Source organism: Notolepis coatsorum (assembly GCF_963971535.1).
Source record: "Notolepis coatsorum genome assembly, chromosome: 7".
In the NCBI taxonomy this organism is placed as follows: Eukaryota; Metazoa; Chordata; class Actinopteri; order Aulopiformes; family Paralepididae; genus Notolepis; species Notolepis coatsorum.
Window position 1 is genome coordinate 22,180,484 of NC_140171.1, and position 72,089 is coordinate 22,252,572.

A 72,089-nucleotide genomic window follows, 5' to 3' on the forward strand; every position below is an offset into this window, starting at 1 on the left:
AAGGGCTTCACAATTTATGCCTCACATTCACCTGTTCACTGTCACTCACACACACACACACACACACACACACACACACACACACATCAATGGTGGAGACATAAGGCGCCAACCTGCTCATCGGGAGTTTACGTTTATTTATTAACTGTTACAAATGGCAACAGCTACTCTTCCTGGGGTCCACACAAAACAATAAATACAAACAAACATCATAATTAAAAATAAAACCAACAATAAACATACAAAACAATATACATAACATAATCAAACATAATTCCCCCCACACCCATCCAACCCAACCCACCTCATTACATTAGCATTATACCAAAATATTACAAAATGAAAAATAATAATAAAATAATAAAACGTTATATTTGCATTGTGCCTGTGCCCAAAAGAAACCTATTTACTTGCTTTTTAAAGCTTTCTTTGCTTGTTGCTTGAGTAATTATATATGGCAACCTATTCCACTGTGAGATGGCCCTATACATAACAGTTATTTTCATTGCATTTGATCTCTGTAGATGAATTGAAACATGACCCCTGGTAACTTGTCTTGTCCTGTGCTCATGTCTGTCTTGTGAAAAAGTTATTCTTGAGTACAGGCAGCTTGGTTGTTTAAGTTTAAGTTTATTTGGATCCCCATTAGCCACAGCAGTGCTGGGGCTATTCTTCCTGGGGTCCATAACACGTAAAATACAGTTTAGACAGTTATATTCCTAAATAGTGTATAGGCTGCGTGTCGATCTGTCCTCTACTTTCAACCACACAAGACCGCTATCATGCATTTGGTCTACACCTGTTCTCGTAGAACACCCGAGTGCAAGACGAGCTGCTCTATTCTACACAATCTGAAGTTTGTTGAGATCTTTTTTTGCTGCACTTGACCAGATTGCTGGGCAGTAGTCAAGGTGTGATAACACCAAGGTTTGAATAACCTGTAAGAGGTTAAGTGGTGTTAATAAGGAGGAGTATCTTCTTATCATAGATATTCCTTTCCCCATTTTACTCGTCACCTTGTCAATGTGATTCTGCCACGTTAGGTGTTCATCAAGCAGGACTCCTAGAAGTTTAGCCTCAGCAACCTGTGGGGCTCAGAGTCTCGCTCAAGCACGTTTTGACACGCTGCCAGGAGGAGCTAGGATTGATCGAAACTGGGCACCTTTAGATTAATAGACAACAGCACCTCCTGGGACACTGTCATCCCATATAGTTTCATGAAAATAATGAATGTTCAAAGTTCGAAACAGCCAACTGTAAATAAGGCTGTGTTCACACTGCAAGCCTGAGGTTGCGATCACATTGGACGCATTTGTCTTGCGCTCAAACGCGAGGCGGCGGCGGTGTACATAGGAAATCGAAAGTGCACATGGCACAACGAGCGATACCACTGATTACGGTTGCTACCTCAGCTAATGTTACATAAGTTACATACGTTACCACTGTTTACTGTTGCTACCTCAGCTAACGTTACATAAGTTACATACGTTACCACTGATTACGGTTGCTACCTCAGCTAACGTTACATAAGTTACATACGTTACCACTGTTTACTGTTGAAGAAGTGCGTCTTTAGTCGACGGCGAAATATTGGACGGGTTTCGGCTGTCCTAACTGGGGTGGGTAGTTCATTCCACCATTGTGGGGCAAGGACTGAGAAAAGGCAGGTTCTCCTTGATGACCCTCCCGGAGCACGGATAGGAGTGGGTCTGAGATGGCCAGAAGATGCAGAGCGTAGGGGTCTTGAGGGTGTGTAGTTAAGAGACCATTGACCGGAGGCATATTAGTGAACTGACCATTCCTTGCACTGTGGCCATTCACCAGTCGAATGGCCTCTGGCCTCTGTTTGTTTTACAGGCTGTCTAAAGCACTTTCCTGATGGCGACAAGTCAAAACACGCGTGAAGGACATGGTGTGGAGTCACTCATTTTCTTATGTGCTTTCTTGAGCACTTGAGCCCTGTTAAACTGTACTAGGGATCTTTATTTTGCCGATAATTTTAGAGATTGGAGATTGTTATTGTAGTTTTTTCATCTTCGAGACGTCAACTGTCTGGGCCGTAATATTCCTTGCTTTCACGTCATTGCTCTTCACCATCTTGATTATCCTTCTGACCTGCATCCTAGGTATAATTTTGCTCAACCTGGGGACCTGCAGTCCCCCGTCTACATGTCTGGCATATAGGATTCTATTGGTTGTTGCTTGCGGCAGGTGGAGCCACTCTTTCAGCTTTCCCCTGACCATGCCATCTATCGCTTTCAGGGCCTTATTCCCCACCATGGCATGGTCAGCCCTATAACGTCTTGGGATCATGTGATCCTTGGTTATCACCACCTCTGATATGAGACATTTTGGAGCATGGCACGAGGTGGACTGCATATTTTGTCTTTTTTTCCCACAGTGGCTGCAGATAAATGATATTTTCACCTTGTCATGCTTGGACATGTAGTGTCTCTTGACTACACCGGCCTTATTCAAGGATAGGTTGCTTAAAACACATTTTTGTTCCACAAACGTGATGGGAATCCCCACCCTCTGGCCACTTCTCATGTCCTCTCCTTCTAGGCCCAGCAGAGTCGACTTGTTCTGATTGACAAGCTGATGGTGGAGGTAAACGGTACCCTACCCCCCCCCCCCCCCCCCCCCCTCCCAGTGAGCTGTGGTGTTCCACAAGGAAGTATACTAGGACCGCTACTGTTCCTAATTTATGCAAATTACATGTTGTCAGCTTGTGACTGCAACTCGTTCCTGTTCGCGGATGACTCAGCCCTGCTGGTCTCTGACAAGAACAAGTTACAGGTTGAAAAAACCCTCAGCTCGGAACTAGGCAGAATCTGCACCTGGCTCCCTGATAACAAACTATCATTACACCTTGGTAAAACAGAGTCCATTCTCTTCGGTTCAAATAACAAACTCAGCAAGACCGACGGCTTCTCAGTTACAGGAGGAGCTGCCAGGAGGAGCTAGGATTGATCGAAACTGGACACCTTTATGCTTGCACCTCATGGTACCAAAGCACCTCAAAGGCGCTAAAAACAAAATGACAAACATCACAAAACAAACTGGTCAGACTACTGCTTGACCTTACTCCTAGAACCCACCTCACCCCTGCCCACTTTGACAACCTAGGATGGCTTAGAGTAGACGACAGAGTACAGCAACTTGCAATGGGCCTGGTCTACAAGATACACTACACCACTAAGGTACCCATGTACATGTCAAAATACTTCCCAAAGGTCAGTGAATACCACAACCACAACACCAGAGGGAGCTCCACAAATCATGTTAAACCCAGATTTGGCTCGAACAAGGGACTAAACATGTTTAGCAATTATGCCACATCAATGTGGAATGCCCTACCCACAGCTGTAAAGGAATGTGAATCACTATACCCACTTTCAAAACCACTCTCAAAGAGCACCTACGGGAGACTGCAATTCGAAACTGGCCCCTGTAAATGTCCAAACCCAACCCCCTCCAATGTAGTTTCCCCCCCACCCGCCTACCCAACCCCGCCCCCCCCCCCCCCACCCGACCCACCGCCAATGAACAGTTTCCCACCCCACCTACCCAACCCCCACCCCAGTTTATTCCCCCTCATATACTCTCTTTTTAGACTCTTTTTGTACTCAAACAGTACTGTATATTTGTAGATCTGGTATGTCATAAATGTCTAGATGTAACAGTACTGTCTACCTGTATGTCATAAATGATGATGATGTATGTCATATATGTTATGATGAATTGAAAATGGGGGACCCTGATGTAAACAAGACGAAAGTCTTTCTCTGGTCTGCATTCCCTTAGCAATTGTGTGTATTGAGCTGTACTGTATTGTACCCATTCTGCAATCTGTTAATAAAATGTTCAATCAATCAAGACTTGAGCCCTTTGTAATTCAAATCACTGTCTTTGTTCTCACCTCCAGTTTTTCTTCTCTTAGGGCTTGGACTCTCAAATAATGTCATTAGCCGTACTGTATTGTACCCATTCTGCAATCTGTTAATACAATTTCCATTCAATAAATCACAGTGCAGGTGATTGATTGAATGGACATTTTATTAACAGATTGCAGAATGGTTACAATACAGTACGGCTCAATACACACAATTGTTAAGGGGATGCAAACCAGAGAAAGACTTTCGTCTTGTTTACATCAGGGTCCCCCATTTTCAATTCATCATGAATTGTAAGTAAGGATGCAATTAGCACCGTGCAATCCATTCTTTGTGGATCTAGCCCCAGGTGTTAGATTTGTCTGTTGTTTTCAGAACGCCTTTGAGTTTCTGTAACAAATAAATGTAGGTGAAATAAATTAATTACCAATTAAAAAAAATTATTAAATGAGTTTCTTCATTATGGCTGCTGACTGTCTTTCAACAATACTGGTTGGCTCTGCATTCAACACACTACCTTGTGCATTCCCTAATGGATCAATAAAATAGGTTGGGGTGTGTCTATCTTGATGGTGATGATAAATGATTCATTTATATAACAGCTTTTATCCAAAGCGCTTTACAATTTTGTTCCTGACATTCACCCATTCGCTCACACATTCACACATCGATGGCGGAGGCAGCCATGCAAGGTGCCAACCTGCTCATCGGGAGGAGTTAGGGGTTAAGTGTGTTGCTCGAGGACACTTCGAATCGACGCGCTGCCCAGGAGGAGCGGGAATCGAACCTGGAACCTTCCGATTACCAGACGACCGCTCTACCTCCTGAGCCAGTGTCGCCCCACATGCTGCTACATGCCACGGCCCATATCAGTGTCTGATGAGAGCTCTGGCTACCGGTGTGGAACCTTCAACAGACTAGCTCTCCTAATACTAACAATAGCAAGAGCCATGTGAACAAGCTAGATCATAGGCTTGGCACGTTTGGCGAAAACTATTTTGTCATTATTTCACTCAAATTGAACGTTTACATGGTCCTTCATGTCGTGAGCAAGTTCGACGACTCTAGAAATCATGAAAACCCATTCAAAAATATGAGGTTGTCTTGTTTTCCATCACTGAAAGGTTTTACAGGGTTTTACGGAGATACAGGGTTTTCGCCCGACGGCAGTGATTTATACCGTTCTATACATTTCTAAAAAGTTAACCGGAGCAGAGGCGTCTTTTTATTCATGGTGACTCTCATTGCTCCTGCATCTTTGCTTCGATCCAGCTTCAATCCCTCTCCCTGCCGTAAAAATGTCACATGTGCGACATCACAGTGACCATGCTCCATTCTTGTATTTCATTAAGCGCAACCTTTTCGATTTTGAGATATCGACTTCTCACGGGGACGGAGGACTCCCGGCGCTGCCTGAAATCTCCCTCTCTCTCTCTTTTTCTCTTTGTCTTTCATGGATCAAAATGTAATTATTCAAAATCTATTAATAGCCTATTTCTTTTGTTATTGTCGGTTTTGGCCACCCTCGCTCACCTTCCCGGCTGACTCACGCTCTAAATCACATTGATTTATGTTGGGCGCTTTCTTTTTTTACCCTTGTCTCAATATTCACAAGCATTAAGCGAACGCTTCACATTGTGGTGGTACCGTGATTCTCATGGAAATACCCTAAAAGGTATGCGCATATTGCAGGAAATAAAACCGGTGACATCTGCTGGGAAGGGCGGGTACTTTTAATTACTGTCGATTATATTTGGTTTTGAGTCAATCAACGTCACATTATATACGGGCGACAGTGGCTCAGGAGGTTGAGCTGGTCGTCTGGTAATCAGAAGGTTCCCGGTTCGATTCCGGCTCCTCCCGGGCAGCATGTCGAAGTGTCCTTGAGCAAGACACTGAACCCCCTAACTACTCCCAATGAGCAGGTCGGCACCTTGCATGGTAGCCTCCACCATCGGTGTGTGAATGTGTGAGTGAATGTGAGTGAATGGGTGAATGTGAGGCAATAGTTGTAAAGCACTTTGGATAAAAGCGCTGTATAAATGCCGTCCATCCGGTGTAGCCCCTCTGGAAGAAGACGTTGGGTCGGTATTGGAACGACTGAGGAAGGTGAACATGAAACGGTTACAACACAAAGCATCTTGGACTTGAGCGATGTTCATGTTCATGACTTTTTAATCTTTTTCATTTTATTTTATTTACATCGGACATTGACAAACATCATAACATCAGCAAATACAAACAAAACAAAGCATGGTCTATTAGCGTTAACAAACTGTTAAGCAGTGTCAGGTACAGGCGAGTGAGCCTAGTGGAGTGAGTCATGGGTTTGTCCGGGAGAACGGTCCTATCAAAGGCAAATATTGACCTCTGTTGTCAAGTGTATAATGACCAGTCGCGGTAAATACTGTACTTGCATTGTAACTATTCAGCCGTAACACTATTTCCACAATGCCTTGTCCACACGAAACAAATAAACAACGCACAAGTGAATTCATACCCGAAAACGCTGCTTCCGTCACAGTCATTCTATTCACAACACAAATTGCACTTACTGTTTCGACCACTTGAACTGCCCTTCACCACAGATTCAAATGGTTTTTAACGTGTTACATTTACACCATTTCTTCTTTTTTAATCCATAGCAACTCAATATCAAACAAAGTCTTTCATTGTTCATTATGGATGGTCAGATAGTGTCATTTGGCTGATTGTTTAGCTCTGAGAGATTGAGTGCTATGATCCCGAAAGGCTACCGTGACTCCTAAACATACATAATTATGTCGTAATGTCATAATCGCGTACGCTCACTTTCTATTAAGGACTGGTCTGGTTTCTGTCCCAGACATAGTGCCCTCAACTGACCCGAAAAAAAGCTTAAGTTTACCCCAACATTTCCCATCCAAATAAACAAGATAGTCATCAGGGTTTGATATGATATTTTGGACCAATTTGTGCTTGGATCAAAGCTGGCATTTTCAGACCCCTGGCTTTGATCAAAATAGCTGTGCAATATCTCTCTGATATTCAAGACAAAATTGTGCCCCATCATAGTCTCATTTGCATGTTAATCCAACATGACTCAAAGTGACAAACCAAAATGTCAGTACTCTCCGGTGGCGCTGCTAAATGTCAGTCTCTTTCAGGCCGTAACACTCTGTCAGGTCATAGATCTGATAACCGCTCGGCTCTGCGCAGTCGTTGTATATCCCCATGGAGACCGTGTCGATGTCGTTCCTGCCGAGGGAAGAGGGCGTGGCTCCCTTCCCGTTCCCCCCCTTCATCTTATTGGACAGATTGTTCATCTTCTCCTTGAGCTGGAAGGAGGACTTCTGCAACGGGGGAAACAGGCTCCACCCCTTGAAGCCCAGCGGGCGGCCTTTCCCCTTGTGGAGCAGGGAGCTGCTGCAGGGTTCGTGTGCGGGGAAGCCCGGCCTGTAGTCCCCCGCGCTGTCCCGCGTCACGCCCTTGATGGCCGTCCGCCACCTCTGGTCGTAGAAGCGGCGCAGGACCCGCCGCCTCTGGCGACACTGGCACCTCAGGAGGCGGGTGAAAGCGCGCTGGAACTCCTTGCTGGAGCACGGGTAGATGATGGGGTTGATGCAGCTGTTGAAGTAGCCCAGCCAGAAGATCACCTTGAACACGCTGTCGGACGGCTTCAGGGCCGGGAAGAAGGAGCCTGGAGAGGAGAGGGAGCCATCTTTAGGACATGTGGGATGGTTTTTTTTTTCAATTCAATTCAATACAGTTCAATTCAATTCAATTCAATTAATTTCAGTTCAGTTTAGTTCAATTTGGTTCAGTTCAGTTAAATTAATTTCAGTTCAATTCAGTTCAGTTCAGTTCAGATCAGGTCAGATCAGTTCAGTTCTGTTCAGTTAAATTAATTTCAGTTCAATTCGGTGCAGTTCAGTTCAATTCGGTTCAGTTCAGTTCAATTCGGTTCAGTTCAGTTCAATTCGGTTCAGTTCAGTTCAGTTAGATTAAACTGGGTGAAAATGTATCTTCGACCACACCAAACACAACACACATCACATAACATAACATAGAATTAATTTGGAATTTTACCATTTATTTAACAAACATCGAACTAATTCCATTCAAAGTTATATCCCAGTTAGAAAAATTTTTCCAATATTTGCACTGTTCCTCACGGTGCACTTCTGCTAAAACTGTAACCTGATGGGCCAAACTGTGAATGTTTTGTATGGAGAGGAATGTTCAACAGAGTGCCTGGTGTCTTTGTTATTCCAGTGTTGACCAACCATATCTAATATATCTGACTCTGCCCTGCGCACGCTCCCCTGAGGCCAGAGGGGGGAAGGCTTTCAGATAAGGGCTGTCATCATCGCACTATTTTGCACGTACTCAAAAAACACACACACATAGATACAAGCACATACACACACATGCATGCACACACCCACTTGTATGCACACGCACACAAACACACCCACACTTATACTGCATAAATACAGCTATCATCCCCATGCCAGTGCCCAGATGACAGGCATCAATTTACAGCATTACACCACAGATGGAGCACATCAGTGGAAAAGTGTATAAACAGAGGGAGATGTGACCTTAATGTTCAGGCATTTATCTTCTTCAAGACCACCCAGTGGTTAAAGACAGGATATGGAGACAGGTCGTTATTTCACAAAACAGCTGATCCTCTGCTCTGCCTAATTGGATCAATACCAACATACTGTACCCAATACTGTATCTTGATGTATTTGAAGCTATCTGTCTGTTTTGGATTATGGAGATGTAGTTTATAGACATGCTGCTGCTTCCACTCTAAAGCCTCTGGATTCTGTATATCATTCTGCCCTTAGGTTTATCACCGGTGATAGTTTATCCTGTATGATAAAGTTGGGTTGTCCTCTCTGGCAGATAGCAGTGAATTGCATTGGTGTCTGTTTCTGTATAAATCCCTTATTGATGATCTTCCACCCTACATCACTTCATTACTGGATTGGAACTCTGGACCTTTTCATACTCTCTCTGGTGGTGATTGGCTTACACTTAAGGTACGCAATACTTTAGTATTAGTGATGCACCGATGTGAAAATTGTGGCCGATACCGATAACCGATATTAATATAGCTGTTCTGGCCGATACCGATATTTACCGATGTCAATATCTCTGTATAGAAAACACTTTTTTATGATAATCAAATAAAGAGCTATTTTCCAAAACGCATTTTTTATTTTTTACTTTTGTAACTTATTTTCAGAAATGACTGATATTTTGAAACTATTTAAGGCCAAAACATGTAAAAATACAAATAAAAACTTTTTATTTTTTATATCGGCCCTATCTTGATATCGGACCGATACCGCCCATAAAAAAACGCCCATATCGGCCGATATTATATCAGCGGCCGATATATCGTGCATCACTATTTAGTATCCATTGGTCAGTTTAAAGCTATAATAGCCAACGATTTCAGCTGTTTTAATTCATTAAAATAGTTTAATTGATTGACTTTTGTGTTTCGATATTTTTTTTGTATTATGTATTGTACCTCTCGACGATTGTTTAATTGATTGACTTTTGTGTTTCGATATTTTTTTTGTATTATGTATTGTACCTCTCGACGTCATTGTAAACGAGAGTCAAGATCTTTCAAGATTAAATAAAGATTTAATTGAATTGAATCTTCTAAATATGATCTGCATATTTGAATTTGGTTGCTTCTTGTTGTTTTTGTTGTTGCGCACTAGGCTGCTGGCTCGTTTATCAAATGTTGTGCACGTGGAAAGTTTTCCTCCTTTACTGCCATGTGGAGTTAACTATTCTCAATGTATTCAGAGAAAATCCAATATTTTCCAACCCAAGGTTTCCACTTTCCACTGATGGGAACAATCAATCCAGAACATAGATTTGAATCTAAATTCAAATATTGAGAACCTTCTGCAGGAAGGTTGTCATATCCAGCCAATCAACACAACAATTGAGAGACCACTCTCTATTCTGTTTTGAATAGAGAGTGGATCTTTCCAAACCCTGCATGCATCTCCATTCATGACCCTGGGGGAGGATATCTGTGAGCGTTTGGTAGACTTTTCATGAATTTGAATGGCCTGATATTTGTATTGATCTGTTGATATCTTGACTCACGTCGACCAGGCTGCCGTGTGCAATGGGTTTATAATTGCCCTATTGTTTTGTGTTTCAATATTTTTAGCACAGCTGTGAACATCTGTATGTCTAACAAGACATTTTGGACCAAGTGTTTATCGGTAACTGGTGTTTATTTGCCTAATTTGCCACATGTCCCAGCTTCAGGCTGCCACTCCACTCTCTCTACACTACCACACTACAGAAGGTTAACCCTTTCACTACCACACTACAGACGGTTAACTGTAGTGTGGTAGTGAAAAGGGTTAACCTTCTGCAGTGTGGTAGTGAAAGGGTTAACCCTTTGTCATGTGGCAGTGAAAGGGTTAACCTTCTGTATCGTCGCAGTGAAAGGGTTAACCATTCGGTAGTGTGGTGGTTAACCAGTCTTAGGTCATGTCCAGACTGAGATAAGTTTGGGTGTATCCGCCAAAGTATTTTATCGTATGCGCGTTTCGTCCAGACGGAACCTGAATACGAAATTTTTTTTAAACAGGTCCCAGAGTGAACAAATCTGAAGACGCCAGAACCGGACGACACAAGTTGTTCCGCTAGCGATAACAACAATAATACTTCTGGTCGAGTGGTTTAAAAATAAAAGAGCAAAGTCTAAAACAGAAAAGACGTGTATTTTTTACATTTGTGGCAGCGTCACAGCATTTTCAGTGGTTTCGTTTGGATGCACATATTTCTTGAGACGATTTCATGTTTACGGAAAACTTTTTTCAAAACTTTTTTTAAATGAAAACTAAAAAGATCGGTTCCGTCTCCGAGTGGATGTGGCCTTTTTTTTTTATCCACTCTTTATCCCATTTTTTCTATATTTTTCTCCCATTTTCGTATCATCCAATTCAACCCTCCCCTGTCACGGACGCTGTTTCTTGCCTCCCACAAGCCGGCTGCAATGTGGACTAAGTCATACATAGCACAAGTCCCCTCCGGTACTTGAGGTAACAGCAGTCGCATCTTTTCACTTGCGCAGCTCGATCTCTCAGTGGCGAGGAGTAACGCGTGGGAGGCTCACGCTGCCCCCGACACTTCCTTCTACTTCTACTGCGCAGGCGCACCAACCGACCTGTAGGAGTCGCTGTCCACAACGCCCGATCCCCACGCATCAGTTTCCCACCCCCTAATACGGCCAATGTGTATTAGTACGGACGACCAGCTAAACTGAAAGCAAATGTGGAGCGCTGGGCTCGAACTGATGAGCCCAGCGTCTCCAGCATTTCGTGGCGAGCGCCTTGCCCACTACGCCACGTAGCCGCCCATGGATGTGGCCTTTTAGTAGACGAACCCCAGTGTCACCGTGGCCTTCTCTCTCTGCCCACGCAGAGGTAATTGGTTCTAATCAAACCTCAGAGATGAAAGGAGGTTCTCTTGGCTTCTGTAATTGGTGTGATTATGTGCTCCCAGTCCCTCCTGGTGGGATGTTTGGCCACTAGTCAGGGGAATTTACCCTGTACAGAGGACCCCCTCCCTCCCATCTACAGCCTAATGGCACCATTACTGCCGGCTCCGCGGGGAACCCAGACTCGCTCAATGAGAAGAAGCAAACACCATACATCTGTTTATCTTGGTGAAAGGTTCTTTCTTTCTTTCTTTCTTTCTTTCTTTCTTTCTTTCTTTCTTTCTTTCTTTCTGTCTTTCTGTCTTTCTCTTTCTTATCTTTTTTTACTGACTACGGTAAACATGAAGGCGTGAAGAGAGAAAATGACCCGTGAAGGTGCTATGAGACAGTGGAGGAATCCCTTTGTTTGTCCTAACAATAGCTCGAATCTCACACACCCAGAAAGCCAATGTCCCCTAACCCCCACCTTTCTCTATCCACAAGAGAGCTGGATCCCCTTCTCTGCCTCGGTGTTCTCCCAGCTGGCTAGGATGAGAGCACTCCTCTTTTAGCCAAAGCTCATTTAACTCATTTAACCTACATGTAGCCTACTTTGTTACTACGTGTTTCACTATTAAACTTATATTGATCACGAAGATCCGGCTACGACCATAATCGATGAGTCCGGCTCCACGACACGAGCAAATCCAGTTTGGGATGTATAACACTATTATTACCATGCCCATACCTGTACCCCCCCCCCATGCTGATATGATGCCTGAATTTCCCCAAGGGGATCGATAAAGGAATATCTTATCTTATCTTATTTAGCACATGTCCTCGCAGCATTCAGACAATACAGCATGTTTTATATAGTTTGGAAACGACCGGTACCCGTAGCATTTCCCTTCCTTTATCTGGCACAGGCTTTTCTTTCATCTCTGACTCAAGGATGACTCATAGACTGCTTCCCTCTCAATGAATACATTCTAACTCAATGCAGCCAGTCACAGATTATATAGGGAAAATCCACCCTAAAATATAGTGCGGCTCAGTTTGGGTTTTGTGGACATCAACAAGTCTCTCCCTGAGATGAACACCAGAGAAGCAAGACAATCAAGAAACAAATCCTGGAGATCCTTCCTAGATGGTGAATAACAGGAAACAAATCCTGGAGATCCTTCATAGACGGTGAATAACAGGACGCATACTGGGATACAGGTCCATTTTCTGATTCAGAGCTTTAAGAACAAGACCTGTTTGGATGTTCAGATTTCCGGCACAGCGACACACTATATCTACACACTACAACACTTTTTAACAGCACACCGTGTTTTATCCATTCATTACTAAAAGATTTGCACTACATCCCTACCTCATTTTAGCATTTTAAAAAGTCTGCAGTTTGTACTTCATTGTTTGCATTTGTACTTTTATTTTGTACTTTAGTTGTAAATTGTATAATTTGTATATAGTTTGCAGTGGCGGCTGGTGAAAATTATTCTAGGTGGGGTGGTGCCATATTCAATCAGTTTCAGTAACTACAGAACAGTATATATTGTTATAGAGACTCACTTCTTTAGCTGCGGTAGAACATCACGTACGAATTGGAAGAGCCGTCGCATGTCGCGCTAACCCTTTGAGAAGCTTTGTGGTCCAGGCTTGAACTTTTCATAAATGTGTCCATATAAATCCATTTTGTTAGATCCAACACTGTGAGAGAAAACGGTGCTTTTTCAATGTATGTGATGTATAGATTGGGGAGAGATGACCACAGCTAAAACGGTGATTGAAATGTGCATGGAAGACGGTGACGGTGGTGGAACCAGTGATTTCACAGGCACAGGCCGCGTCAGCGAGGGTTTTGTTATGAATTCCTTAGAAGAACATCTGAGATTAGAGTGTAGGCCCAGAGCAGGAGGAGAGGGGTGACCTCTTTAATGCAACAGTGGATGAAACGTTTAATGGTGTGAAAGGTTAGCAGTCGTCATGACAGCACGTCGCATGACAACCAGGAGAGGGGCGGGGGGCCGTCGTTGCTACGACGAAGACCTATAAGTCGAACGGTGTTTCCGGGTAGAGCAGACTAAAATCTGACTGAGACTAAGAGGGAAGAAACCAGAAGAGACTCTCTCCTCTCGACGAGAGAGAGGGGGGGGGGGGGGGAGAATGGCACATCACCAGTAGCTTCGGCTACCACGAGGATGGTTTTAGGCTAACGAACAGGCCTGAACACTATTGGACTGAACAGCAAAAGGACGATAATATGAACACACCGAAAGATCATTAGAAATATACTCTTCAAGGACAATACAATCTGTTAACATCTGAGCTGAGGTTTCTGTTTAGAGAAATAAAACCATGCTTTTCCTTGTAAGGTATTTCACGTTGTCGAAGTGTCGAATTCTTACGGAGGTGGGGAAGTATTATGGTTTACGGATTGCACTAACGGGGGGGAGATAAGGATCTTATCTACCAGTATCGGAGACGTCAGGACCATTAAAAGTACACAACGCAGAGGAATTGGATGGAGAGCCAAACAGACGAAGACGTGATACTGGCCAGTTTGATCAGAATCTTACAGTTGATGCCGTTGGGACCCGGATTTGCAAGAGATTAAAACAACGGGAACAGTTGGTTGTTGATGACAGCCAGAAAGCAAGAGATAAGAACAACGGATAAAGACTTTTTCAATAATGGGGCGACAGTGGACAACAGTCATCAATGTGTGGGAGAATCATGATCGAAGCAAGGCCGGTCAGCCCTGGGAGAGAGCGGCGAGTCGAGCGGTCAGGAGGCGAACCAGCGCTGTAGGGGAAACAGCGCTCCGATCAAAAATGTGAGTTCACTGTGCACACGGTTGTTTTGATTTTATAGCCAAATAAAAACGAGCAGATAGTGAATCCGTAAACGTAAACATTTCTAGTTTGACACAGAGAGAGAATGCCAGCTGTAATAATATGAGCAGAGAGCCATGGTGAAAATCGAGGGTGTTATCTACAGAGAATGAAAAGCAAATGAGGCAGGCTGCACAGTTTTGGTTTAAGGAGGGTAAATGCGAGATGAGGAAAGGGGGGGGGGGGGCGCTTGAATCAGATCGAAAAATTGTTATGGCGGGACTGTTTTCATAACAGAAGGAAAGTCGAAAGGAGATTGTACGAGTGTGTATTATGTCCGATCAGGCAAGAGTATTAGTCTGAGAAAGCGTCCCCTGATAATGGATAGGAAAGAGAGGAAAAACAGCTGTGTTTTTAGGCCGTGGAAGGAAGGGCAGCGTTTGTTTGTTTGAGAGAGTAGCCATTATGAGCGAGTCAAAATGGCCGTGAGCACCACGAGGAGATAACAGATAAAGAACCAGGAAGTGACACGTCAACTAATACAGGCAAATGGAGGAGTAGGTCGCCACCTAGTGGCGGAGGGGGGGGGGGGTAGTGCTGGGGAGTTTCCATTACCCATAGGGGAATATTTAGAGTTTAATTCAATTAAGGAGTTTAATTGCGGAGGGGGGGGGGTAGTGCTGGGGAGTTTCCATTACCCATAGGCGAATATGTAGAGTTTAAGTTAATTAAGGAGTTTAATTTTTTCAAAATTACCAACTGCTTGTGTGTATACACGGTGGTGTATGTGAGAACTTTGTAAAGGAACTCAAAGTGTGGTATATAGAGCGACGAGACAGCTCCAGGGCGACGGTAGACAGCCCCGTAGGGTATATAGAGCGACGGGACAGCTCCAGGGCGACGGTAGACAGCCCCGTAGGGTATATAGAGCGACGGGACAGCTCCAGGGCGACGGTAGACAGCCCCGTAGGGTATAGAGCGACGGTGACAGCTCCAGGGCGATGGTAGACAGCCCCGTAGGGTATAGAGCGACGGTGACAGCTCCAGGGCGACGGTAGACAGCCCCGTAGGGTATAGAGCAACGGTGACAGCTCCAGGGCGACGGTAGACAGCCCCGTAGGGTATAGGGCGACGGACAGCTCTGTTGTATGTTAGATGATAGTACGAGTACGTATGTGAGTTAGGAGCAGGGAACCAACCTGCTCTGTTGTATGTTAGAGCGATGCTCGGTTGTATGTTATTATCATAATAATAAGATCGATATACAGGTTAATTAAATAAGTTTAATTATGAAATAAGAGGGAGTTCGATCTCCAGTGGGGCCTTCTCACACCTAATAAATAGGCAGAGTCTTGAGGGGACACGTCACCAGAAAGAACTGGCGCGCGCTGGGGGTCACCCGTGGGACAAACGTAGAGCGCCGAGTGGGTATCGTTTAGCTGCTGGTGTCACGCCGGAAGACAACAAAACAGGGAACAGCCCTGTAGGATTAGATATGGGTGTTGAGAAGGTGGGGGACTAATAGAGAACAAATAGCGCCATGGGCTGTAGGACACTCACACCGTCCAACAGTCTGAAAGGGCGTGGCCATGGCAGGGGCTTGCAGAGGGAAAAAATATATAGAGAACGAGCTGCAGGCCCAAAGCCACGGTAGACTAATAGAAAACACAGGGTCGAGTGTACAGAAAGACTGCCGGTGTTGTGTTTCTGCTTTCAAGGGGGGAATGACACCGACAGCGATGGAGATGGCCAGGAGACAGACTGGAGGAGGAGGAAGCCGCAGGGGCCAGGCACCGCAGCCTGGTACACAGATGATCCACGACGAGAGGGAGGAGACGGCGGCGGTGGAGATGAGCCTCAACCAAGATGACCGACAGGGCGGAGATGACCGACGGGGCGGAGACGGCCGACGAGGCGGAGTCCAGCGGTCGCAGGCGGTGTTTGCCATGGGGAGAACGAGGCGGACATCGGAGGGGGTTTCCCTGCGGAGACGTTGTAGAGAGCGTACAGAAACAACAGAGCACGGGCGGTGAATCATGAACAAACAGGGACTTCCTTTCAGAGTCAATCAGGAGATCGAGAGACGAGACAACAGCGAGAAGTCCTGTGTTCATTGATTAGGAGTATGAGATATAAATGGAGGATTCATATATAAGATATATGTATAGAAGGATATATATATAGAAGGTAGATAAGAGGGAGAACAGTAGAACAACAGGATATAATTATTGGGAGCAGACAGGGGGGCTCCAATGGTTATGAGTCGTTGGATGTTGTTGGTTTTGGTGGTCGGTTTCGGTTCCCTTTGGGCACGAAGGGGGGCGCAAACAGACATCAGGCAGCAGGATCACTGGGTTGACCGTGGGGCCGTCTTCGTTTCTTGTGCACGAGAGACGAGGTTGGTTTGCTTCAACCACAGGCTATTTTTGGCATAATTAATTGAAAAACCAAATAATGATTTATGATTCTGAAGGGGTGATAAGAATCAAGGGGGGATTGAGAGAAAACGGTGCTTTTTCAATGTATGTGATGTATAGATTGGGGAGAGATGACCACAGCTAAAACGGTGATTGAAATGTGCATGGAAGACGGTGACGGTGGTGGAACCAGTGATTTCACAGGCACAGGCCGCGTCAGCGAGGGTTTTGTTATGAATTCCTTAGAAGAACATCTGAGATTAGAGTGTAGGCCCAGAGCAGGAGGAGAGGGGTGACCTCTTTAATGCAACAGTGGATGAAACGTTTAATGGTGTGAAAGGTTAGCAGTCGTCATGACAGCACGTCGCATGACAACCAGGAGAGGGGCGGGGGGCCGTCGTTGCTACGACGAAGACCTATAAGTCGAACGGTGTTTCCGGGTAGAGCAGACTAAAATCTGACTGAGACTAAGAGGGAAGAAACCAGAAGAGACTCTCTCCTCTCGACGAGAGAGAGGGGGGGGGGGGGGGGGGAATGGCACATCACCAGTAGCTTCGGCTACCACGAGGATGGTTTTAGGCTAACGAACAGGCCTGAACACTATTGGACTGAACAGCAAAAGGACGATAATATGAACACACCGAAAGATCATTAGAAATATACTCTTCAAGGACAATACAATCTGTTAACATCTGAGCTGAGGTTTCTGTTTAGAGAAATAAAACCATGCTTTTCCTTGTAAGGTATTTCACGTTGTCGAAGTGTCGAATTCTTACGGAGGTGGGGAAGTATTATGGTTTACGGATTGCACTAACGGGGGGGAGATAAGGATCTTATCTACCAGTATCGGAGACGTCAGGACCATTAAAAGTACACAACGCAGAGGAATTGGATGGAGAGCCAAACAGACGAAGACGTGATACTGGCCAGTTTGATCAGAATCTTACAGTGTCTGAATGTATCCTGTGATTATTATCAATTTCCGACGACGACAACAACAACTGTAATCCTGTCTCGTCTTGAGTCCCTGCAAAAAATCATTGTTGTCGTCATCACCTCCTAACACACCAGTGACTCTGCTTGGGGCACTAGAAAAAGCGCCCTTCAGGCATCATATTTTAATATCCTGATTGGGTCAATTTAGTTGCTAGGTCCATTTATGTTGCTCTGTGCATTTTTCAATTGGCTGTGTTGCGCACGGACGCCCAGTCAGTGGGGCGATATTTCTAGCGCCCCAGAAGAGAGGGGATGACAGGACACACAAACAATGATTTATATTTGATATATTACACGTTATTGTTCATTTTAAACACAAACATACTTAACACTATGATCGCCGTGGACGAGTTTACACGTCATTCCTAGCCATGCTCATTCTGCCGAAGACGCCGTAACTCGTCTTTGATGTCAATATTTCAAAAATCTGTCATCGAAATCATATTTCCTTTCCGGAGCCCTGAGACACACTGCAAAGCTCCACTCAACTCTCTAGCGGTTCAAAAGCGCCATCTGGTGGCCGATCGGCAGATCGCCAGCCGGAAATTAACCTTTGAACCGGTAGTGCTCATCCATATGTGGTCCGGGCACTCGCTATCGTTAGAGAGACTCCGTATTGACACAGTGAACATCGATCGGTGCAAATAACTCGAAAAAACAACATGATTTGGACGTATATACTATTATACAACCTGGAAATGGATCGGGCATTTCTCCATCCCATAATAGAACAAATTCTGTTCCACGCTCATCTGCCAGCGGCGCGAGGAAGCCACGGTAAGATTCAGCGTTATATTCTAATGTCTTCTATACTAACTGATCTGATGAACATATGACCCACACTAGATGAATCATCTAACGCTGCCCACGGAATTATAAACGATCCCCCGCCCATCCGGTCATCATCAGATGATGCGTAGAAACTTCTAGAACCACGTCCAGTTGAAATTTTTTATCTCGCACAGATTCCTACCAAACTGTATTTGATCATCAATATAATGCATTTAGGGCTATAAATCACGTTCTGAAGAAAGCTGCAGAAAACGATAAAACATACTTATACTTTAGACCATATCTTAGTATAAATATGTGAATGAAAAGGTTTAACGTTGCTACACCCTGAACAATACATATAGGACATTGAATGGGCCATAGTAATGGCAATTTAGCAATAGAATTAAAAAAGTTATAGCCCTGCAAAGAAGGGGAACTTCTCCATAGACAAATAGAGCTGGCGAGGGATGGTAAATTATGAATTTAACCCATGGCGATTAAAGTGTTAAAATTAGTGATTATTATTTATTTTAAAAATGTTTATTATATTTTTAGCGGTCGGAATCTACTATTATAGAAAAAAATCTGGTGGAAAGAAGAAGAAAGAAGTGGTTTTGGATTTTTTTCTATAATAGTAGATTCCGACCGCTAAAAATATAATAAACATTTTTAAAATAAATAATAATCACTAATTTTAAGTATGTTTGTGTTTAAAATGCACAATAACGTGTAATATATCAAATATATTCGAGAATAAATAAATGTTTGAATGAATGAATGTGACAAATACAACTAAACTTGAAACTTAAAACTTGGAACAATAATGCATTGATGTTGACTTAACTATTCCAAGATCAGCGGAACACCACAATGTGACTTTAGTTTCAGGGTGGATTTCTTTTCCTTCGCGCGAATCAAAGGAGGTGAGGGCAGGGGTGTAAAAAGTACCCAGAAATTATACTATTTCTTTCACTATTTGGGCACTTTTACACAATTCCTGTGAGTCTATGGAACACCTCTGTAATATATATATTTTTTTTATTCATTGTTTTGTATTTCTAATCAAGTCCTCAAAAACAGCATTTTTCTACCTCAAGATCTCGAGCCGTTTTGAGCCTGGGCTGCAGGTCCGGTCCAGCCACTGTGTGCAGCTCATCTTCTATCTCAACATTAACATGCAGCGGTGTCTTTCTGACATCACATATCGCGCACATTTTCAGATGACTCAGTTCAGTGAGGGTGAATATTGTGAGAGGAGAATTGGAAGAATGCGCCAATATGAGAATTTTGAGACATAGATCATATTAATATAAGTTCACATAGCTAGGAAACAATGCTAAACACTCAAAAAGGCCATTTATAAGATAGTTCCCCTTTAAGTGAAAGTATGGGTACCGTCTCAAAATCGTACTCAAGTAAAAGTAAACTTTTTCTTTTTCCGGGGCAATGAAATGTTCCGTTTCGTCCTCTTCATCACTCGTACTATCATTTGTGGCCATCTTCTGTAGCTTGTGTCACTCTGACTGTCTTTATTAACGATTAATAACGTTAATGTTAGTTCGGCCAAAGAAACAAATATACTAATTAAAATGGTTGGACCTGCGAGATTTGTACTTTGTAGGTCTGCATTTTAAATGTAAGGAGTAAAAAGTATATATTTTTTCTCTGAAATGTAATTGAGTAAAAGTACAAGTATACAAACCTAATAATACTTGAGTAAAGTACAAATCCCCAAAAACAGTACTTAAGTATTGTAACAAAGTACAATTACTCAAGTACTTTACGCCCCTGGGTGAGGGTCACCTGAGTGTGCCTGGGCATGACCTCTAGCATCACACTCCTACGACAGAAAGTTGTTGGACGACGTTCCACTGTTTAGGCCTAAAAAAAATAATGGTTTGTTTCCGGTTGCCGACCGACCCTGCCGATTTAGGTGCGACCCAATATATTTTATGAGTAAAAAAAATAAATAAAAGAAAATTAAAAAAAAAGAAAAATCCTTTTTTATTTATTTATTTTTATTTTTTACAATAAAGTTTCATAGAAATCTTAGTCAAACCTTTAGTATTATGGATATTAAACATGCTGGAAGAGTACATGCATCCATGTTGTTGTAAACATTTTAATTAAATAAAGAAATTCCCTATCCATAGTCGCCGTGGGAAAGAATACAATAAAAAATAAAATAAAATAAATTCCCTACCTACCCATGGCCTTAACTGACAACCAACAGGAAACAAACAATATTTTTTGTTATGCCTTAGCAGGCCATGCCATACAGGCTTATGGAGACAGCTATGTGTGGGATTTGTTCTCGTGGTGGTGGGGCATCAAGTGATTCAGCACGATGACGTGGTGCCATGACAACGGACATTGTTTTCTCCCCCTTTTTCTCAGAGCATCGACCTCTATGCCTCGTCTGCGTATGGCGCTCTCTGTCTGTTATGTAAAGGCCTTCCCGGGGATATGACCAAGGCAGTTGTGGCGGGTTCAGACTCCCGGGTTGCGATGCGCGAGTTCAAATGGCGAACGGAACACTTGAACTTGAAGCCAGCCAAGGCAGTTTAGGGAGCTCTCCCCCAGTCTCTCGGGCCAACATTTCTGTCGTGCAGACAAGCAGTCCCGTCGGTCGACAGCTACATAGCTGTCCGCCGCTTCAAGTGAAGGTCGTCATTCTCCGTCATTTAACCTCGACTGCAACTTAAGGACTGGGCAATGGTTCACTGAATGCAGGCATGGCCATAGGCATGCGTTTTAGAAGTCATTCACCAGCCACTCACTAGTTTAGATCCAGTGCCAGATGGTAAGACTTTCATCTGCACCTTAGTTTACACTGTTTTCTCAGATTTTTATATTCAGATTACATTTTATTGTTTACACTGTTTATTTTTCTCATATTTTTATATTCAAATTTTATTGGCTATATTTATGTCTTCTATTACCCTGCCCTTACCTGTACCTCCTCTCCCCCATGCTGCTATGATGCTCGGATGTCCCCAAGGGGATCAATAAAGGAATATCTTATGCTTCAAGCCAGTTTTACTATGCATGGTTGCTGTTGTTGTTGTTGTTGTTGTTGTTGTTGTTGTTGTTGTTGTTGTTGTTGTTGTTGTGTACATAGAACATTTCAGGTCACAATTTCACTCCCTGGTCAAGAGAAACGGAATATTCCCTATATCATCACCATGGAAACTAAACTCACACAGACCACAGAGCCCAACTGAAAACGAGAGCATACATACCTGAACACCAAGGGCCAATATGACCTATGACCTTTGGTGGAGGCTTTTATCCAAAGTGCCTTACCATGCCATGCATTTATTTTTAGCAGGAGTGGCCCCAGTGGGATTCTAACTCCTAATCCAGGCAGGCAGCATCAGTGACTTGCTCGACTCACGCCTGGCTGCACACTATATTGACATGTCGCAGCTATCAGATTTGGGTTTCCAATATTTGGGATATGAGCTTACTGTACATGCACTAAAACACAATATTAAACAAAAGAAAAGAGCGGGAATATCAATGTACATGTAAATGCACTTGGTGTTGAGACAGACAATACCATTTATACTACAGTATATTCAAATCAGCATTTGATACTAATATTAACACGTTGGGTGCCATTCACGTAATATTACGTGTTTGCTCGCCAGCGGTTGGGTGCCAGACACGTAATATTACGTTTTTGGTTCGTTTTTCTTTCTTTTCGATTTTAATATCCTATTCAATGCCAGGGACCCGTATGTTGCCGTTAGAAGGCCTAGGGTGCAATACCGGCCAGAGTCCCCCAGGTGGCAATATCGGGGCGCAGATTTTCAGTAGACGGCAAGGCTAGAGGTTCAATCGGTCGCATCCAAAACGTCTATGGGACATCCGATGCATATGCTGTGGTGGGTTATGTCGTGGGCCAATTGGAAATCGGATGGAGCAGATATCGATCAAACAATTGGAATATTATTTTTGGAATACTCCCGATCAAAGGTAAGGATCATCTGACGTAAATTCTGGCTTGATTGTGCAAGGTTTTCATACCGATCCAGCTGATCAGCGTTTTTAGCGTTCAACACTAATGCCAATTCAATTTCAATTCAATTATCTTTCATGACCACCCAGCCAGGCTGTGTAAACAAAGGTGTTCAATATACATATATACAATATACAATACAGAGTAGAAAAAATTTGTAACTGAGTTACAATACAATATACAGTACAATGCAGAAATGGGATGAGGTACAATTTAGGGTAAGGTGCAATGAGGTATGAGTTGTAGTGCAAATCTTTACCAATAAATATAAAGTGTGTTAAAGTGTCTAAAGTGGGTGCTACAGTGAGTTGTTTATTTAAAGTGAGTGTGCACGTGTGGATGTGTGTGTTGTGAGTGTATTTGATGGTTTGTTACATAGTGTTATTGTCGTTGAGCATCCTGATGGCCTGGGGATAGAAGCTCCCTGTGCTTGCCATGAGACTCCGGTATCGCTTGCCTGACCGCAGCAGTTCAAAGAGGCAGTTGTTTGGGTGGCTAGAGTCTTTGATTATTCTCTTAGCCTTACCCCTGCAACGCTTGTGGTAAATGTCTTGGAGAGTGGGAAGCCCACCTCCAATGGACCTATCTCAAACCCTGCCCTCTTTTCTTGATCCTCCAATCACAACTGTCGCTTGCCTCGGACAAACAAAGCTTGTCAGAGGCAAGAGACCGTTGTGATTGGAGGATCAAGAAAAGAGGGCAGGGTTTGAGACAGCGTTTCCGTTAGCCGGTAATTACCGGTATTTGACCGGCAAAATCTGTTGAAGTCCGACATATTTAATCTCTCCGGTCTTAATGTCCGGTGAAAATAATTCCCTGAGTCTAAGCACAATTTGATTATTTGAATTGTATTAAAATAGGCTAAAATTAAATAGCCTATCCGATGAACGAAACGATCATTACATTTGTTTCCTCGTTGCTTCTAATAATGACAACGACGTTGTCAGCGAGAGCTTAGTGCTGGGTGTGCAAACTTTTGTGAAGCTGCAGAGCCGGAGCAGCAGCAGCACAATGCAGTATTCTAGCAGTACTCCAATTCAGCCATTTTCAGCCAATGTTGGGTGGGGGGCGCTGCTGTGCGGTTCCCAGAAAAGAGCCAATAACAGCTGAATCAGCTGCTCTGCAGCGCCATACTCTTTGCAAATAAGTCGTTGCGAGGTGGAGAGAGTCGTCACGCAAACCACGATAATGTTGCCGTCTCTCTGCTTTCTCAGTTCTTCGCTTGATATAATTAATACAAATGTCCAATATAACGGAATTCGTTAGCTCATAAAAATGTGATTATAACAGACTGCTGTTTAGTGTCGGACCGACTGCCCACATACACGGTCTATTTTATTTCAAGTCAGCAGCAGCACGGAGTATCGAGGGACTTATTTTATTTGGAATATATTAATGACTGTATACGCAAAAGTAGCCTAGTTTTAAGTAATAATATTATAAATCTACATGCCTTGAGGATGACATTCTTTATATAGCCTGCCTATCAATTGTTTTAAAGCTCAATAAACTATGACCGGAATTAATCTCATTTGTCCGGTAGATTGAAATCTTGCAGGTCACGGAGACCGGCAACAATTTTTTCTAACGGAAACCCTGGTTTGAGATAGGTCTATTGTGCGTTCGGCTGAACGGGCCACTCTCTGTAGTCTGCTACGGTCTTGTGCGGTGCTATTCCCAAACCAGGAGGTGATATTGCCAGTCAGGATGCTCTCTATTGTGCATGAGTATAAGTTCTTAAGGATCTTCTGACTCACTTTGAACTTCCTTAGGCGTCTAAGGAAGTAGAGGCGTTGCTGTGCCTTCTTGACTACACTGTCAATGTGTGTGGTCCATGTCAAGTCCTCGGATATGTGGACTCCGAGGTACTTAAAACTGTTCACTCTCTCGACCGGTGCCCCGTCGATACTGAGGGGGCTGTAGTCCCTGACCCCCGACCTCCTAAAGTCCACAATCATCTCTTTTGTTTTGCTGACGTTCAGGGAGAGGCAATTCTCCTGACACCACCAGGTAGGCCCTCTCATCGTTTGCAGAGATCAGGCCCACCACTACTGTGTCAATTTGATGATTGTGTTGTTTTTCCGCTGTGCTACACAGTCGTGTGTAGGCCTGCCACGATAACACATTTTGCTGGGCGATTAATTGCCCCCGAAAATATCGCGATAAGCGATATTATTGCGACCGGTTAGAGAATTTTTTTTGAGAAATTTATTTCCCAAAACTTTTATTTTGAAGCCCACCGCTCCGTCTTTTCCGGTGTTTTAGACTTTTATTTTGAAGCCCACCGACCGGACCGGAAGTATTGTTGTGATTATCCTAAGCAGAACCTATGAGCCGACAACTTGTCTCGTCCGGTTCTGTTTTTGAGCTAATGATAAAACAAATTGTTGGTGAACAACTAACTTTAGGTTAGTTTTAACGTTAGCTACTAACGTTAGATGCAGCTACTACAGGCAATCAACGATGAGGAGGAAGCGTCAAAGCAGTATATAATAGAATAGCTGTGGTGCGTAAGCACTGCAGCACGACTCGAAACTACCGGAGTGTTATAATAAATTAATTCATGTTTAACTTGTCCCCGTGTCCAGTCCTTTGACTAGCCCCACCCGTTCATTGTAAACAATGATGCATGTAATTGTATTAACGTTATTCTGTGTTGTACTTGTAGCTATGCTATACGTTGTATTTCGTTTGTTAGCTATTTAGCTAATGTTGTTAGCATGGAATGAGAATCAAAGCTCTATCTTTCATCTTTATTTAGCAGTCCAGTTTCTCCGGGCAGTAGCGAGTAACTACTTGGGTCTAAAAATAGCTAACGTTACACTACAAATAATGCTACTTGGTTAAAAGGAGCAACACTATTGAGAAATGTAGTTAAGCTATGTGGTGTTGCCCCACGGAGCTCCCGTGCTGTACTCTAGTAACGTCAGCGGCCCGCCTCCCAACACGGACAGTGACTGACAAGGGGCACTGGTTCCGCCTCATTAAAACAAACGCGCAAATAGCAATTAATCGCGCCCGTCAAAATCATTGCATTCATTTTAATTATCGCAGCAATTAATCGATTTATTGCTTATCGCGGCAGGCCTAGTCATGTGTGTACAGTGAGTAGAGGAGGGGACGCAGAACACAGCCCTGGGGGACCCCTATGTTGAGGGTCATGGATGAGGAGGTGCAGTTGCCTGCTCTCACCACCTGGGGTCTACCCGTCAGGAAGTCCAAGACCCACTGGCAGAGGTCATAGTCCCTGAGCTTGGCTATGAGTTTGGAGGGGACTATGGTATTGAATGCTGAGCTGTAGTCGATGAATAGCATTCTCACATAGTTCCCCTGCCTCTTGTCCAGGTGTGATGCTGCTGTGTGCAGCACATGGGCTATGGCGTCCTCCGTGGACCTGTTGGGGCGATATGCAAATTGCAGGGGGTCCAGGTTGATGGGGAGGGAGGAACAGATGTAGCCCTTCACAAGCTTCTCTTTTTTGATCCACTTTTTTCTCCTTTATTCTCCCATCCCAATTTAGCCGTGCCAATTCTCCCCTCCCCTGTCTTGATCGTTGCTCGCATGTGCCCCCCACTGGCCGGTTGTAGGGAGGATAGAAGCCCATCGCATGTCCCCTCCGATACATGTTAGTTGAGTTAGTATGACGGCCGGCCCAAGCCGGAGCCAACGCCGACAGCCGTATTCGATACCGGTGTCTCATGCGTTGGTGACGAGCGCAATGTCCGCTGCGCCACCCAGCCGCCTCCTTCACAAGCTTCTCAAAGCACTTCATGGCTATGGAAGTGGGTGATATTAATGGTAATATTTGGGCCATTTTGAGTCAGGAAAAGCGAGCCCTGCCAGCATGCATTCCCTGGCTTCTCTTGAGTGGCAACCGCATCAAATCAAGTGGTACAGGAAACCAAACAAACAGAACAAAAGAAATGCAAGATATACCTGCCCTTGCTTAGAAGCCTTTCCTCTTCCAGAAAATGGAATTCAGCCTCTTACTGAATATATATTATATTATTTTATTTCCTCATTGCTCTGTGAGAATTCTGCCGATGACGCTCGCCCCTAAAAGAGGCTTTCTTGGGCTTTATTGCCCACTTAATAATAACAATATATATATATATTATTTTGCCTTTCTATCTTTTTAATTATGCCAATTCCCTTCCTGGTCGTTGCACTGCCCTACTGTCGGTCTGGGGAGGGTGTAGACCAGGGGTTCTCAAGCCTTTTTATACCACACCCCCATTTTATTTAGGAATTTTTTTGGCGACCCCACACTTAACACATTAACTGCCACGCTTATATCCATCAATGTATGATCACTGCCACCAGTCTAAGCCTATGGAGATGTTCACCTTCTTTGCAGGGCTATAACTTTTTAAATTGTATTGCTAAATTGACATTACTATGGCCCATTCAACATCGATTAGCTATCGTTCAGGATGTAGGAACGTTATACTTTTTCATTCATATATTCATACGAAAATACTGTCTAGAATATAAGTATGTTTTTATCGTTTTCTGCAGTAATTCCTAGAACGCTAGTTATAGGCCTAAACGCATAATATAGATTATCGATTGCAGTTTATTCGCGATAAACGCTATATTAAAAAATCCAGCTGAATACGATCCTAAATGTTATGACTCATCATGCGCGGATGAAAGGGGGGGGGGGGGGTCGTTTATAATTCCGTGATCGTCAGTAAATGCTTTATGTAGTATGGGTGATATATTGATCAGAGCAGTTTGCATTAATAATAATAAACAATCACGCTGAAAGTAACGTTACTGTCCTCTTACTGAGACTGGAGGAAAAAGATCCCACTTATTTGACATCGATCGACTAGATCCATTTCCGGTTTGTATGGCGCAATAAACACCCAAATCATATCGATTATTGAGTTATGGCAGCGATCCATATACACGGATGTGTGTCTAGAGTCCCACAACAATATGTGACTGCCGGACGCATTTCCCAGATGCACGGAGATCACCAGAGATCCATTTCCGGTTGTAACTCACCCGATCATCCACCAGGCGGCGGTATTGAAGCGTTGCATGGTTGTGCTGAGTCCCACTGTCTCAGCCGAGGCTGGGTGAGGGAATTATGAATACCATGGCGAAAAAATGAAATATGATCTCAATAACGTCGTATGCCGTGGATTGGCGGAATTCGCATGACCTTGAAACCCTTCGTACAACGTGATTGGCGGTGAATGTGTTAATGTATCGCGTAATTTCAGCGTGGAAATAAGGAATATCAAAATAAAAGCACACATTGCTGAACTTGATCATGCATATTTATTAGAAAATGAAATTAATGAATATTATCAACAAAAGCAATGGAATTGTTTCTCTATACACATTTATAAAACGAGGCATATTTAGTCCAAATGCCAGAACATAAAAAAAGAAAATAAAATGCGTTCACATGCACTTTTCAAGAATAAAAAAAAAACAAGACTTAATGGGATGGGTGTGCTTGTACATTTGAACAGTTCCATGATACGTGGCTGCGTTGTGCTGAGAAAGAGGTGCAGAACCGCTTCTACTCAGAGGCAAGATCTGTATTTATTTTTTTATGTCAGTGCCAAAAATCCGGTCTCATATATGTTGATGCAAAGGGGACACGCTTTCTCAGCGCAGCATTACACAACACTGGGTACTCGTTCCGGGCTGATTTGCGAGGGCCTGTCCAGTGAACATGACTTTCTCGTCACACGAAAGATCAATTTGCAGTTGTCCAAATTGTCCGGGCTCTCTGTGTAATAGTTCCGAAATTGTTCAATAAGTCCTTATATGTGGCTACAGATGATGGGCTTAAAAAAAACTGCAACATTCTGTTCCTCCAAAAAGCCATCAAGCTGAGTAAATACCCCAACATTTCCGCTGATTATCCTGGAGTGCCACAATCCAGCTCTCCATTTTAGCTGTGAGTCCAAACAGGTCTGTGTCCGGGTCGCCTAAATATTTAAGGCAACCAACTTGTGTCTAGCCACGCCCAACTTGCGTCCAGCCACGCCCCCGCGGCAGCAGCTGCTGCGGAGCTCTGTCGCGGCAGCATTATGTAGCAGTAATCCTCCCTCTTTTAAGATCTACAACTAGCTCAACTGGCAGCGCTGCATTGCTGTCGATCCTGCGGTCCGTTGGTAACAAGTTTGATTCCCATAATTTTTTTTTTTTTTTAACATGCATTCTTTCGCCGGTTAAGTTTAGGCATGTTAACTTTAAGCATTGTTTCAGAGTTGGTTAAGGTTAAGGTTAGGCATAGTTTCGGAGTTGCTTAAGGTTAGAAGGGTTAAGTTTAGGCGCTGTTAAGGAGCTGGTTAAGGTTAGAGTTTGTCTTAGAGAATGGCAATAGACAGCCTATTTCCGCGCTGCAGCGCGAGGCAATAGACAGCCTATTTCCGCGCTGCAGCTCTCTCGCGCTGCCGCGGTCACATGGGCGTAGTGGCCAATCAGAGAAACGCTAAACACAAGTTGGTTGCCTAAAATATTCACGCGTCCGGACCTTGTAGTCCCAGATTCAACGCATTGAGGCGGTCAAAGATCTCGGCTAGATATGCCAGCTTTGCCAGCCATTCATTATCAGCACATTTCTCTGCCAATGGGTTGTTTTTGTCTGCAAGAAAAATCTGCGCTTCTTCTCTCTCTCTCCGCGCTTCTGACAACAAACATATCTATTGCGAGTGTCAAGGTTACACACAAAAGACGAGACGCGGTCTCCGCGATTATATATGCACAGTATGTAGTGAGATGTGTATTGGAATACTGTGTCGGCCTCCGTTGATGAAGGGGCGAGACATGGCAAATATAAACAGCTTCCAGGTGGAAACATCTGGTGAGTGCTTAGACCTCCCTCTACACTACCCAGCCGCTCCAATGATAATAATTTTCAACGAAAATGGTCGTTGGTTCCCTTTAAAGGCCCACACCGTGATCCAAACGTGAACAAATGGGTAGCCCCAGCACCAACAATAAAAAAAACAAACAGGAAAAGATATTCTCTATATCAGGGGTTCCTAAACTTTTCAGGCCGCGACCCCCAAATAACCAAACACTTTTTTGTATAATATTATTATTATTTATTTTTGTATATAAATGGAAATGTATGGTTGAAACATGCAAACGTTCAAACGCACACACACTAATAAGCATTGGAGGCTTTTAACCAGGGCCGGACAGGGGAAATCATTCAAAATATAGCCCCAGTCAGGCCACTTTTTAAGCAGGGGGTCTGGGGGTCCCCCACCAGGAAATGTTTTGTTACAAAGACTTCATTTCCTGCATTCTGGTGCAGGATTTTTTTTATTTGTAGCCTTTAAATGCCAGTGTTTGTGATGGCATCACAAATTATTGTTAAAAAACAGGCTAGCATACCGGTATGTATGATTAGCAACAACACTGATTTTTATGGATTTTCAGTTTTTTTGTAATCTCAGATTGAAAAAAATACAATTTTACAAACTTCAGCCCTGATCATAACACCACATATTAATTTTATAATTCGAACCCTTTAAATGCCAGTGTGTGTGATGGCATATATTTGCAATATATCAAATGCAAAGTAGATTTTTCTGGGGGGGATTATTACAGGCTAGCATGTGTCAATGATTAGCAACAACGGTTTTTTGTAAGGGTCCCGCCTCCACCAATCACATGCGGCTCCCTTTGTGTGTGTGTGAGAGCAAGAGAGAGAGAGAGAGAAATAGTTCTCCAACTTGTGTGAGTTGCAGTGATCTCCTGGTTGTTCCCAACCTAGGTTATCTAACTATTGCGCTGGTGCAACTAGAAACACTGGCCTGGCCTGCTTCTAAGTTCAGTGGCCTGACTGCATAAAAAAAATCTTTTTTGGAAATTTTTTATTTTTATTTTTTTATCATCTGATGACCCCCCCGCGGCGGCTCGCGACCCCCACTTTGGGAACCCTGAGCTCTAGACAACAGCTCTAGACTGAGCTCTAGACAACAGGAATGGACATTCTCTATATGGTTGACTGAGTTCTATACAACAGAAATGGACATTCTCTATAATTGACTGAGCTCTAGACAACAGGAATGGACATTCTCTATACGATTGACTGAGCTATATACAACAGAAATGGACATTCTCTATATATATGATTGACTGAGCTCTAGACAACAGGAATGGACATTCTCTATATGATTGACTGAGCTCTAGACAACAGGAATGGACATTCTTTATATATGATTGACTGAGCTCTAGACAACAGGAATGGACATTCTCTATATGATTGACTGAGCTCTAGACAACAAGAATGGACATTCTCTATATGATTGACTGAGCTCTAGTCTAGACAACAGGAATGGACATTCTCTAGAGTCTATATGATTGACTGAGCACTAGACAACAGAAATGGACATTCTCTATATCAGCGGTTCTCAAACTACGGGTAGGTGACAGTGCATAAAAGATTTTAATTAAAAAAAGATCAAGCGAAAATCTGACGAGCCCAACTCAGATCGAGTTTTCCACCTGGCAGCTGTGTGTATTTGCCATGTCTCGCCCCTTCATCAATAGAGGCCACACAGTATTCCAATGAATACACATCTCACTACATCCTGCACAGGTATAATCGCGAAGTGCTGCGACGTGCGCAAGCATGTGTGATGGCACATATGAGGGTTGCCGAACATTTAGGATTACACATCTCACTACATCCTGCGCAGGTATATAGTCACGGAGGCCACGTCTGGCCTCAATACGTTGAATCTGGGACTACAAGGTCGGGACACAGACCTGTTTGGACTCACAGCTAAAATGGAGAGCTGGATTAAAAAAAACTGTTTGTGGCACTCTAGGATCATCAGCAGAGATTTTGGGGTGTTTACTCCTCTTGATGGCTTTTTGGAGGAACAGAATGTAGCACACAATTATTTGAAGCCCATTATCTGTAGCCACATAGAAGGGCTCATTGAACAATTTCTGAACTATTTCCCCCGAAAGAGCACTGACAATTTGGACAAATGGATCCAAGATCTGTTCATTACACATGACATGCCTCCCACTGTCTGAGCAGGAGGCGCAAATTGATCTTTCTTGTGACGAGCTACTGAAAGTCAAGTTCACTGGACAGGCCCTTGCATCATGATCAGTCCGGAACGAGTACCCAGTGCTGTGTAATGCTGCGCTGAGAAAGCTTGTCCCCTTTGCATCAATATCTCCGCCTCTTTCTCAGCACAACGCAGCCACGTATCATGGAACTGTTCAAATGTACAAGCACACCCTTCCCATTAAGGATTATTTAAATTTTTTATGTTCTGGGAACATATTTTGGCTAAATATACCTCGTTTTATAAATGTGTATACAGAAAGAATTCCGTTGCTTTTATCGATAATATTCATTAATTTCATTGATAACATTGTGCTGTAATTTCATTTTCTAATACATATGCATGATCAAATTCAACAAAGTGTGCTTATATTTTGATATTCCTTATTTCCACATTGAAATTACGCGATACATTAAGTGTGGGGTCGCCAAAAGAAATCCTAAATAAAATGGGGTTGTGGTATAAAAAGGTTTGAGAACCCCTGCTCTATATGATTGACTGAGCTCTAGACAACAGAAATGGACATTCTCTATATGATTGACTGAGCTCTAGACAACAGGAATGGACATTCTCTATAACAGTGGTGCCCAACCAGTCGATCGCGATCGACAGGTAGATTGCGGGCTGATTTCAAGTAGATCTTGATTAATAAAATTCGATTATAAAAAAAAAAAAAAATTGCTAAATCAACTCTTCCTCTCCTTGTTAACTACAACAATCAATGCTGTTTGTTATTTAAGATGAGGTCGGACTCGGCACTGACAGATTTGTGTTCATTATGCTGCTTTTATAAAGCCTCAAATGACAGCTTACGATATACAATTTTGGCTGGTAGCTCTCGGGCTAGGTGGTAAATAAAAAAGTAGATCTTGGTTCAAAAAAGGTTGGCCACCCCTGCTCTATATGATTGACTGAGCTCGGGGGCGGCTGGGTGGCGTAGCGGAGATTGCTCGTCACCAATGCAAGAGACTCCGGTCTCGACTCCCCGAGTCAGCGTTGCCTCCGGCTTGGGCCAGTCGTCATACTATCTCAATTGGCAGAGGTAGCGGGTGGAAAGTCAATGGGTGGGGATTGGACGTTGTGGACAGCGATTCCTACAGGTCGGTTGGGTGACGCCTGTACAGCAGAGACAGGAAGTATCGGGGGCAGCGTGAGCCTCCCACGCATTACTCCTCGCCACTGAGAGTCTGCGCTGTCTGGTGAAAAGATGCGACAGGCTGCTTCCTCGTGTACCGGAGGGGACACGTGATGCAAGGCTTCTATCCTCACTACAGCCGACCAGTGGGAGGCATAGTCTAGCAACGTTCAAGACAGGGGAGGGGAGAATTGGCAATATGAAATCGGGATGGGAAAAATAAGAAGAAAAAGTGGATACAAAAAAAATTATTGACTGAGCTCTAGACCAGTGTTTCTCAACTGGTAGGTCGCGATCCAAAAGTGGGTCGCGGGGCCATCTTGAGTGGGTCGCGGATGTGTGTGTAAAAAAATAAAAAAAATTATAAAAAAAGATTGGACATTGAGCATGACCTCAGAGTTGCTTTGTCTACCATCACCCCAGACTTTGAGACTCTTGTCAGGAGCAAACAACATCCCCAGTTATTCCATTAGTTCCCTGGGATGTTAAGCTAAGAAGTCTGCTAAGAAGGATATATTATTTATTATTATTATTTTATTTCATTGTGTTTTTAGCCCTTAGTTGCACTTTTGTTGCAACCCCAGTTATCCCATTAGTTCCCCCAAACTTAGGTCTGTTATGTTGAGCTAAGAAATCTGCTAAGAAGCATATTATTTATTATTATTTTATTTCATTGGGTTTTTAGCCCTAGTTGCACTTTTGTTGCAACCCCAGTTATCCCATTAGTTCCCCCAAACGTAGGTCTGTTATGTTAAGCTAAGAAATCTGCTAAGAAGCATATATTATTTATTATTATTTCATTTCATTGGGTTTTTAGCAATAGTTGCACTTTTGTTGCACTTTTTGTGTTTATTTCATGTTTTGAAAGATTGCGTATTACTGCAAATTTAGTTTTTACATAAATCATAGTGGTTAAAAATTTTGGGTTGCGACTTAACACTTTGATTACCGGCCATTAACATGGTAAAACGTGGTTAAATGCCACCACCCACTTCAATGATAGTGTTGTGAACGCATAATCTCTGTCTTAAATTATGGCTATGTCTCTAATCTGCCAGTCGTTTATCAATGACTTGTTTGCAGTCAACATTGTCGAAACGGATTGTTTTTTAATTGCTTCATTTCCGTTTTATAGCATTTTGAAAAGCCCTCGTTTTCAAGGAAAATATAAAGATTCCGTGATAAAAGGCATTTACTGGAATATTCTGGAATACACAAAAACGTTGTAATTTTTCGGCCTATTTATGAATCGTTTTCAAATAAACGCTAGATTATCGATAGTATATGTGTACTTATGCACGCTATAGAAGCGGACTGAAATATCGATTATCTCATTTCCTGATCGTTCACACAGCCACACACACACACGCATAGGGCAAACGCTGATATATAGGTGAAAATAGCTCTGATTATCCCAAGACTGGTAAAATAGATTCCTTACCTTAGATCAGATGTTATCCAAAAAGATTATTCCAATTCCTGATCGCCATTCCAAATATCGATGTCGTTTATTGATTCAGCATTGGGTACTGTAAATACATAATCCACGCGCTTTCCGGGCCGGCGATCACAATGGATTCTTCAGTTGGCTCGACGGAAAAGTAAAATGAGGAAACTGCCCCCCCCCCCTTCAGCAGTCTAAAGTAATGGGGTGCAGTTACACAGGGAGAGACGATAGGGGGCGGTATCTTCCCAATTGAGCTCAGAGAGAGTCTTCAACACTAACCTGAGGCTCGATTGATGAAATATGAATTCAAATCGCCAATAAAAAAAAATACGACAAACAAGATCGCCAGATGATTAAAAAAATTCGAATTTTAATTTTATATATATTTTTTTGCAGTCAGGCCACTGAACTTAGAAGCAGGCCAGGACAGTGTTTCTAGTTGCAGCAGCGCAATAGTTAGAGATAACCTAGGTGGGGAACAACCAGGAGATCACTGCAACTCACACAAGTTGGAGAACTATCTCTCTCTCTCTCTCTCTCTCTTGCTCTCACACACACAAAAGGAGCCGCATGTGATTGGTGGAGGCGGGACCCTTACAAAAAACTGTTGTTGCTAATCATTGACACATGCTAGCCTGTAATAATCCCCCACAGAAAAATCTACTTTGCATTTGATATATTGCAAATATATGCCATCACACACACTGGCATTTAAAAGGTTAGAATTATAAAATTAATATGTGGTGTTATGATCAGGGCTGAAGTTGAATAAAAGATTGCATTATTTTCAATCTGACATTACAAAAAAATGAAAATCCATCAAAATCAGTGTTGTTGCTAATCATACATATGCTAGCCTGTTTTTTTATAATAATTTGTGATGCCATCACAAACACTGGCATTTAAAGGGTACAAATAAAAAAAATGCCTGCACCAGAATGCAGGAAATGAAGTCTTTGTAACAAGAAATGTCCTGGTGGGGGACCCCCAGACCCCCTGCTTAAAAAGTGGCCTGACTGGGGCTATATTTTGCACTATATTTCCTGGCCTGAATGATTTCCCCAGTCCGGCCCTGGTTAAAAGCCTCCAATGCTTATTAGTGTGTGTGCGTTTGAACGTGTGCATGTTTCAACCATACATTTCCATTTATTAAAAAAAATTAAATAATAGTGGGGGTCGCGGCTCTCTGACCCCGTTATTTTTGGGTTGCGGCCTGAAAAGTTTGGGAACCCCTGCTCTAGACAACAGAAATGGACATTCTCTATATGATTGACTGCGCTCTAGACAACAGGAATGGACATTCTCTATATTGACTGAGCTCTAGACAACAGGAATGGACATTCTCTATATGATTGACTGAGCTCTAGACAACAGGAATGGACATTCTCTATATCAGGGATCGGCAATAGGCGGCCCGCGGGCCGACATTGGCCCGCCAGCAATCATTTCTGGCCCGTCAGATTATTTTGAGAATGATATTTATTTTACGCGTGGGAAATATTCACTCGGGACGCCAGGGTGTCTTTTATTGTGAAGCTGTATCTATCTACCGGTAGTCATCAAAAGCATGTATACCACTATAGCCAATTGAAATGCTAGAAATGGTCACGTGGACTGGGAGAACCAATGGAATAGTCCCACCGGGCCGCGTGTATATGTCCCTAACGCACTTTCACTTCCGCGTTCGAGATGTGAGCCATACTTAAAATACGGGTTTATCGCAACAGGTCGGTGATTCTTGCCTGCCGAGCCGACGTCCTCTCTGCATAATATGTGGTGACAACAACAATAGCGAGGCAATGCTGACAACTGTGTTCAAGTTGGCAGATAAAGTCTGCATTCAACACCAATCTGGAATTGGAGGGCAGCGAGTGAATATTTTACATGTTTCATGTTTGGAGGACTGAACAACAAACAAGGTATGGAGTCGTGTTTTCATGCATGTTGAGCTGCTGTCCATCACTCGCCGCGGTGATCTTAACAACTGATCTGCTGTTCATGAATGAATGAATGAAAACTTTATTTAACAGTGTGAGGATTGGTTCTTTCCCCACCACAGGCTTCTTAACTCTTTCAGTGCCACTCACGAGATTTCTCGTGTTTTTTTATAGGTGGTTGCTAGCCACTCACGAGATTTCTCGGATTTTTTTTTTTTTTTTTTTTTTTCGATCTGAAAAATTATTGCATCACCCGAGCCTACCCGAGTATTGCCGAGCTGCGCCGGTGATCACTGTGGAAAAAAGCGCCCCCTGTCGTCTCCCAGATGACATAAGTGATTTTGGAATGGACTCAATGAAAATGAATGGGGAAAAAAATCCGGTACTCCACATTTTCCAGTTCACTGATCCAGCCGGGGTTACTAGAGTTCATTCTGGAGCCTCAGATCCCCGCGGATCATGGAGATCCACTGTGTCGCGTTGGATCCATACACGTATCGATTTTTTCGAATGGTGATCAGGAATTGGAATATACCAGTTGGATACCATCTGATGTCAGGTAAGGACTCTATGTTATCAGTGGTAGGATAATCAGAGTAAGTTTGATGAAGTTATAAGCTGTTTTGTGAAATGTCTTCTTTCGGTTTCACTGTAAAAGTCCGAGAGGAAATCAACGAGGCGATTATCCGCGCGCGGCCGTAATGTGCGTGCGTGCACGTATAATATTGATCATCTAGCGTTTATTTGAAAACGATTCATAAAAAGGCCGACGAATATCAACGTTGTGGAATATTCCACTAAAAGACGATTTTCATAGAATGCTCCAGAATGAGTTGTTTTTTATATCAAAACGGGGGCTTTTCTAACTGCTCTGAAACGGCAACGACGCGATAAAAAAACAATCTGCCTTCACAGCACTGTCTGGAAAATAGTCTTTGATAATGCGATGGGCAGATTAGACACATAGCCATAATTTAAAACATAGATTAGGCGATATTAACGTTAACATTGGCGCCGATGGTGGCATTCAAGCGGTAAAACGGAAAACCAGGCGTGGCATTGAAAGAGTTAAGGTACTGTGATGATCGGTCCGTTCCCCGCCACACGCTCCGTTCCTTTAAGGTACTGTGAGGATTCTGTGATGATTGGTCCGTTGCCGAACGCACACTTCTAAGTCAAGTATCAATTACCATCACGCACCTGAGGTGTGTTCTAATCAGCGCCCCAGAGGCTTCATATACTCTGACCTTCTGTCATTCGATGCCGGGTCGTTTTGAGTACTACTGTTCTGGAATACAACTGCATATACCTGCCTTTCCCCGTCGCTGTTCCTTTTTTTTTTTTGGTCTTTTTCCCCCTCCATTTTCCTCCGATTTTCTCCCATCCCAATGTTAGTTGTATGCCAATTCCCAGTCCCTTCCTGGTCGCTGCGCTTTACCCCCCACAGTCAGATCATTTGGGAGAGTGGAGGCTACCACGTGCTTCCTCCGACACACGTCCAGCCAATCACTGCTTCTTTTCACCTGGCAGCGCGGATTCTCATTGAGAGGGCGTAGCCTGTGGGAGGACCACACTATCCCCCTCACGTCCAATCCGCGCTTAGCAGGCGCCCCGACCGAACTGTAGGAGTCGCTGTTTACAACGACCCGGACCCACCCCGCCAGCTTCTCCCACCCTCTGATACAGCCAATTGTATCAGTGCAGACGGCCAGCCAAGCTGGTGACAACCCCGGAGCTGTGAGCTGGATTCGAACAGGCGAACCAAGCTCACAGCTCCGGGGCTGGTGACGAACGCAATCTCCGCTCGACCACCTAACCGCCTTCCCCGTCGCTGTTCCTGTCTTTTTTCTCTCCAGGACCTTTTTGTGGAGAACCGCTGTGGAGAACCTGGTTCCCCGTTTGGAGCTGCGCCTCGTTATCTGCCCGCTTTACGCGTTGCGCTCTGGTGAGTTTTTGGAAAGAGTCTTTTTGGATTATCAGTTTTTTGTGTGTTTGGTGAACACTGAAGAAATACCGTTTTTGTTTGTACTGGACTCAGCTAATTTGTGTGTTAGGATAACACTGAAGAATTCCGTTTTGTTTCGCACTGGACTCAGCTAATTTGTGTGTTAGAATAACACTGAAGAATACCGTGTTGTTTTTCACTGGACTCAGCTAACTTGTGTGTGGCACACCGAAGATCAAGTCACTTGGGATTAATACTGGACTCAGTCTCCTCTCTGCCTCTGTGTGTTCGTTGGGCTGTTTCTGATTTCTCTCTCTCTCCGTTTTCCACCGTGAGTGAAAGCTGGGAGTATCTGCAGAGCCGCTACAACGTCACATGCCAATTCCTCACCACTATCTACTGGGAGTATCTGCAGAGCCGCTACATCGTCACATGCCAGATCCCAGTTTGTTTGATTACTGTACCTCATCCATCTTGTGACTCTGTAAATAAATACGCCCTAGCTTTTGGCTAACTCTGAACTTCCTGTCTGTGCCGTTGCGTTTGAGGTCGGCCATAACAAACAGATTGCAGAATGGGTACAATACAGTACGGCGCAATACACACAATTGTTAAGGGGATGCAGACCAGAGAAAAACGTTTGTCTTTTTTCAATATCAGTATATTAAATTAGCCATTGTTTTTTATCCTGGCCCGCCAAGCAACGGCTTGGGGAAAATCTGGCCCATGGCCAGATCTAATTGCCGACCCCTGCTCTATATGATTGACTGAGCTCTAGACAACATGAATGGACATTTTCTATATTGACTGAGCTCTAGAGGGTAAGTAAGAGGCTTTAATTGTATTTGCAGAAATGCCTACTTTGTGGCCATGACTTAAACATGGGTAATGTTTGGAAACACTGGGGTAAAACAGACCTACAGTATATTCAGATGTACAGTGCGTCAGGCAAGTTCAAAAATGCTTATTTGCCATCTAGAGATCAAACTCCTCTTTTTCTATGCTTAGCAGGAGGGGGGTCGTTGAAGCTATTTGTCTGTTTGGGATTATGGAGATGTAGTTTATAGACATGCTGCTGCTTCCACTCTAAAGCCTCTGGACTCATTCTGCCCTTTATCACTGGTGACAGTTATGATACCCATCTTTGTATCCTGCATGCTAAGGTTGGGTGGTCCTCTCTGGCAGAGAGACGTGAGTTGCATTGGTATCTGTTTCTGTATAAAGCCATTATTAATGAACTTCTACCCTACATCACTTCATTACTGGACTGGAACTCTGGACCTTATCATACTCGCTCTTAGGGCTGTCTTAAATACTTCGAAGCTTCGTTCGATGGGCATGGGATTCGAATATGAAAATAAAATTTGATTATAAAAAATAAAATAAATTTTTTATTTTTTTTTGCTAAATCAACTCTGCCTCTCTTTGTTAACTACAACAAGCAATGCTGTTTGTTATTTAAGATGAGGTCGGACTCGGCACTGACAGATTTGTGTTCATTGTGCTGCTTTTATAAAGCCTCAAATGACGGCTTACAATATTTCATGAAAGCAAAGTGTTTCGTTTGTCTAAGATTTTAAAAGGTTTAAACTTTACATCACTGACAAAGTTGACCAAAGTGCTGTACAAGTCCCACAACATTAAAAAATATATATATATTTAAATTAAAAAATAAATGTAAATCTTTTTTTTTTCTCGAAGCTTCGAATTAAAATCGAACTCGGCCCCGAAGCTTCGAATTCCAAAAAAAATATTTGCAGGTCAGCCCTACTCGCTCTGGTGATTGGCTTACACACAAGGACCCCAGAGTTTGCACTGAATTAGGTAAATCTGCTTTTAGCTTCTCTGCCCCCGACACATGGAATGTTTTGCAAAGCAAAACTCAATACTTTAGTATCCATTCGTCAGTTTAAATCTATAATGGCCAACCATTTCACCTCAGTCTGTAGTTGTTTTGATTGATTTTAATTGTTTATTTGACTTTTGTATCATGTATTGTTCCTCCCTGCTCTCAATGATCCTTCGAGATTAAATAAAGATTGAATGAATGAATATGAATACACCATACATTGACAGGGTATGGTCCATGAAATCAGAACATGGGCTTTTACTCTGTCGTTCTGCAGGAGCGCTGGCAGCAGCAACTAGACGGGAGGAAACCAGACTTGACAAAAACAACAGGTTTGATTGAACGCTTCTCATAACTCTGTTGGTCAGCTGGCAGAACAGAACGGTGTTTGTACATTTGAGAACTCCCTTTGACATTTCATACCACGGCGCTGCGATCGACAGCGTGACAGGTGTGTCGATGCCGCCGCTAGACAGAGGAGCCAAGGGACAAAGGATTCCACTCTCTACTAGTGTAAAAAGAACAGGACGCGAGAATAAACCTGGACCTTGGAACTTGAATGGAGGAAGATGTGCCTCTTAGCAAGTCAACAGATTAGTCATTAGAGATACTTATCCGCACACCGCATGGACGTGAACCCCAGCTGGCCGACCGAACTCTGACCCGAGAATTAGTCTTGCTTTTCATTACTGGCAAATGACTGGCAATTACCGTGAAATGGCCTTTGGAATAGTAGCCTGTGATAATAACCACAACAGAGTACAAATGTTCTGTAGGAACCTAGTAAGAAAAGCCCCTAAGATTGGTTTAAAAATACAACAGGATCCAGTTGGAATCGAAGAGATTTTGGAAGGAAACCAAGTTGAAAAAAAGGTTTTGGATGGTACGAAAAGCCTGTACGAGTTTTACCTGAATCGTATTTGACCCCTGTCCTGTCCAACAGAATCTTAATAGAACGCTTGCGAAATATGATAGATTCTTAGTTGCATCGGATAGAGTATTCTTATCAGGGTCATAAAGCATCTTCAGTAAAACCTACGGGTAGACAGACACAAGCTCCGTTTGCGACAACACTTTTGCAATCAATAATAAAGAGTAATGAAATGGTCAGAATCCCCTGTAATTCGGGTCCAAGTTCCCCTCACGTCTGCCGAGAATGTGGACAAACGACATTTCTAAAGATAACATCGTGGGCTTATTTTCCCGAGTTAATTGTTTCCTTTGGCAGAGCGCTGCACTCGGCTCTCTATCTCTCTCTTGTGCCACTGGGATGCCTGCGTTCTTGGGTCGCATGGGAAGAAACTTTGAAAACGTATATTCGTCATGCGGCGTCGCGCTACGCTCCAAATCAAGGCACTCCTTAGAGCCACAGTAGCGTCCTGAACGGAGTTCCCCCGAGGGACGGCGCTCTGGAAGGATTACAAGCTGTAATCAGATACTGGCCCCATTTATCTGAAAGTTATGATCTGATACTATTTGTTCAAATCAACCCGCTACTTTGTCCGAGGTTTTGGATTTGTCTCTGATGCCTATATCCCGACGGCACAAGTATTTTGGTGATATTGTTTGCAAAGATTGATCATTATTAATGTTTATAATACCTTTAACCGCATTATGACGTCCTATATTAAAGCTTTTCACCTTATGCGTGATATACACATCTACTGTATCATACGATAAACAGACTTACATTTTATTTGAACTTAAATACAGTAAGAGGGACAGCACAACATCATAGGATCTAACAGTGTGTCTATGTGCAATGGTAATCCTTGTGCAATAATCAATATGGTGCAATATATTTCTATGTGTTTTATATTATGTTAGGGGACTGCATATTGTATATTTGTATTTGTATCTGTTCCTGTGACTGTCTTTAACCTTGCGTGCCTCGTGAATAATAGGCAGCAATGTTTACTTTCGCCTGGAGGCAAAGCGGTACCAATTCAGTCTTTCAAAGCATACCTGCTCTAGGGACACGGATGCCCTTACAATAGGCAGAAAGAAAGAAATCCAGTATGAATAATGTGAGATGAATTATGTGCATTTCGCACGTTTTGGTTGAATGGTGGACATGCTCACACACTTGTGCGCACACAAACGCTCACAAACACACAGGCTATGAATAAATAATGTCAATATTTGTGGTTAACTGTCTTGTGTTTTCACGTTTCGGCCAGCTCGTCATGTCGACTGCGAGCAGCACCCCTCGATTACTTCACATGCATACTGTGTCTTGTACACCCCTCGATTACTTCACATGCATACTGTGTCTTGTACACCCCTCAATTACTTCACATGCATACTGTGTCTTGTACACCCCTCGATTACTTCACATTAGGGATGTCCGATATTATCGGCCGATATCGGCATTAAAATGTGATATCGGAAAATATCGGTATCGGTTTTCGAAAAAATTTCTTTTTTTTTTACATTTCTATAACCTTTATTTACCCAGGCAAGCAAGTAAGAACAAATTCAAATTTTATTTATTGTCAAAAGTATGCATAATGTTGTGTTAATTCCACAACAAGAGATATGTAATGTTAATTACCTGAAATTATTCCATTTTTTGGGGGGGGAAACCCTGCATATATCGGTATCGGTTGATATCGGTATCGGAAATTAAGAGTTGGACAATATCGGTATCGGTAAAAAAGCCAATATCGAGCATCCCTACTTCACATGCATACTGTGTCTTGTACACCCCTCGATTACTTTACATGCATACTGTATCTTGTACACCCCTCGATTACTTCACATGCATACTGTGTCTTGTACACCCCTCGATTACTTCACATGCATACTGTGTCTTGTACACCCCTCGATTACTTCACATGCATACTGTGTCTTGTACACCCCTCGATTACTTCACATGCATACTGTGTCTTGTACACCCCTCGATTACTTCACATGCATACTGTATCTTGTACATCCCTCGATTACTTCACATGCATACTGTGTCTTGTACATCCCTCGATTACTTCACATGCATACTGTGTCTTGTACACCCCTCGATTACTTCACATGCATACTGTGTCTTGTACACCCCTCGATTACTTCACATGCATACTGTGTCTTGTACACCCCTCGATTACTTCACATGCATACTGTGTCTTGTACACCCCTCGATTACTTCACATGCATACTGTGTCTTGTACAGCCCTCGATTACTTCACATGCATACTGTATCTTGTACATCCCTCGATTACTTCACATGCATACTGTGTCTTGTACATCCCTCGATTACTTCACATGCATACTGTGTCTTGTACACCCCTCGATTACTTCACATGCATACTGTGTCTTGTACACCCCTCGATTACTTCACATGCATACTGTGTCTTGTACACCCCTCGATTACTTCACATGCATACTGTATCTTGTACATCCCTCGATTACTTCACATGCATACTGTGTCTTGTACATCCCTCGATTACTTCACATGCATACTGTGTCTTGTACACCCCTCGATTACTTCACATGCATACTGTGTCTTGTACACCCCTCGATTACTTCACATGCATACTGTGTCTTGTACATCCCTCGATTACTTCACATGCATACTGTGTCTTGTACACCCCTCGATTACTTCACATGCATACTGTGTCTTGTACACCCCTCGATTACTTCACATGCATACTGTATCTTGTACATCCCTCGATTACTTCACATGCATACTGTGTCTTGTACATCCCTCGATTACTTCACATGCATACTGTGTCTTGTACACCCCTCGATTACTTCACATGCATACTGTGTCTTGTACACCCCTCGATTACTTCACATGCATACTGTGTCTTGTACATCCCTCGATTACTTCACATGCATACTGTGTCTTGTACACCCCTCGATTACTTCACATGCATACTGTGTCTTGTACACCCCTCGATTACTTCACATGCATACTGTCTTGTACACCCCTCGATTACTTCACATGCATACTGTGTCTTGTACACCCCTCGATTACTTCACATGCATACTGTGTCTTGTACACCCCTCGATTACTTCACATGCATACTGTGTCTTGTACACCCCTCGATTACTTCACATGCATACTGTGTCTTGTACACCCCTCGATTACTTCATATGCGTATCTTGTTTTAGCTCTTGGCTGTTTCTGTGGACGTCATCATGGATGAGCGAGGACGAGGAGAGTAGCATAGTCATCTAATTTCTTTGCGTCTGAACGCTGTTGGTTTATGCATATAAAGTATATAATGGTCATGAGATTCCTGGGTGGTAGGTGGATGGGGTTGGGAGGGTGTGTTTGAACGTGTATGTTTTTGGTCTATGTGTGTCTATGCGTATGTGTGAAACTATGAATAAATAATTGATTGCACAAAAAACAAACAGGCACACAAGCGATTTCTAACTCGCCCCTCTCCTCTTTCTCCTTCTCTTCCTCCTGTTTTCTGTATGCACGCTGTTGTCCTTTAAGTGAGAAACAACTAGGGAGCTATCCACTCTCCAGAAGCCAATTACTATTGTAATTAAGGGAACCATGTAGGTTAAGTTGGAGGGGCAGGCTGTGCTCAGTGGTCAGGGACCTCTGCCAAGTCTGACACTCACACGTACACTCTCTCTTGCTCTCTCTCTCTCTCTCGCTCTCTCTCTCGCTCTCTCTCGCTCTCTCTCTCTCTCTCTCTCTCTCCATGGCTCCATTTCAGCACCCACGCAGCACCCACGCATGGGACACTGTGGGGGTATGAAGTTATGTCCTTAGGACAAGGCTTTGTCCAGGTACATCTATTGTGAGTCACAAAGACCAGACATGGCTTTGAGTTAACGAGCAAATGGAACTCAAATTGTGAACGTGCCACAAGTAGGCCATTGGATATTCCAAATGTTATTGGATTGTTATTGACCCTAATTATGCAAATAACATTGCAATTGAAAATAAAAGATATCCTGAATGCTGGTGCCACATCATTTCCCTAATTTCCCTCATGATAGTTTTTGCTAACTCCAGCGCCAACCCACACTTGCTGGAAGGCACAAGTACATTTGTGTAAACTTGAGTAGGGACTATCAGGATTACCTGCGTGTGTTCAAGTTCAAGTTCCTTTTATTGCCACACGGCCAGGCCGGTGGAAATCAAGCACGGTTCAGGTGGTAGCTGCGACAATACACCACATAAAAGACACAACGGAACAGTACAGTACAGAACACACCACATAAAAAATATACACAATGGAACAGTACAGTACGAAAAAAATACAAACATCAGGTGCAACGTAACAAAAAGCCAGAGAACATAACAAGCATGGGGTGAGTATTAGGAGGAGTTGAGCAGTTGTATGGCCTTGGGGAAGAAACTGTGGTTAAACCTCACAGTGCGACTGCCCAGTGACCTGAACCTCCTACCAGAGGGGAGGCGTTGGAAAAGGTGGTGAGCTGGGTGCAGAGGGTTTAGTTTGACACTCATCTCCCCAGAGGGTGAGGCCCATTTGTTATGACTATTACTCTTCTTACCGTCTTAAAAGCCGCCGCAAGAGTGCCACAAATCATGCAACTCCTATTAAAATATCGGACATTTGTTTTTAATTAACTTTCACAATCCATTACATGAATAATACATGCAGTAAAGTCCATGGCACTCTCTCTCTCCCTCTCTCTGTTTATCTATCTACATATCTCCCTCTCTCTGTATAGCTTTGCAAATGTGTGTATGTGGGTACACACAGATGCATCCATGTTCCTTTCTGTATAAATCAGTGTGGTTCATGTAAAGCTGTGACCCTCGACTGCCTGGCCAGTGGCCACCCCCTCCCCGAGTCCGCTGGAGGCCAATTAACTGACATGATTATGGAATCGCTCGTTCCCTCTCTGGTCTTTTGATCCGATCTCCTATACATGCCACCGTATAGGAAAAGCATATGAAGTCACTTCACTTCTCATTAAGCCACACAGACCACTGTGTTTGTTTTTCTTTGATCCATGCCGTGTCGTGTTCTTGAAGACGAGGCGGCCTCGCATGCAGAAGATGATTGATGCTTGATTGAAGCAGATGCCCCCCCCCCACACACACACACTGCTAGGAAAGTACCCCCCTCTGTTACAGTAGACACGTCATACACAAGACAATTCATCCTCTGGTCGACGTATTGCTCACCCACTGCAACCGTAAAGCAAGCAATTATAGTCCAATTGGTCATGTAGGCCTACAATGATTGAGGGAAGGAAATGCCCAGATGGGAACCGGTTTTAAATTGCAACAGGTAGGTGTGGAATAATGATTCCCCCCCCCCCCCCAACATCTCCCAGTCATTCCAATCCCCCTCCCATTCCACCTTTTGTCTCTCACCCCCCCTATTCAACCCTCTCCCAGCCTCCCCCAACTCATTGACTCCTCCAATCCAATCGTCCCTCTCACCCGGGCACATCCATCTTCTCTGACTACAAAGATCTACGTTCCCCTTATCTCAGGAAGCCCGTTATGAGACCCCCCTGGCCAGGGGTTTTCGCCGGGTCTCTCAAGCCAATTCTCCTGGGGAGCGTAAGCTAAATAAACCTGGCTGTGTGTAACTATGTCTACATCCTTACTCATGGTAAATTCCTCCACATAGGCTAACACTTGGGGGGGGGGGGGGGGGGGGTTGGGATTTTGGAGGGGGGGACACTCATGGCTGCGTGGAACACTAGGAAACAACTGTCTGGCTTTGTGTATAGATGTACTCTTCCAGTGTGTTCATCACTGCATAATAACCTATAAACCAGTTTGAACTGCTCTTTTGAATATATGACACACACCGCCGTACATTGATTGACTGTTGTATGTAAATATGTCTGCGGCCTACAATCTTCCTCGTGGTGTTTGTTGATGAATTACAAGCGGGTTGTGCTTACATCACGTCTTCAGTTTTGTACACATATTCTCACATGAGGTCTAGTCTAGGTATTATGACAACAACATTAATTCTTTATAGCCTATACAAGCCACAGGTGTGCCTATAGACTGTCAAGTGTCTGGGTCCATGTCTAACCTCCACCCCAGCCTTTTTTTTTATGACAGGGAGACTATTTTCTACTTTTAGCTACTTAAAAAGACATTCTAGGTTTATTGGATCAGAGATAATACATTGACATTATTATTATTATTATTATTATTATTATTATTATTATTATTATTATTATTATTATTATTATTATTATTATTATAATGATTTACTATGGTGTATGGACAATGTATTGATTATTAGTCTATATTAATTTCGATGCCATGTACATATCAGACTGATGACTAATACTAATGATTAAATGTCACTCAAACACATTGCCTCCCGCTGTCAAATGTCTCATTGGGGAAAATGTTAAATAATGTTCAACAATTAACAGTAAAGCAGCATGCGCGTAAAATATGATGAAGTAAAAGCATTTGATAAATGTTAACTATTTGATTAATTAGACTGCTATCTGGGCGGAACAGTAGACCGTGCGTAAAATGGACATTGGATACTACACTTCCATCACAGTTTGAGTTGGCACACAGTAGCGCATTTTATGAGCAAGGCAATAGTGAAAAAGTAGAATAGAATAGAATAGAAGTACTTTATTAATCCCAATGGAAATTCACCACCACAATAAACATTTAGGTAGTCTAGTCAAAAATAAGAATACACAGTCAAGATATACATTCTAAAATACTGTGTATACTACACTACATGTAGTACAGGAATAAATACAAGGTTGTACAGTCCGGTGCAATACATCCTCGTATATCTTCCTGTACATTTTACTGTACATTTTACGCATATAAACATCTTTGACTATGTATTCGTATTTGTGACTATACCTAAATGTTTATTGTGAGCGATATGTGGTGCTGAATAATTTCCATCGGGATTAATAATAATAAAGTACTTCTATTCTATTCTAGTATTATACTTTTTTCCAAGCTAATGAAAGTGATACATACCCAGGGGCAGAACGAAGAAAAAGGGCAGCCAACACACGATGAACATCCCGACGACAATCGCCAGGGTTTTCGCCGCTTTCTTCTCTCTGGAGAACTTCATCAGGCGCACCGAGAGCGAGCTGCGGAACGGGTGGTTCTTGCTGCTCTTGGGGCCACCGTCCCCCAGCACGCTCCGACAGTGTATCCGGAGGACCACCTCCATCGACTTGTTCCGTTCCCGCTTCACCCCCGCTTCTAAACTCTTGGTAGTCCTCCGGGCCACCACGTACACCCTGAAGTACATGACCAGGATGACCGTGAGCGGCAGGTAGAAGGAGAAGAGCGAGGAGAAGAGCGCGTAGCCCGGCTCCTCGGTGATGCTGCAGATGCTGTCGTCCACCGGCGGCGGCTCCTTCCATCCCAGGAGCGGCCCGATGGAGATGACCATGGACGACACCCAGACCAGGACCAGAATCACCGCCGCCTTCATCTCGGTCATGATGGTGGGGTATTTCAGGCAGTGTTTCACACCTATGTACCTGGCGTCGCGTGGGTAAAATAACAGAGGATGCACAAAAAAAAAAAGTTAAAAATTATTTACATTTTTTATTAATATATTTTTTATTTTTTTTTATATTTAAGCAGTCACCATGTACACTATGGCTCGGCGGCCAGTCAAACCAAGCAGACAATTATTATAACACAGAGATGAAAAATAATGATTTTTTTAAATTATTGTAAACTATAAAAAATTAAAATAAAAAAAAATACATTTGATTTTTTTTTGTTGCTGTTTATATTTGGCTCCCATGAATATTCGCCACTGTGTACCTGTCTATGGAGATGACGCACAGGCTGAGGATGGACGCCGTGCAGCAGAGCACGTCCACCGCTGCCCAGATGTTGCAGAATATCCGTCCGAACACCCAGCAGCCCAGCACCTCGAGAGACGCGGAGAACGGCAGGACGATGATGCTCAACAACAGGTCCGCGATGGCCAAGTTGACGATGAAGAAGTTGGTCACCGTCTGCAGGTGTCTGTTGCAGAGGACAGAGAGGATGACCAAAATGTTGCCCACGATCGCCGCCAAGATAAACGCGGAGAGAAATATCCCAATGCAGATGACCTGCGCGTCCAGAGTGATGTTCGTGCAGGTCGTGTTGTTACTGCTGTCGTTTTTATTAAATAGTTGCTGGTCCAGTGAAGACGAGTTAATAAGAGCTTGGTCGAAATAAATCCCATGGTTGCTTTCGTTCGTCACGTTAGAATATGTCATTTTGAAACTCCATAAAGAAAACTTTAAAGTTCGCTTCCGATCGAAAACACCGCGTTATGTTGCATCCTGTTGCTGGTCAGTCTCTCTTCTTCGGTCACCAACTCTAATGATGATCAACTGCGGTCAAGTAGACGCCCTCACCGAATTGAGCTATTCTCCAAAATCTGAAACGGGTCCAGTGGAGGCCATGAGAAAACAGTTTTTTCATAGAATAGCAGGATATAAATACAAAACTGGAGGCAAAGTGATGATTGAACATGTGTTCACTTCACCTCACCAAAAGAAAAATACAGCAAAAAAGACAAGCAGCATAATATGCCATTTTCTGACTAATGACCGAGGTAGTACAAATTATTCTCCAGTTAAAAAAAGAAAGTAAAGTAAAGTACATCTACAGGCCTATCTACATTTATATCGCCATAAAACGGGTAAAGACGATGGTATTCCATTGATGGCATCCTTGCAACAACTCCAGATCTAACCACATAGTCACAGCTCGTCTGAAGTCAGCTCCTCCCCGGCAAGTGGATATCAGTGACGCGTCATATAATTACTGCTATGCCCAGTGGGCTCCACCAGAGGGGGTCATTTGCTTCAGAGGTATCATGACATTATTAATGTTTCATCAGCACACTAGACCTTTACATTGCGTGGGCCACTCCCAATATGTGTTGCGTGTGACATAAATGTAAATGTACGATAACCTACAAGAGGGTTACAGTTTGACCATTATGAATTGAAAATGGGGGACCCTGATGTAAACAAGACGAAAGTCTTTCTTTGGTCTGCGACTGCATCCCCTTAACAATTGTGTGTATTGAGCCGTACTGTACTGCACCCATTCTGCAATCTGTTAATTAAAGTTTTCAATCAATCAATCAGACCTGTCGTAGTAATTAAATAATGCCTAAATGTTTTCTTTCTTTTAATGAGCCCCTAAATAAAGTTCGTTTTACGCAGGTCTTTGAGCAACAAGGTTGTATGATAATAGACTGGATTTCAAAGAAATCACATAATATCCACACCCGGTTGCATTCAGTGGTAGATCAAATGTCATAGCGTTCGCACACGGCCTGCCACTCCGCCAGGGTTTTTTCTTTTGCCAATATCCCGATTAAAAAGGGGGGAAACAAAACCGCTCTCTATCCACACCCCGAATCGACCTCTCTAAAAGCGAACGCGCAAAAAACCCGGGTTCAACGGCATCAAACTGGCCGTCGGGGTGGTGGCGGAGGGGGGGGGGGGGGGGGGGGGGGGTGGGGGGTCGCCACCTGGAAATGAGCCACAGCGCCCGGGGGGGCAGAGAAAGTTCCCAGTAAAGGCTGTGCAGCTGCCGTCCCCGGGCCTAGCGTGCATGGCCTGAGTGGAGGGCCTTCTTTTACGAGTCACCAGGGAACCCCCGAGGAGAGGAGAGGTCAAAGGGGCAGAGCTGGACACTGGACACACAGGCTCTCTGGGAAAGTGGAAGAGCCCCAGGACGCAGAAGCCTCGCTCCGGTCAGAAGTTGGCGACCTGCATGTGTTCCTGACCGGCATTATCTTGTTTCTTTTTTTACAACGCCTCTCAAACGCATAATAGAGCTAATAGCATGGGGCTTGAGATTGCTTTAGGGGGGGGGGGGGGCCTGGTGGCCGATGTCTTTCAGGAGGCTGGGGCCTACGAACGCTCCTGGCAGAGGCATTATGTCACAGACTTCATCAGAATTTTCCACTGATTACGGTTTTCAAATAATCTCTTCTTATTTTTCCTGGCCGTACTCGGGCCAAATTACCCCGCTACCAGTAGTCTGTTTTGAATTCCTCTTCATTGCTCGAAGATTTACTTGCAAATGTTCCGTACGTCGTCGGTAATCACAGGGAGAGCCACGCTGAGTGAGGGTTTGAATGTTTCAACCCGGCTCTGGTGAATATACCATTTCATTTAGAGGAGAGAGGGAGGCGCAGCCCTCTCCCAGCATCCAAAAGTATAGTGTCTATTTATTGATTGATTGATTAAAAAACACAACGCCTCGGTCTAATAGACCTTTGTTAGACAATAGACAATTTCAGCGACATGGATTTTCTCTTAGAAAGTAGCGTCTTAAACGCCTTAGAAGTATTCTCAAAGCGAATAATGAATACACATAATTAGCAGGAAAATTTATCTAGCTCATTATCCTTAGCACAAATATAATATTTGTAAAGACAGAGTAAGGGGCTTGATGTTTGCGTTTTGACAAAATCGAGGGATTTCGAAGACTGAGATATCCCTTTCTGGATACAGTGTCACAAGCTCAAAGATGCTTAGAAATTGAAAATGGGGTACCCTGATGTAAACAAGACAGAAGTCTTTCTCTGGTCTGCATCCCCTTAACAATTGTGTTGTCACTTCCATTAGACGCCGTCTCTCCTCACCTCCGACCGCCCACGTTCGGCTACTGTCAGTCATCGCCAGCAGTGCTTCCTGTCCGGTGAACCTTCGTTAACCTCACGGTGTGAATTGACATGTTGAGGGTCGTAAACTCTCACCGCATGTCGCTACAGTTCATCTAGTGATAATAAAGGCGTAAAGAGACAGTTAAAGGGTCTGAGGGAGGGTGAAGGTGTGGGATGAATGATTGATAATACAACTCCTGTAACAGTAGAAGAACCGTAGCTAATGTCTGTCTTACCTAGGACTTTTATTTTATTTATCACATTATTTAAAAAAAATTGTAAAGAAAAAAGGAAAATGGAAAATAAGATTGTTTGTTTATACCATTGTAAACTGTAAAAAACAATTACCTTGCAATAAAAATATTCCGAAAAGAGTTCAAAAGTTGAGTACCAGGCTTCTTTGTCCCCTGAAATTATGTTTTACTCTTGGAAGATAAAAACAAAACAGAAAAAAACACTATTGTTACTGTTGTTGGTTGTCATGATGGTAATACTCATATACTGTATCATACCCAGAAATTTGTGAAATGTCCAAAAATAACTCTCCAAATGAAATAAATGTTTCATAAGCCCCTGCGGAAAGTTATGCTCTTGCCTCCCAGTAAGAAACAAAGACCACAAAATTGGATCAAGCTGCCTGGTTACATTGCATTTTCGAGCACACATCCTCAGCCAAAGTGCCTACGTGAATTCAGAGTCACTATGTTTTTTTGTTTATTAAGGATATGTTACTAATACTGTACTAGAAGAACTTGCACTATTCTTTAACAACAAAATAACCTTGATCGGGGCCAGCATTACTCATGATGGAAATAAAGCTGATTACGGCAAACCGTGCAATGTAACCATGAGAAGATTCACATGCATCACATTAGATGAACTCTGCAAAACTGTCTCAGAGTGTAACTCCTCCACCTCAGACATTGATCCTATACCTACAGCTTTCTTCAAACGGGTGTTTAATAGTGTCTCAAGCCCTGTGCTAGACATCATCAACACTTCCCTTAGAACTGGTATTTTCCCAGATGCCTTTAAAACAGCTGTTGTAAAGCCATTACAAAAAAAAACCTAACTTGGATAGTAATGTACTGGCAAACTATCGACCGATATCTAACCTACCATTCATTAGTAAAGTACTTGAAAAGATAGTTTCAGGTCAAATTAATTCCTTTCTCGAAGAAAACAACATCTTAGAAGAATTTCAATCGGGATTCAGAAAATATAGCACTGAAACTGCCCTCACCAAAATAATCAGTGACCTCAGACTAAACTCTGATGAGAATAAGGTCTCCATCCTTATCCTGCTAGATCTCAGTACAGCATTCGATACAATCGATCACGATATTCTAATCAATCGTCTTGAAAACCTTGTCGGTTTCTCAGACTATGTGCTGAGCTGGTTTAAAACATACATCAGAGGGAGGAAATTCTATGTTAAACTAGGAGGCCACATGTCTGAGATATATGACAACAACTATGGAGTTGCACAAGGGAGTTGCTTAGGTCCTTTACTCTTCTCCCTTTACATGTTACCGCTGGGTGATATCATCAGAGAACATAATGTAGGTTTCCATAGCTATGCGGATGATACACAACTGTACATATCTGCTGAACCAAATGATACAGCTATTAACTCCATCACAGACTGCTTATTGGCAATAAATAAATGGATGAGTAAGAACTTCCTGAAACTAAACGAGAACAAAACTGAAATTCTAATTATCGGCCCCAAAACAAAAAAATAAACGTTAATAAAGAACCTGGGAGGACTAACCCCTTGGATCAAATCTGAGGTCACAAGTCTCAGGGTTATCATAGATTCAGAGCTGAACTTCAATTCTCATATTAACAAAGTGACCAAAACATTGTTCTTCCATCTCAGAAATATAGCAAAAGTATGACCATTTATTAATCCAAGGCTTCTATCCTCACTACAACCGACCAGTGGGGGGCATAGTCTAGTAACGTTCAAGACAGGGGAGGGGAGAATTGGCAAGAAATTGGGATGGGAGAAAAAATTTAAATTAGGAGAAAAAGTGGATAAAAAAATGATGTATGTTATGTTATAGCCATAAGCAATATATTTACATATTGTATCGGCAAAAGACCAAAACAAACGCTACAACCAGTAGTTGCAATCATTGCCGTCACGGGCGAGTCCTCTATTATAGTTAGAGTTAAGCTAAGTTTTAATATTAGCTAGTTAGGGTTCCATTCCCAACAGGGGAACTTAAAACATGTGTTCACATGTTACATTATCGATACAATACGTAAATATATTACTTATGGCTATAACATAACATACATTAGAGTATGTACCTTTTTATTTATATATTTTAAACGAGGCTGCAGAATAGAGCGTCCCATCAATCAAGTTGCTTCCTGTGTGTTCTGGTACTGGTAATGGACCTATCCAAATCCACTTACTCAGTTATTTAACTCCTGCACTTACCCTGTATTCTGCAAGAAACACAATGACGGGCAATAGAAAACAGATTACTAGAAAACAGATTACTTATGTGTCTGCTGCATCTGTTTGTTTTCCGCTAAATCATCTGTTATTACTTTTCCCTTTTTTTCTTTTTTTTAAGGATACTAGATACCAAAATAGGCCACATCTGGAGCCAATGTCTAGAAGTTGACATCTCAGATGTTTGCTCCTATTAACCTTGAGTCTGTTCAGCAGTCAGAGGCAACCTCCTCATTATTGGAAGCTGCCAAAAGTGTTTCTGGGTCCCGGGGCTCAGGTGGAAGGGCCATCACTGCTCCTCCTCATCCCGCCACCCTGCCAGGCCATGCAATTTAAGAGTGTTAACCTACAGTCATAACCTCTTGACTTCAGGTGACACGGCCCATGAGGTCGGAAAAAAAATTTTGGTTGCTGACTTCGTTGTCGAGGGCTGCTTCCCTGTGATGGTCAGTCTGAACCGGAGAGATTGTTGATAGGTTTGGCTTGGGGGTAAATGGGGGTAAACAGTATGTGTCCACCTATAGTTTATGGATGTAGTTAAAGGAACACGTCAACATTTTGGAAAATTAGCTTATCGTCCTCTCCAGAGAGAGGCAAGAAGATAGATACCAGTTTCCTCTCTGTGCGTTCAGTAGAAAGCTAACTGGCTGCACATTAGCCTAGCTTAGCACAATGAATAGAAGCGGACAGTGCCGGTTAGCCTTCGGGAGAGGTGTTAGCTTGACAATGCCTAGGCTAACCGGCACTGTCCGCTTCCATTAATCGTGCTAAGCTAGGCTAACGTGTAGCAGATAGCTTTCTACTGAATGCACAGAGAGGAAACTGGTATCTATCTTCTTGTCTCTCTCTGGAGCTAATTTCCCAAAATGTTGGTGTGTTCCTTTAAGCCTTATTCACTTTGGCTCCAGATTGGTCGTCTTTGATGCAATGGGGATTACGGATACGGAAGTGCCCGTTCACTTCGATGTTAAAACTTTGCGATAAACATGCCATTTCAAGACGTGAAAGTCAAAACAACAGGCAGAACACACTTTTGGATTTACAAATTGATGACTACTTGACTCAAATTGTTCTACTTTCGTAGAAATAAAGATGGTGGTGACGTGAATTAGGCAAAATGCTGCAAAACCATCTACTGTGCTAAAGAAACATCTATTTTCCATATTATACTAGGTTTAGGGTATTTTAATGATGAAAATTATTCTTGCAACAAACAGACTTAATATGTGCAACATTCCTCCAGTATTACATAGTACATCCAGCCAGTTTGCAGTCATCTGTGACTCATTAACTAATTGGCTTGCATTACCCCATTTTCTGACATGTAAATCACTAACAGGGTCGTGTCATTTCCTGTGTTGATGATCTGCATCTCACACTCCCTTCCTTTTCTGTTCACTAGCCTTTGGCCGCTGTTGGAAATGCCTGGTATTTCCTTTGATAATCTTCTCATATGGCAGATATCCAGAGGAATAAGAATCTCAGCCATTTTGGACTTAATTGACCTTTCTCAAACCCACTCTCTTAAAAAAAAAAAAAATGTATCCACCTTTTCTCCTATTTTTCTATTTTTTCTCCCATCCCAATTTTGCTGTGCCAATTCTCCCCTCCCCTGTCTTGAACGTTGCTCGCATATGCCCCCCACTGGCCGGTTGTAGGGAGGATAGAAGCCTTGCATCACGTGTCCCCTCCGATACACGAGGAGGCAGCCTGTCACATCTTTTCACCTGCCAGCGCGGACTCTCATTAGTGAGGTGTAACGTGTGGGAGGCTCACACTACCCCCGCCATTTCCTGTCTCTGCTGTGCAGGCGTCCCCCAACCGACCTGTAGGAGTCGCTGTCCACAACGTCCAGATGACCACCCATCGACTTCCACCCGCTAACTCTGTCAATTGAGTTAGTATGACGGCCGGCCCAAGCGGGAGGCAACGCCGACAGCCGGATTCTAACCCGGTGTCTCTTGCGTTGGTGACGAGCGCAATATCCGCTGCGCCACCCAGCCGCCCTCCACTCTCTTTTTCTTGATACTCCAATCACAACTGTTGCTTCCCTCTTTGTTTGTCTGAGGGAAGTAATAGTTGTGATTGGAGGATCAAGAAAAGAGGGTGGGGTTTGACATAGGTCAATTACCTGCTTGTTGAATTTATTTGTATCTTCCTTGATGTGATTGTGACAATATATCTTAAAGGGTATTTCAGACCTCCTTTGGTTGTCCATGGTGCTTTTGATACCATAAGGCCTGGGCTGCTGGGTGAGAAGTTAGAGGCGATGCAGGTAGAGGCCCCCCTGGTGTCCTGGGTTGTTGAGTATCTGACGGGCAGACCACAGTATGTGCGCCTACAAGGCTGTGTGTCAGACAGACTGGTCAACAACACCGGGGCCCCGCAGGGGACAGTCCTCTCTCCCTTCATCTTCGCCGTCTACACCAATGACTTCCACTAGCAGTCAGAATCCTGCCACCTTCAGATTTCTTCTGATGACTCTGCGATAATGGTATGTATAAAGGACGGTGATGAGGAGGAATACCGGGAACTGGTGCGAAAAGAACCACATCCAGCTATCTGTAGTGCCGAATCCCATCGGGATTAATAAAGGATTTCTATTCTATTCTATTCTATTATATTCTAGTCATTATCCATCTGTCTTCATCAGGAGTAAAGAGGACAAAGGAGGGTGTTCTGTTGCTTTTTGAGGTTTCCTCCTCAGATATTTAGTTTCCATTTCTGGTGATAACTAAGATAGTTTAAATGGCATATAACATAGTTCAATGTCAGCTGGAATATTTTATCATTACCTTAACTTCTTCAATTACCATTTATAAATAGACGCAAAAGTTTTACGAGAATAATTAAAAGGTAATTATATTCATATCTATGGTTTCCACCTGTTTACTTTCCCAATCATGAATGAGTAATCAAATTATATTACTATTAATAATTATATAATTATAACAAAATTAACCCTCTTATTATGTTCCTGAGAGAGTTCCAGCTGGAGAGAAGGTGCAATAACAACAATCTTACCCTGAATGACGGCAAGACTGAGGAGATCAGTCTTGTTGTCTCACAAACATTTTATGTTCGGGGGATGACCTACAGCAGCTTTTAGAAGTGGCAAAGAAAGAAATGGACAAATTAAAAGGTTGGTTCGACACAAATAAGTTATCACTCAATTTGAAAAAAAAAACGACTTCATGGTATTTGGAAATCGTAAAAGAAACACTGATCCTCAACTGGAAATTGATAATGTAATGAAATTGAGTATATTATACAAACACGTTTCTAGGGGTTTTAATAGACCACAAACCCCACATCAAATATTTGTGTTCAAAGATAGCGAGAAGTATTGGTATATTGGCCAAGACTAGATATTATGCTGAATCAGAAAACTCTATATATTGTATTGCACACTCATTGTACCATATCTATCATATTGTGTTGAAGCTTGGGGAAATACTTATAAAAGCAACTTCAAAAAGATATACACACTATAAAAAATAAACATCATGATGGTAGATATTTAGATCACACAAATAGTCTGTTTGTAATGCATGAACTTAATCAAATTCAAAACGGCACACATTATGTTTCTGGCAATAAAAAACGAATGACCAAGAAACATTCAAAATATATATATTTTGTTATCTGTTTATGTGAGAAGTTGGTCTAGAACACAGCCCAATTGCTGAACACACAGGAGAGGAGAATGGAGCGTTTCAAGGGGTTTTAATAGCACACAGCAGTTCAAAAGGAATTGGGGGAATAGAACGGGGTTAGTGTTCTTGGGGCTGCGGCTGCGGGCAGCGAGAGAGCAAGTGGTCCTCTTGCTCTGTATGGAACGTCCAGGCAGAACGGCGCACTGGAACGGGGATCCTGGGGCACAGGAGAAACGGGTTAGAGCAAGGGAATACAAGAGCAGGTTTCAGCAGAGCTTTAGGCAGAGACGTGGGGTAGAAGTAGGATCCTCATCAACGGGGGATAGGATACAGCTGTGAGGAGTGAGGTGCCTGACAGCGTGTGAATCAGAGGGATGAGGTGCAGCTGGGCTAGGTGACGGGAAGTGAAGTGATGCTGGCCGTATAAGGGTGAATGGAGGGGTGAATGGAGAAAGAGAGGATGAGAAGGAGTGCATGGTGAATGTGAGGGGAAAAGGAGGGTGAGTGAAGTACGCTCGTGCTGTGACTATGACAGTTTTATTTTTTCTCACTTTTTTCCTGTATTTTTTTCTTCTCCCATCCCAATTTAGTCGTTATGCCGTTATGCATTCCTGGTTGTTGCGCGCATTTGCCCCCTACTGTCGGCCTAGGGAGGGTGAAGACTATCACATGCCTCCTCCGATACAAGTGGAGTCAGCCAGCCGCTTCTTTTCATCTGACAGCGAGGACTCTCACTGGGGGAATGTAACGCGTGGGAGGATCACACTATCTCCCCCAGATCCCTTCCCTGCTGAACAGGCACCCTGACCGACCAGTAGGAGTCGCTGTTTACAACGACCAGGACACATACCCCACCGGCTTCCCACCCGCTAACACTGCCAATTGTGTTAGTAGGGACGACTGACCAAGCCGGAGGTACTGCTGACAGCTGGATTCGATCCCAGAGTCTCTGCGGTGGTAGGCGAGTGCTTAGTCCACTGCTCTACCCAGCCGCACCCACATTCAAAATATTTTCATGGCTAGAGAGGGTAGTTATAATTTTAGAGGGACATTAGCTTTAAAACAACTGTACGTACAACTCTTAAAAGCATGTGCATTGCAGTTTGTGGGGTATCACTCTGGAATGGTCTGGATGTGAGTATAAAATGAAGCAATAATACCAACTAGGGGTGGGAATCACCAGTTTCATTACGATACGATATCGATATAGATTCTTTGGACAACGATACGATATTTGCAGATATCACAAAGTCTGCCACGATACGATACAATTCGATTCAGGTGCCTGCGATCGATATGAGACGATATTATATGCCCATTCAACACAATCAGTAACATTTAGATCAACTCAAAAAAGGCAACGGAAATATCATTTGACATTTTTATTTTTGAGCTCTTCCAGACATTTAAATGAAAAACAATCTATTGTTTTTAATACAAATAGACCTCCTGTTCACTGTAAAGTGCCACGTTTTGATATATTGAGCTTTAAACGTTAAGTACATTTTTTTGGAACTCACAACACGCAACCTAAAACCCCTTCCTCTCCCAAACCATTCCTACAATTGTTTTATATTGCATGATGATCATGAATACATTTATTATGTATTGTATTTTTTATGTTTATTATTTAAATAGTTTTTATTGTTTTTTTAAGGTTGAACAACATTATATACATACATACAAACATACATACAATACATGACTACATATAACCACACAATACCTAAAATAAATGAAAAATAAAGTAGACAAAAAGAGAAAAAGAAAAGTAATAATCGTAATAAAAGAAAGTTGCATCGTTCTTATACAGGTTATCACTTGCCATACAGAAATTGCCTATCTAATAAATCACCGTCTTATGCCTAAGCATCCTCAGCCGGGAATTTTAGATTAAAATAATCTAAAAATGGCTGCCAAACCAAAAAAAATTCTGGGTAGAGCCCCTGGTGGAGTATTTAAGTCTCTCAAGTTTTAGGTGTGCCATCACATCTTCGACCCAGCGTCAAGAGGAGAAGGTCACAGCATCTGATTGAGCAACAGATACCCTAATTTCGCCAGGGAGCACTCCAAAGACTGCAACCAAGTGGTTAGGGCTGATCTCCCTGTCACACGTGAAGGAAAAGGTTTAAAAAAAAAAAAATAAGGCCAGAATCGGGATAGTGATGGGCATGACCAGAACATATGGCAGAGAGTGGCTGGAGCCTGATGGCACCTGGAGCAGGTCGAATCGACATCCGGGTAGATCTCGGCAAGTCTGCTCTTAGAGAGGTGTAGTCTATGAAATACATTGAATTGGAGTAATCCATGTCTGATGCAGACAGATGATGAATGTATTCTTTTAATTGCCAAGAATCGTCAGGGATTTCAAGTCCCATATCATTACCCCATGACTCCTGATATGGTCCAGTGATGGGGATGCCATCTCTTGGATATCACTGTATAGTGAACTCACTATCCTCTTTTGTTTTGGGTCTCCCTCCAGCCACTTATCAAGCCACCTATCCGGTTGAAGTAAAGGAAAAGAAGCAAAATATTTCTTTACAAAACCCTGCACCTGTAAATATCTGAAAAAATGTGAGCGGGGAATGTCATACCCGCCTACCAACTGTTCAAAGGACATAAACAGCCCTTCTTTAAACAGGTCCTTCACCTTCTTTAGCCCCTTTCCAGCCCATGTTTTGAATGCTGCATCCATGAGTGAGGGCGTAAAAAGTGCATTAGATGCAATTGGGAGACAGGGTGAGGCTTGTTTATATTTTAAGTGAGTCCTAAACTGTGCCCATATACGGAGTGAGCCAATCACCATGGGGTTATTTGTGAGGCGCTTTTTACTGAGTGGCAGTGGAGCACACACTAGTGAGGATAGTCATACCGGGTGAGCGGAGTGTTGTTCCATGTCAACCCACACCATTCTGCCTCCCCCGTGTGATGCAGCCATCCAATATGTCAGGAGTGCTAATCCTCCATTCTCTTTCGGTCTTTCCAAGAATGCCCTTCTAATACGCGGGATGGTTTTATTCCAGAGAAAGGTTGAGATAAATTTGTCTAATTCTCTGAAAAAGGATTTGGGGATAAAAACGGGCACTGTTTGAAACAAAAATAGGAACCTGGGCATAATTGTCATCTTGATTGAGTTAATCCTGCCAGCTAGTGATAGGGGAAGTGTTGACCAGCGAGCAAGATCTTGTTTAGCCTTATCCAGGGCTGGTTTAAGGTTTAGCTTAAATAAGTCACTATACTTGCGTGTCACAGTCACTCCCAGGTATGTAAAAGACTTATCTTCAGTGGGTATGCCCCGACCGACACCCTTCGAGCTAAATCATTAACCGGAAACAACAAGCTCTTAGAGAGGTTAATTTTGTATCCTGAGAACTTGCCAAAATTTGAGATAATATCCAGTGCCTTCGGGATGGAAACATGGGGATCGGACAGGTACAGGATCAGGTCATCTGCATAAAGTGATAGTGTATGTGTTTGGCCGCCCCTAGCAATACCTGCGAGGCCCGCATCGCTCCTCAGAGCGACCGTCAGTGGTTCAATGGCGAGATCGAACAATAAGGGACTCAATCCGCAACCCTGTCTAGTGCCCCTCCCTATCTGAAAGTATTTGGAAATAGTCTTATTGGTTCGGACCGAGGCCTGTGGTGAAACATACAAGACCCTAATCCAAGCGCGGAAAGTGGGCCCGAACCCAAACCTCTCTAAAGTTGTGAAAAGATATTCATATTCAATGCGATCAAACGCTTTCTGAGCATCGAGAGATAACAGAACCTCTGCCGTGGGCGGGGCTTCAGGAGAGTATTATGATATTGAACAGCCTACGTATGTTACCAAAAAGCTGACGCTCCAGAATAAAGCCTGTTTGATCTGGGTGTACCACTGTATGAATAACTTACTCCAGTCTACTGGCTAAAACTTTGGTTAAAATCTTATAATTGCAGCAGTATTTTTTATGTTTAAATATCAACATTATGGGCGCCCCAGTGGCGAACCACATAGCGCGCTCAACCGCAACACGGCCGACCCGGGTTCGATTCCCGAACCCGTCGTTATTTGCCGAATGTCTTCCCCCCACTCTGTCTCCCATTCCTCCTCTGTCTCTCTCTACTGGACTGCCCAGTAGAAAAATAAAGCGATAAAACGCCAAAAAATATATATAAAAAAAAAATATATATCAACATTATCTGTCCATCCTCAGTAAATTTACTATCAATATAATATACTCGTCTGACATCATCTGGTCTTTCCAAACGCACACACACACACACACAAAATCATGGTTGAGAGATGGTCAAGTGTGCGACCATTTTAACTGGGGTTGTGATGTATTGTAATGTATTTTAATGTATGTATTTGTATGTATTTTAGTGTATTGTAACCTATACTGATTCCTACTGTGTTTTAATTATTGTGCTATGTCTTAATTATTGTAGTGCTCATGTCACCTGCCCCAGATACTACAGTTGAAAATAAGCCAACCTGGCTAAACTGGCATATTTACAGTCAAATGTTCCTTAATATGCACTGTCTCTGTATTTTAAACCAATAAATACAAATACCCTTGAATGAGTGCTCCTGTTAGAGTCTTCAGGGTATTCTCAGGGCCCTTTCTCACTCACCCTATTCGTTTCTATTCCGTTCCGTTCTGGCCCGTTCCGAGATCTGATGCGAACCCCCCCCCCCCCCCCCCCCCCCCCCCCTCCCCCCTCTAGTTTGTGTACACACTGCAGTCTTGTTTCGTTCCGGGTTCTGTTTACGGTTTGCCTTTTGAGCGTTTACGCTTGCCGTAGGCGATGATGTCACGTTCGAAAATGTAAACACAGGAAGTGTTAACATGGCGCTGGAGCCTGGATGCTGATATAAAATGAATAAATAAGCAATAAATATGAAGTTATATTTGAACCTCTGTTGTCAAGCCTTGTCAATATAACCCACCCCATTTTATCACGAATGGATGGTGTTGTAGAGTTTGCTTTTGAGCGTTTCCCAGGGCTAACGCTAAGCTAACAGTTAACGCAAGTTAGCTTAGCCTAGTCTAGTATAGCCTGTAGCACTTTTTCTTTTCAGCAAAGAACGTGCAATAAACAAAACGGATACATTCACTGTGTGTTCTGCCTCTTTTCTCACAAATGGAACTCTGTTGTAGAGTCCGCTTTTGAGCGGTTTGCAGGGTTAACGTTAACGCTAAGCTAACAGCTAACGCTAGTTAGCTTAGCCTGTCCAGCAGCTAACATTATCCCATCGTTCGTGGCAATTATATTACATGTCATTGATCTACTGGTCGACCACGGCCGACTGGTTGGGCACCACTGGTCTAATAGAAATAAATGCATTCAAACAAGAAACTAATGTATAGAAAATAGCATGGCAAACAAAAATTGCCAGGCCTAATGCGAGCCAGGGAAGTGCTGTGCGTTTGTAACGTGGCTTCATGTTTTCATCCACTTGTTTTTGGTTGAGGTCTGAACTCTCAAATTGCCCATAAATATCGTTTTTGTGGGTATTCTCCAGTTGTTGCTGTGTGGTGTTATCTGACGTTGTGTGTGTCACGCCCCCCGCACCCGCACGGCCCGATTCCGAGACCACCTAATCCAACTGATCTCGTTCAGCGGGGGGTAAAACGAATCAGCGCCGTTTCGCATCCCAAAAGGGGTGAGTGAGAACACTCCCCCCCGTTCCCGGGAGCAGTGATTCGATCCCCAAACGTGAGTGAGAAAGGGCCCTTATTTACCAATAGTAAACATGGTAAAAATGAAACAAAGGGCTTCACTGTGTACCTTCCCTGTCTGCCTCCACCTGGTTTTATTTATATTTTCCAAGATGAACATGATTCATCCCATTCACGTCTTGATTCAAATGGATTAGATTAGATTAGATGTTCTTTATTGTCCACAAGGGAGATTAACTTTGCTCAGGTCAGTAGCTACATACAGACAAACAAGACAATGAATCAATTGAAATAAGCCAGTAACAACACTGTAAAAAGAAACACCACAATACAAATATTTGAAAATAAATGTTATTACAAAAAAACAAATTTATTTTACATTTTATTGATAATGTGATTTAGCAGAGGTAAATGGTAAATATTAACCATATATTCTGTCTAGGTTCCTTGTAATTGAGATACAGTTAAGTTTAGTTATTTTTACATAAATTGTTATGGCTTTATTCTTTTTTAATCCTAATAATGTCGTGGGACCACCAGACCCGTGAACATCGAGTGAGTAACAAAAACACAAACACCACACAAGGGTTATAGAAAAGTACATACAATAATCTCAAAACAATAAGAAAATCAATGGTACTACACACCACCCATCACACAGGGGTAGTGATCCCATGATTGCTCAATGGACGGGGTTTGTGACCAGGGCTGTGCTCAGTCAGGGGTGATGGGGGAGGGGGCTGTGCTAAGTCAGGGGTGTTGGGGAGGGGGGGGGTGATTCCACAGAGACCCACGAGGTGAGTGTTATCTGCTGCTTCCATGTGTTACCTGTTAGAATTCCACCGATTGTGGTGAACACAAGACAGCCTTGCCAGCCAGGCCAGAATTGATTGATTGATTGATTGAAAACTTTATTAACAGATTGCAGAATGGGTACAGTACAGTACAGCTCAATACATACAATTGTTAAGGGGATGCAGACCAGAGAAAGACTTTCGTCTTGTTTACATCAGGGTCCCCCATTTTCAATTCATCGCAACAAACCACACAGATACACATTTATGTTCACACACAAACACACACACACACACAAATGCACATACGCACGTGCGAGTGCATACTGTACATAAACAAACACACACACACAAACACATATCAGACTCTCAATATGGAGGTCCTCTGTGCCATCTTATCAGTACAGGGCAGAGAGCTGAGATTCAGAGGGTCTCAGTTCACATGCTGTACACACAGTTGCTTTACTTAAAGCGACAACGTGTCATTGTGGTCTTTGCCTCTTTGCTCTGTTGCATCTGCGTCCTTTTTTCTTTTTATGAACACTTTCTGCAGAGCGAATTCTTGGTTTATTGGTGGTCGAAGCGGCTGTATATTTGTTTTCCATTGTTGCAACAAAAAAATTTGCATTCTGTGCGTGAAGGAACTTGTTAGTTCATCTGGCATTGCTACAAGGTTGACAAAGCTGGCCGCACCAGACCATTTGAGGCTAATAGCAGCAAAGGTTTGTTGAAGCACCGGTGGTCTCAATTTGGCCCGTACACGCTCCAGAACGGGATTCATTAACACATTCAGGGCCAGAACCGAGATATCCCAGGTTAACTCGCCATGCGTTGGGCGCCAAACCCGAGAAAAGTCAGGGTTTTCTATCGTTATTTCTTTTATTCGATATTCCCATTCATAATCCATTGAGGGAGCCTATGTTATCATTGGGGATGAGTCTGAGATCGCAAACGTCCAATACCACCGCCTGCTGCCTTGCGGCCGGTATTGCACATCCTTGGAAACTCTCTAGCTTGGGCTGTACGTCAATCTAAAAAGTCCGGTCCGGGTTTTCCTAGTCGGGCATGGCGAGCGGTTATAACACATGGATTGAGGATAATCAAGCAAAGTTCATGTTCTTTGGTGGATTATGTTGGCAACACGATCGACATCAATACTTGGAATGGCGATCAGATAATTGGAATATTCTTTTTGCAGTACATCCTAGTCAAGGTAAGGGCTATATGGTATCAATCTTGTGTTGATCGAAGAATCCTTTCCCCGCTATCCTAATGTATGTGTGTAATGTGTGTGTGTAACGTATTCCGTTGGTGACGATCGAAGCATAGAAACCCCCCCCCCACCCTTCCATGCATGCATGATGAAACATAATACGATAATATAGCGTTGATTTCAGATTGATTGTTGATCCAGGCGAGGAACGCCACGGTTTCTAGTGAAATGCACTAAACGCTGCATAGCGGCGTTTCCTGGGATCAGAAAAAATTCGTTCTTTTTCACAAATTGAACGATAGATACTCGATGTCAAATGGGCAATAGTTTTATATCCATAGCTATGATATTTAATATAGTTTTAGCCCTGCAAACACAGTCATGTTTCCCTATTCTTTAAAGCGCTGGCATTCGTGCCACACGGCCCACAGCGACCGCTGGCGCTGAAAGTGTTAATAGAAAATATTACACATTGTCACTTTAATACATCAAGTGCCAGTCAGCAGGGGGCACTGTGGGCCGTCAGTGCCAGTGCTTTGTTCAATGGGGAGAATGCCGTGTTTGCAGTGCTAAACACTATATTAAATATTATAGCTATGGATCTAATAACGTTGTCGATTGTCAGTGAGTTTCTTCCAGTCAACATGCAAAAAACAGATCATTTTTTCATACATACATTTCCGTTTTATACCGTGGTATAGTATAGGTATAGTTTTAGAGTGATCCTGTCTAATCCCAAGAAACTCCAGCAAACAGTGCTTCAATGCATTTCCTTAGAAATCGTGCCATTTCTCGCCTGATTTATGAATCATTCTGAAATAAAAGCTAGATTATCGGTATTATGTTTCATCATGCATGCACGAAAGCGGGGGAGGAAAAGCCGCCCTCCGTGCTTTGACACATTAATCCACGGTGCTCCAGTGTCCCCAATCCGTGTGTTATAACGTTACTCATGCCCAAGAAGGAAAACCTGGACCGGACTTCTTAGATCGATGCACAGCCCAAGCCAGAAGGATTCCAATGATGTGCAATACCGGCCGCAAGGCGTTAGGTGGCGGTATTGGCCACCTGCGATCTCAGACACATTCAGGACAGCATGCACAAGGTGCCTCGATGAATTATGAATAGGGATGTCCGATATTATCGGCCGATATCGGCATTAAAATGTGATATTGGAAAATATCGGTATCGGTTTTCAAATTTTGTATTTTTATTTAAATTTTTTTATTACATTTCTATAGAAATTATGTAAAATGATGTAAAATGTGATATCGGTTGATATCGGTATCGGAAATTAAGAGTTGGACAATATCGGTATATCGGTATCGGTAAAAAAGCCAATATCGAGAATCCCTAATTATGAATGGCAATAGCGAATAAAAGAAATAACAAAACAGAAACGTAGATCTACGTGAACGGCAGTCAATGTGTTAAGTAAACATAGAAATACTCAGATAACATAGTACTAGTAAGTAAGTACATTACATTTTACATTTTGGCATTTAGCTGACGCTGTGATGGGAATGTTATCTGTGTCCATCTGTGTTTAAATCTTTGTACAGCTTGACTAGTTTAATATAGGTCAACTAGTATAACAGCCCAGACACTAGGCTACAGAGTGACACTGTCTCTTTAACAAACGATCAAGGTTAGGAGCATTTGGCCTCTGGTGTGAAAGACATAACAATAACACTGCCTAGCCAAGGCTTGTTTATTAATTACTCCCCTTTGGGCAGATTTTGTTTACCTTTCTGTCATATCTGTCTAATGTACGTCATTTCAATTATGTATTTAATCTGTGTCTGACCAGACCTCTTGGTCACTTTCTGGTCAGACACTTGTGTGTACACATGTGTGTCTCTCTATAAACTGATCTCTGTGGAAGCACAGATATTAAACCATGTTCTATGTTTTTATAAACAAATGACTCCATCTAATTTCTACAGTTCACTGTCGATGGCTCATTTTAAATATTCCACAACAACGCTTTTATCCAAAGCGACTTACAAGTTCTGTACGACAAGTCAGTAGGAAGGGTACAATTCTTTCAGCTGAGTAATAATGTTCATGAAAAGTGTTGAAAATTGAGTGCTGCAGTGTTGAGTGCATAGGAGTAGAGACATATTATATATTTTATTTTGAAATTCTTTTTCATTTCAGATATTGATTGAAGAAGTGTATTTTTAGTCGATGGCGACTATTGGTCGTGGTTTCGGCTGTCCTAACTGTGGTGGGAAGTTTGTTCCACCATTGTGGAGCAAGGACCAAGAATAGGCGGCTTCTCTTTGATGACCCCACCCCCACCCAGAGCTCGGATAGGGGTGGGTCTGAGGCAGCCAGAAGATGTAGAGCTGAGGGGTCTTGAGGGTGTGTGTAGTTAGAGAACATCGACCGGAGGTAGGCGTGAGCCGTTCCCTTCTCTGCGTGATATGCCAGATCGAGGACCTTGAAGCGGATTCAAATAAGTAGAGAAGTATTTGATATTGAACGTACTTAAGTATCAAACATTCCGGTGCTCAGGAGCATCCCATACTCCATCCACTGACCCGGTTATGTTAGAGTGGCATGTGGTCCAGTTACGCCGGCTCTGATTATGTCCCATTGAAGTTGACAGGCTTCTTGATAGACAGTACATTACCTTCAGCCACCTTACCATGTTTTCTGTGCAAAATATTTTCCTTCAAACCAAATAGTAATTGATGACTAAGAGATAAGAGCCTTTTTTTTCAAAGACAGTGAATTGGTAATGCTTTCCTTCTCAAGGTGAAATAGAGGTTGTAGGCATAGCTTCCCCTTTTAATGCAAATCTACTACTTGCCACTCGGAGTCTCATCATAAAGCTCTTCTGGCTCTCTTTGCATTTTAAAAGCATTGCTTCATGGTTTGCCGCCTCTGGCTTCAAGAGCAGCCTCATCAGAGGTAGGAAACGTGTTGCATTCAAAGCTTTGTTATTGCAGCATGCAAATATACCACACCTTCCTGGTGCATTAGTTCAGGGGTTCCCAAAGTTTTCAGGCCGCGACCCCCGAAATAACGGTGTCAGAGAGCCGCGACCCCCACTATGGTGGTAAAAAAAAGGAAGTGGTAAAAAATAAATGTAAAGGTAAAAAATAAATAATAATAATAATAATACTTTTTTTTATCTAACCCTAACTAACCTTACTGTCATGCACTTGTCCTAATATACTAACCTACACTGTAGCACTCAACCCTTTGATGAGCATTGTTACTCAGCTGATAGAGTTGTGTCCTTCCTGACTTGTCGTACAGAACTTGTAAGTCGCTTTTGATAAAAGTGTCAGCTAAATGACCTGAATGAACACTGGCCTGGCCTGCTTCTAAATTCAGTGGCCTGACCGCATGAAAAAAATTAAATAATAATAAATAATCTTTTTTATGAAATCAATACATTCTGGAAATCATCTTGCGACCCCCGCGGCTGCTCGCGACCCCTCTAGGGCATTAGTTAATGCCTGGCTCAGCATCGTCCACACCACGCCTTTACACAATGCAAAATGTAAAAAGGTACATAATGTATGTTATGTTAATAGTCACAACAATGATTGTGGTCTTGGGTGGACTCACCAATAGCCACTCAAGCCACTCAACAACTCTGATACAAACACAGCAATACTATGATGATGATTTGTTTTAAAGTTTAACAGTTATGGTTAAGATAGAATGTTTTGGTTAGGGTTAGGGTTAGGGTAAGTTTAAGGTAACAGCATGGTTAAGATTGCTAGGGTTTGGATAAATCAGAAGAGGCTTAGGGTCTCGGTAGTGTTACGGTCACTTCCGGTTCTAGTCACATTGATAGGTACATGGTTGGTTGTCAGTCTGTGTAAGGTGGGCTTGTGGTGACGGGATGGTTGAAAAAGAGAGGGAGGCTCACGCGACTCTTGAACAAGAGAGATTGGCGTGTTGGAAAAGAGCGCCATTTTTTAAAGAAGGCCGCGGTTATAAGATAATGTTGTGGAATATTCAAATGAGCCATGACAATAAACTGTAGGAATTCAGATCGAGTCAGTTTGTATAAAAATATAGAACATAGTTTATTTCTGGGCGGCTGGGTGGCGCAGCGGACTAGGGCTGGGCGATTCTTGCTAAAATGTGAATTGCGATTTTTCTCTCTAAGAATTGAGATCACGATTCTCTCACGATTCTTATTTTTTTCAATAAAATCATTAAAAAGTAAAGTAAAAAGTAAAAAATTAAAAAAATAAAAGGATAAAGTTTAATTAAAATGTAATTTCTTTTTATAAAAAAAAAATCGTCATAACTTAGAAATGAGATTGCATAGGTCTATGAATCGAGATCGCGATTTTTTCCGATTAATTGCCCAGCTCTACGAGCGGACATTGCGCTCGTCACCAACGCAAGATACACCGGGTTCAAATCCATCTGTCGGCGTTGCCTCCGGCTTGGGCCGGCCATCATACTGGCTCAATTGGCAGAGTCAGCGGGTGGAAGTTGATCATCTGGACGGATTGTTTTTTAATCGGTTCATTTCCGTTTTATACCATTTTGAAAAACCCCTTGTTTTCTTGAAATTTTGGAATACACAAAAAAACGTTGTAATTTTTCGGCCTATTTATGAATCGTTTTCAAATAAACGCTAGATTATCGATAGTAAATGTGTACTTATGCACGCTATATAATCTCTTATTTCCTGATCGCACACACACACACACACACACATATGGCACACGCTGATATCTCTGTGAAAAAAGGTCTGATTATCCTAAGACTGGTAAAATAGATTCCTTACCTCAGAAAGATTATTCCAATTCCTGATCGCCATTCCAAATATCGATCGCGTTTATTGATCCAGCGCTGGGTACTGGAAATATGTATTCCATGCTGTTTTGCGTCTCGGCAATGAATTGGATCCTCTCGGATGGCTTGCCGGAGAAGTAAAATGAGGAAGCTGGATCCCCCCCCCCCCCCCCCCCCCCCATGTGTTTCATTCAGTCTAATCCAATGGGGTGCAGTACAACAGGGAGAGACGATAGGGGACGGTATCGTCTATGACTAGCTCGTCGTAGAGGGGGTGGGAGGGATTATCCAGGATAGTAGCCAGCTTCCTTCTCATCCCCCTCTCTGCCATCACCTCTAGTCTGACCAGCTCGACTCCCACCACAGAGCTAGCCTTCCTCACCAGCTTGTTCAGTTTGTTGGTGTCCCTCGAGTTGATGTAGCCACCCCAGCATGTCACAGCATAGAAGAGGATGCTGGCCACTACAGACTGGTAGAATGACTGCAGCAGTCTATTGCAAACATTGAAGGACCTGAGTCTCCTCGGGAAGAACAGCCTGCTCTGTCCCTTCCTGTAGAGGGCCTCTGTGTTTTCCGACCAGTCCAGTTTATTGTTCAGGTGTACCCCAAGGAACTTATATGACTCCACCACCTCCACCTCCTCCCCTCGGATGGTGAGGGGAATGGGGGGGGGCCTCTTGCCCCTCCGGAAGTCCACCACCAGCTCCTTGGTCTTACTGGTGTTGAGTTGGAGGTTGTTGTGAAGGATCAGATTAAACCGAATATATATATTTATTTATGGATATATATTTAAATAGTATTTGTATATCGTTTGATATCCCCTGTATATTCCTTGTACAATATGCACTGAATATCCCTTTAGTCTACTAAACAGCCCATAATAGTTTCATTCTACCATTGGACGAGAACCTGGCGCCAGCAGCCATACCCCTAGGTTCAAGTTCAATCGTGCCGCCCAACATGTCGTGGCAAGCCCGGTTCCGCGTAGGAATACGTCTGGCGAAATACGAATGGTACTATTTGTTCATAGCGCATATATATATGGCGCAAGTAAAGTAGAACTTTCTTTTTAGTCCAGTTCTTTACCCTCCAACCGAGTAACAGACGCGAAGCCTCACCCACGACGCACGTGTGGTGCAGTAAGGCCTACCTGGCCTCAGAATAGACATTGAGATATCGTGTGGATTAATAGTTGAATAGTCATAGTTTGGCACTATACCGTCGAGTTGGACGTATTCTATTAAGCTAATAATAGTCTATTTATGTATGGTGCATCGTGTCGGTTAGAGTTATAAAGTTATCAGTACCCCCATCGTTCCTGACGTTATCTGGAGTCTTAACCAGGCTGGGCAGACCACTAGTGGTGCTTGCATCCGAGGAGCTCCGGGCCAGGGCGACTGGACCTGTATATTGGATTACTCTACCCGGACGACGGCGAGCCTTCCACGGCTTGGATTATGCTTTGGGTGCTTTGATTATTCCATGGATAACGGCCAACACTGCGGAGTGTTGGAACTACCCCCCGGAGAGGACTCCAGGTGAGACGGCGCTCTACACCAGTGAGGTCGCCTCACGTCTCTCCGTTGTGGACCGGCAGCTACCGTCCACCAGAGGGTCCAGCTGTATTCGTCTGCGGACCGAGGTTCTGTGGGCACCGTGTTCAAGACTTTGAATTCTCCCAAGAAATCGTCGGCCAGATGGGATACCGCCAGCGGCTTCTCTACCCCCCCCCCCTCCTACTGTCTTACAACCAGCGGGACCCCCCCCCCCCCCTTAGTGTATCCAGCTATAATCATTTAAGTACCATCGCTATAGTTTCCTAAAGAAACAGGTTGTATACTTACTCCCTGCGTAACCACAGATTGGACATTCAATGTTGATTTACCTACGAATACTCATTTGCCATACAAGTGCATTTCAAATCATAAGTGTAAACAAGTGAACGTTGTATATACCTTTTGCTATATTAAATATTCGATTTGTACATTTGTGTGGACTTCGTTTCATCAGGTGGGAAAGTGTTCATCATATTTATATCATGTACTGGATGGCCAGAAGTTAAAGTACAAGAGGTAGTGGTTTAATATTACCATACTTAACAATACAGTCAGGGAATTGTACCCCTCAGTTACAGAGGTGGTTGCTG

General features: G+C 43.0%; 1 protein-coding gene across 1 annotated transcript; it reads right to left on the reverse strand.

Annotated features, from left to right (window-relative positions):
* Nucleotides 1–6,053: 6,053 nt before the first annotated feature.
* On the reverse strand, nucleotides 6,054–49,420 carry adra1d (adrenoceptor alpha 1D). The gene is made up of 3 exons (XM_084319379.1): nucleotides 48,504–49,420; nucleotides 47,694–48,211; nucleotides 6,054–7,575 (listed from the first exon to the last, which is right to left on the reverse strand). Exons 1-3 carry the CDS (start codon nucleotides 48,947–48,949, stop codon nucleotides 7,022–7,024), a joined length of 1,518 nt encoding a protein of 505 aa, XP_084175505.1. The 5' UTR covers nucleotides 48,950–49,420; the 3' UTR covers nucleotides 6,054–7,021.
* Between the last annotated feature and the right edge of the window lie 22,669 nt (nucleotides 49,421–72,089).

Excerpts from the sequence above, each read along its gene's own strand:
- adra1d (XM_084319379.1), bottom strand. The coding sequence starts at position 48,949 with ATGACATATTCTAACGTGACGAACGAAAGCAACCATGGGATTTATTTC. Across the intron at positions 48,212-48,503 it reads TGCGTCATCTCCATAGACAG|GTACATAGGTGTGAAACACT; the intron begins GTACACAGTGGC and ends ACGCGACGCCAG. Across the intron at positions 7,576-47,693 it reads TTTCTTCGTTCTGCCCCTGG|GCTCCTTCTTCCCGGCCCTG; the intron begins GTATGTATCACT and ends TCTCCTCTCCAG.